General features: G+C 43.3%; 3 protein-coding genes across 5 annotated transcripts in view; 2 read left to right on the top strand and 1 right to left on the bottom strand.

Annotated features, from left to right (window-relative positions):
* Positions 1–5,022: 5,022 nt before the first annotated feature.
* On the top strand, positions 5,023–13,848 carry endouc (endonuclease, polyU-specific C). The gene is made up of 8 exons (XM_046348418.1): positions 5,023–5,179; positions 5,627–5,698; positions 6,274–6,373; positions 6,735–6,846; positions 7,196–7,317; positions 8,424–8,530; positions 12,446–12,596; positions 12,801–13,848. The coding sequence occupies exons 1-8, from the start codon at positions 5,169–5,171 to the stop codon at positions 13,059–13,061; spliced, it is 936 nt and encodes a 311-aa protein (XP_046204374.1). The 5' UTR covers positions 5,023–5,168; the 3' UTR covers positions 13,062–13,848.
* A 4,078-nt stretch (positions 13,849–17,926) lies between these two features.
* Positions 17,927–46,983, top strand: si:dkey-103i16.6 (uncharacterized protein LOC557125 homolog). Of its 2 annotated transcripts, XM_046348408.1 has the most exons (9): positions 17,927–18,178; positions 39,655–39,697; positions 43,391–43,622; positions 43,852–44,073; positions 44,183–44,415; positions 44,706–44,806; positions 45,011–45,172; positions 45,486–45,698; positions 45,876–46,983. In XM_046348408.1, exons 3-9 carry the CDS (start codon positions 43,399–43,401, stop codon positions 46,092–46,094), a joined length of 1,374 nt encoding a protein of 457 aa, XP_046204364.1. In that variant the 5' UTR covers positions 17,927–18,178; positions 39,655–39,697; positions 43,391–43,398; the 3' UTR covers positions 46,095–46,983. The 2 variants fall into 2 exon arrangements, with proteins under 2 accessions (XP_046204364.1, XP_046204356.1); XM_046348400.1 differs by lacking the exon at positions 39,655–39,697.
* A 4,853-nt stretch (positions 46,984–51,836) lies between these two features.
* Positions 51,837–64,409, bottom strand: part of LOC124001821 (synembryn-B-like) — a 16,342-nt gene continuing 3,769 nt past the window's right edge. The window contains exons 4-10 of one of the 2 annotated variants that reach the window (XM_046308961.1): positions 64,253–64,347; positions 58,692–58,842; positions 58,361–58,459; positions 57,911–58,055; positions 57,614–57,758; positions 57,189–57,308; positions 51,837–52,624 (exon numbers count right to left, since the gene is read on the bottom strand). In XM_046308961.1, the coding sequence (XP_046164917.1) occupies positions 52,516–52,624; positions 57,189–57,308; positions 57,614–57,758; positions 57,911–58,055; positions 58,361–58,459; positions 58,692–58,842; positions 64,253–64,347 (864 nt within the window). In that variant the 3' untranslated portion in view covers positions 51,837–52,515. The remainder of the gene's footprint in view (positions 52,625–57,188; positions 57,309–57,613; positions 57,759–57,910; positions 58,056–58,360; positions 58,460–58,691; positions 58,843–64,252; positions 64,348–64,409) is intronic. The other variant, XM_046309032.1, reaches the window with a different exon arrangement.

The following is a 64,409-nucleotide window of genomic DNA, read 5'->3' as shown; positions in this document are numbered from 1 at the left end:
CTTTTATCGAAAGCGGTAATGATCTCGTTTAGGACCTTGAGCGTGGCTGAGGTGCACCCGTGACCAGCTCGGAAACCAGATTGTATAGTGGAGAAGGTACAGTGGGAAGGAGTGAAGGAGAAGCGGAGGGGGCTTGGGCAAATTGCTGCAGGGGGTACAGAGCTGTTGGCTGGGGTAGGAGTAGCCAGGTGGAAAGCATGGCCAGCCGTAGAAAAATGCTTATTGAAATTATCGATAATCGTAGATTTACAGACGATAGCCCTATTTGGTAAAAGACCAAGTCCATATTATGGCAAGAACAGCTCAATAAAGCGAAGAGAAACGACAGTCCATCATTACTTTAAGACATGAAGGTCAGTCAATACAGAACATTTCAAGAACTTTTAAAGTTTCTTTATGTGCAAAAATGATAAAGCTCTATGATGCAACTGGCTCTCATGAGGACTGCCACAGGAAAAGAAGACCCAGAGTTACCTCTGCTGCAGAGGATAAATTCATTAGAATTACCAGCTTCAGAAATTGCAGCCCAAATAAATGCTCTACAGAGTTCAAGTAGACACATCTCAACATCAACTGTTCAGAGGAGACTGTGTGAATCAAGCTTTTATGGTCGAATTGCTGTCAAGAAACCACTACTAAAGAACAACAATAAGAAGAATATACTTCCTTGGGCCAAGAAACATTAGACAAGTGGAAATTTGTCCTTTGGTCTGGAGTCCAAATTGGAGATTTTTTTTATTCCAATCGCGTCATTGTGAGATGCGGTGTGGGTGAATGGATGATCTCTGCATGTGTATTTCCCACCGTAAAGCATGGAGGAGGAGGTGTGATGGTGTGGGGGTGCTTTGCTGATGACACTGTAATTTACTTCGAATTCAAGGCACACTTATCCAGCATGACTACCACAGCAATCCCATCTGATTTGGGCTTAGTGGGACTATCATTTGTTTTTCAACAGGACAATTATCCAACTCACCTCCAGGCTGTGTAAGGGCTATTTGACAAAGAAGGAGAGAGATGGAGTGCTAAATCAGATGACCTGGCCTCCACAATCTCCTGACCTCAGCCAAATTGAGATGGTTTGGGATGAGTCGGACCGCAGAGTGAAGGAAAAGCAACCAACAAGTGCTCAGCATATGTGGGAACTCCTTTAAGACTGTTGGAAAAGCATTCCAAGTGAAGCTGGTTGAGAGAATGCCAAGAGTGTGCAAAGCTGTCATCAAGGCAAAGAGTGGCTATTTGAAGAATCTCAAATAAATTTTGATTTGTTTAACACTTTTTTGGTTACTACATGATTCCATATGTGTTATTTCACATTTTTGACGTCTTCAATATTACTCTACATTAGTAAGTCGCTCTGGATAAGAGCGTCTGCTAAATGACTTAAATGTAAAATGTAAATGTAGAAAATAGTAAAAATGAAAGAAAAATCCTTGAATGAGTAGGTGTTCTAAAACTTTTGACCGGTACTGTATATACAGGGGGTACTGGTACCAAGTCAATGTGCGGGTGTACAGGTTAGTCGAGGTAATTTGTAGGTAGGGTTGAAGTGACTATGCATAGATAATAAACAGCGAGTAGCAGCAGTGTAAAAACAAAGGGGGGTATCAATGCAAATAGTTTGGATATCCATTTGACTAATTGTTCAGCCTTCTTATGGCTTGGGGGTAGAAGCTGTTAAGGCGCCTTTTGGACCTAGACTTGGTGCTCCGGGAGCTCTTGCCGTACGGTAGCAGAGAGAAGAGTCCATGACTTGGTTGACTGGAGTCTTTGACCATTTTTTTGACCTTCCTCTGACACAGCCTAGTATGTAGGTCCTGGATGACAGGAAGCTTGGCCCAAGTGATGTAATGGGCCGTACACACTACCCTCTGTAGCGTCTTATGGTCGGATGCCGAGCAGTTCCCTTACCAGAAGATGCAGCAACTATTCAGGATGCTCTCGATAGTGCAGCTGTTGAACTTTTTGAGGATCTGGGGACCCATGCCAAATCGTTTCAGTCTCCTGAGGGGGGAAAGGTGTTGCTGTGCCCTCTTCACAACTTTCTTGGTGTGTTTGGACCATGATAGTTTGTTGGTGAGGTGGACACCAACGAACTTGAATCTCAACCCGCTCCACTACAGCGTGTTCGGCCCTCCTTTTCCTGTAGTCCATGATCATCTCCTTTGCCTTGCTCATCTTGAGGGAGAGGTTTTTGTCCAGGCACCACACTGCAAGGTCTCTGACCACCTCCCTATAGGCTGTCTCATCGTTGTCGGTGATCAGGCCTACCACCGTTGTGTCATCAGCAAACTTAATGATGGTGTTGGAGTCGTGCTTGGCCAAGCAGTCGTGGGTGAACAGGAACTAAGCACACACCCCTGAGGGGCCCACGTGTTGAGGATCAGTGTGGCAGATGTTGTTGCTTACCCTTACCACCTGGGGGCGACCCGTCAGGAAGTCCAGGATCCAGTTGCAGAGGGAGGTGTTTAGTCCCAGGGTCCTTAGCTTAGTGATGAGCTTTGTGGGCACTGTGGTGTTGAATGCTGAGCTGTAGGCAATGAACTGCATTCTCACATAGCTGTTCATTTTGTCCAGGTGAGAAAGGGCCGTGTGGAGTGCGATTGAGATTGTGTCATCTGTGGAACTGTTGGGGTGGTATGCGAGTTGGAGTGGGTCTAGGGTTTCCAGGATGATGGTGTTGATGTGAGCCATGACCAGCCTTTCAAAGCACTTCAAGCTACCGACATGAGTGTTACGGGGCGGTAGTCATTTAGGAAGGTTACCTTCACTTTCTTGGGCGCAGGGACTATGGTGGTCTGTTTGAAATATGTAGGCATTACAGACTCTGTCAGGGAGAGGTTGAAAATGTCAGTGAAGACACTTGCCAGTTGGTCCACGCATGCTCTGAGTACATGTCCTGGTAATCCGTCTGGCTCCGCGGCCTTATGAATCCTGACCTGTTTAAAAGTCTTGCTCACATCACCTATGGAGAGCGTGATCACGCAGTCATCTGGAACAGTTGGTGCTCTCATGCATGTTTCAGTTTTGCTTGCCTCGAAGCGAGCATAGAAGGCATTTAGCCCGTCTGGTAGGCTCACATCACTGGGCAGTTCGCATCTGTGTTTCCCTTTATAGTCCGTAATAGTTTAAGTCCTGCCAGATCCGACGATCGTCAGAGGCGGTGTAGTAGGATTCAATCTTAGTCCTGTATTGACGCTTTGCTTGTTTGATGTTTGTCGGAAGGCATTGCGGGATTTCTTATAAGCATCCAGTTTAGTGTCCCACTCCCTGAAAGCGGCAGCTCTAGCCTTTAGCTCGGTGTGGATGTTGCCCGTAATCCATGGCTTCTGGTTGGGATATGTACGTACGCTCACTGTGGGAATGACATCGTCAAAGCACTTATTGAGGAAGCCGTTGACTGGGGTGGTATTCTCCTCAATGCCATTGGATGAATCCTCAAACATATTCCAGTCTGTACTAGCACAGTCCTGTAGCATAGCATCCGCATCATCTGACCAGTTCTGTAGTCAGCGAGTCACGTACTTTCTGCTTTAGTTTTTGCTTGTAAGCCGGAATCAGGAGTATTTAATTATGGTCAGATTTTCCAAATGGAGGGCGAGGGAGAGAGTTGTACGCGTCTCTGTGTGTGGAGTAAAGATGGTCTAGAGATTTTTTTCCTTTGGTTGCACATGTGACATGATGTTAGAAATGAGGTCTAAAGGATTTAAATTTGTGTGCACTATCACTTAAGGATCGTACCCTTTTTTCCATTTTCGCCTAAAATGACATACCCAAATGTATCTGTCTGTAGCTCAGGACCTGAAGCAAGGATATGCATATCCATTTGAGAGGAAACACTTTGAAGTTTGTGGAAATGTGAAATTAATGTAGCAGAATATAACACATTAGATCTGGTAAAAGATAATACATAATAATGTTATTTTTTTGTTCCATAATCTTTGAAATTCAAGAGAAATGCTATAATGTATTATTGCAGTTTAGGCACAATTTATATTTTGGCCACTAGATAACAGCAGTGTGTTTGCAAAGTTTCAGATTGATCCAGTGAAGCATGGCAATACTGGACAATATTTTGTATCAAGTCTGCCCAAATGTGCTGAATTGATCAATTGATACATTTTCAAGTACATAACTATAGAGAACATAGAAAAATTATATGGTAATACAAAATTGAAGTTTACACACTCCCAGGAATGTCATACATGATGGATCATTAGCTTATACATCTAGATGGCCCGGGCGGGATGGGTGTGGAGCCAGAGACAGCAGGGGTTCAAACTGTAGAACCTAGTACCTACATTTATATAATAATAATATAAAAATAGATTTTATCAAACATAACTATGCAACATTTGATCTCTGGGGCCCACAGGATGACACATCAGAGCACAGCACTCTCCACATACAATAGTATGGTATTTATTCACTGTAGTAGCTACTGTAAATTGGACAGTGCAGTTAGATTCACGAGAATTTAAGCTCTCTACCCATATAAGAAATGTCTATGTCCTGGAAAGTTTGCTGTTACTTGCTGTCATGCTAATCACATTAGCGCATGCAGGTTAGCTCAACTGTCCCGGTATAGGGACACCCATCCTGTAGAGGTTTTAAAGTCCCCGGCCACTACGAGCGCTGTTTTTGCGTCTTTTACTTTTGGTTTGGTACACCAGCTTCAAACAGCTGAACATAATATATTTTTGGTTGTGGTAAAGATATTTCACAGTGCTTTAGATGGTAAAGTCATTTTCTACACTATAACGTTACTTGCTTGTTTTGTCACATACACTGAAATTAGGTGAACAATGATAAGTTTAGCAACCAGGAAATGGCGGTGCGATTTCTAGATAGGGCATCTTTAAGAGGCCTGTTATTTGAATAAAAATAAATGACCATTCCGCCAAAATAATTTGCTGTTGTGACTATTTTCAACAGAAATGCAAGAGCGCTTTGGCTATAGCCTACTTACAACCACAGCCATTTGCTACACAGTTTGTTCCTCTATGCGCACGCGCGGTTTGTGACAATGTATTTTGTCGACTGTATATACAGTGTTTCGGGTGGAGGGACAGAGTTATTGTTGCAATCGTTCAAGAAAACTTTGAACACAGCATACCTCTGTACCTCGAAACATTGTAAACTACCAAAAGCCTACATTTGGAGGTACTATGGCACTACGGTAAGATTACGTTTTATTTTACATAAATGTTTTTAATCTGAAACTATTTCGTTTTTTTAGAATCACAGCATAACTTTCACTGCATTCATTTAAAAACATCACTGACTGAACCATGTCTGAACAAGTTGAGAATGTTGCCTGTGTTTGCACTCTGTTCTGTTCTCCATTGCGTAATTTATGAAGAATGTTGTTATGTATGTTATTGCCATAGAGTAGTGAGAAAAGTCCAAAACATGCACTACATGCATAACCAACATCTTTCAATAGTGATTGTCAATAGGTTATGGATTCACCATGGAGTCAATCAGTTAATTTAGAGTTTATTTTTATTTTATTTATTTTTTTACTTTTTCGATTTATTAAAGGAATTGAATGCATCCATGTTTTAAAACCTTTCTATGGAAATCTGTTACCACAATATGATGTTTAAAATTGTGTAATCTACAGGTCTGCTCTGCTAGGCTGTGGATTGCTTGTCATTTTGCTGGCAGTGGTGTTCCCCCCTTTGGATGCAGCAAGGTATATGAATCACTGGAGATGACATTTGCTCACTCTACTGTTCATCTGTGTTTCTGATAATCTAGCACATATTCCAGTCTAATGTAGCCTTTAGTTTAAACCATCCGATTTCATTGCATTTACTGTTATTATTATATGAATGTGGATATTTCTAAAATATTCACGAGATATTCTGTATTATACAATAATAACAGAAATCAAAAGAATTAAAAGCAAATCCAATGAATAGACAAACAGTATTGGTTCAAGACTACTTTAAAGGGTCTGCGTTTTTAGAAATGTACAAATAATACATAGTATTTTAATAGTGCTTTTCACAGACACCAACATGCTTTTACAATAGGCAATTTTAAGGAAAACAAAACAAACCTGGGGTAGAGTAAAGATCACAGTTCACTGTTGCTTCATTCAGAATCATGATGGGTTCAACATGGATTTAAAAGCCTTAGTAACTATTGTTTACATGGACATTACTGATCTGGTTATTACAATATTTCTATAGGTGGTTATTATATACTTATAACATAATTATTACACTTTATTATAAAACATGTTTTGCTCTCCTGTTGTTGTAGTCAGGCAATAAACCAAGAGTTGTCAGACCTCTTCAATGAGCTCTGGAAGCTGGATGTGAACCGCATGAAGCCTGGGACTGACTATACCATCTCTGTGCAGGTGGGATATGACTAGGGCCCCCATGACTAGAGTTTTCCCTGACCACCTTACCTGACACACATTCCATTATTAGTTACAGGCTATAATTAGGAGCTGGACAGGAAAAACTCCTGGCCCTAATTTGCCCCTCATAAGTAGGCCTCCTGGACAGGAAAACCTCCGAAATGTCCCTCCTAAAATGGCCTGCTCAGGAAAAAATCCAGTCCCTAATAAAATATCCCTCCCTAAGATGTAGGCTTGCTCAAGAAAAACTCCTGTCCTTATACTGAAATAAGTCACATAAGAAGAAGGCCTAGCCTATGTTATTTTGACATGAGGGAAGTGTTTAGTTGTTGGTGTATGTATGTGTCGTCCACTCCAGGGCAAAGCTGGCTATGTCTCTCAAGGCAGTAACCATGCCAGGGACCATGCCTCATCGCCTCTCTTCTCCAATGTCAATGAGAACAAACTGAAGACCATTACTACCTTCTCCCGTAAGTATCTGTGTCTACATCAAAATTGTCAAACACATTGTTTGAACTGAATATATGAACTGAATTTAGTAGTGAACTGAAGTCGTCTCTAATAGATTACACGTGTTAGTGTTTTTCTGAGACTTTAGAATGACTTAAAAATGACTTTCAAATGCCTTTCTAATGGCTTTCTGTGACTTTAGAATTACTTAAAAATGACTTTCAAATGCCTTTCTAATGGCTTTCTGTGACTTTAGAATTACTTAAAAATGACTTTCAAATGCCTTTCTAATGGCTTTCTGTGACTTTCTAATGGCTTTCTGTGACTTTAAATATATTATTTGATGTCTTCAACGACATTCCACTGCAGGCTTCATGAAGCTCCTGGACAACTATGAGAGGTCAACAGGCGTGGCAGAGTATGTCAGCCGAGAAGAGGTCACAGAGAACAATCTCTTCCTGGATGCCGTTCTGAACACAGAGGTCATGAAGGTACAGCAGAACATGTCACCTAAATTGCCTACAATTGGTATAGTTGTCCTGCGTGGCTCAGTTGTTAAGAGCGTGGCTGAGGGTCGCTTCAGACGTATTGTATATTTTCGCCGATTCCATATCGATACTGTGACTTCCAAATATCGATTTGTAAAAACAAATAAAACATGTTTTGAACACTTTTCTCAAAAACTTGCTTTCTCATGTCTCTCTCTTCAAATTCTCTCCTCTCTCTCCTCTCTCTTCAATTCAAATTCTATTGGTTACATACACATGTTTAGCAGATGTTATTGCGGGTGTAGTGAAATGCTTGTGCTTCTACCTCCGACAGTGCAGTAATATCTAACAAGTAATATCTAACAATTACACAACTTATACCAATACACACAAATCTAGTAAAGGAATGAAATGAATATAAAAATATATGGACGAGCAATGTCAGAGATGGGTAATGCAAGATATGTAGTAAGTATTACTTGTTCCTCTGCAGCAGACAGTTAGTGAGCAATATGTTTGGAACATCGGATCACAATAAAATTGCAGTATCAAATTGCAATACATATAGAATTGTGATACATAAAGAATTGTGATACAGATTCGCAATACAAATCATATTGGCACCAAAGTATTGTGAGATCCCTGGCAATTCCCTGCCCTAAGCTATATGCATAAGTGCTTGTGTTTGTGAGTGGACTCCCATGCTCTACATAAGGTCAGTAGCTACTCTGTGAAACCAAACTCTAGAGGGAGTATTGGCTCTTCCTGTCACACTCTGTTCTTGGATGACCATGGCCACGATGTTAGGAGAAAAACACAGGGAACAATGCAGTACATCTAAAACATCTGGAGAGTCTTGGCACACTGTCTTGGCTGGGGCCTCTTTCTCAAATAAAGACCTTACAGCCTGTGGGGACACGTATTAAACACATTTTGAACATAACTTAGCATTTTGAGATGAACATTTCTAAGAAAATTATAACAGGCAAGATTTGCCCTCTTATGCATAAGACTATTAGTCATTGTGACATCTCACATTGACAATATGGACAGAGAGGAGTTTGGTGTGTGTCGCCTAGTGAATTTATTTATGTATGTTTTTCCCACAGCATGCCCACAGGTATCTGGTTAGCAAGGGCCACTCCCAATCAGATCTGAGGACGTTCAAGCGTCAGCTGTACACCATCTGGTTCGACCTCTACTACAGAAGTGGAAGGTACGAATTGGGGAGTATTCATTAGTGCACACCATAGTGAAACATTTTGCAACAGAAAACATGCTGCAATTGTACAACGTATGCTAGTTCTGCAATAAACAACATACTATCGAAGGGATGCACAAAGGATAACTAAATATGACATGGTACACAGTGAACAAGTGCTCATGGCAAATAATGTCAAAAAGGAATTAATTTGTCAAAGAAGAGAAGACGAGTTCTGACATTTCACACACGCATAAAGATAACAATTAAATCATTCACATAATCTACAGGGTTTCAAACATTCATCAAACACAAACTAAACTCACTTTTGCTGCAATCATGTCCATCCCAGAAACTTGTATTGAACGCATGATTTGTTCAGCTAACACTCTTTATTTGAAACACAGTGTCCCAGGAGAAAGTGTAGACTATCATCTGCACTGATCTGAAATGGGAAGTCTCCAAATACATCAATGTTTTTTGTAAGGAACGGTGTTGGGTAGTAGTGAACTACATGTATTTGAACTTGTAATTTTACAAGTTATTTTACAATTTTACATTTTGCAGTAGCTTGGTGGTAGATTAACTCAATTCAAATCTTGGTTGTGTTTTCAGTAGTTACTTTTCTGCCATTTAGTAGTTGAGTTAACAACTGGAACTCCACACTACGTTTTTTGAAGGCAAAAATGTCCTTTATTTTTTGTCGTGAAACCTGCCTTATTCTCACTTGAACTATAGTTTTTGTGTTTAATAGGCTAACTTACACATCCTGTTAACATCTGACTTCAGAGTGATCTGTTCTTGTAATTTGTAGTCTAAGACATTTTAGATTTCAGATATGATATTTTACCACAAAGTAGTTTGGATTAAGTGAACAACTTTTTTCAGAGTAACTTTAAATCAAATCAAATCAAATTTTATTGGTCACATATACCTGTTTTGCAGATGCTATTGCGGGTGTGGGGAAATGCTTGTGTTTCTAGCTCGAACAGTGCAGTAATATCGAACAAGTAATATCTGACAATTTCACAACAATACACACAAATCCAGAGTAAAGTAAAGGAATTAAGAATATATAACTATTTGGACGAGCAATGTCGGAGCGGCATGGACTAAGATACAGTAGTATAGAATACAGTATATACATATGAGATGAGGAATGCAAAATAAACATTATTTAAACATTATTAAAGTGGCCAGTGATTTCAAGTATATGTATAGAGGGCATCAGCCTCTAAGGTGCTACTGATGGCTATTTAACAGTCTGATGGCCTTGAGATAGAAACTGTTTTTCAGTCTCTTGGTTCCAGTGTAACTTTAGTCCATCCCCTCGCCGCTACCCGGGCCCTGGAACCAGGGACCCTCTGCACAACATAGACAACTGACACCCACAAAGCATCGTTAGCCATCGCTCCACAAAGGTCTCAGAGCGAGTGACATCACCGATTGAAACGCTATTAGCGCGCACCACCGCTACCTAGCTAGTCATTTCACATCGGTTTACACTCAAACCCCTTTTGACCTCCTCCTTTTCCGCAGCAACCAGTGATCCGGGTCAACAGCATCAATATAACAGTTTAACTTTCGTCCGTCCCCTCGCCCCGACCCAGGCTCGACCCAGGGACCCTGTGCACACACCGGCAACAGTCACCCATGAAGCATCATTACCCATCGCGCCACAAAAGCTGCGGCCCTTGCAGTGCAAGGGGAACCACTACTTCAAGGTCTCAGAGCGAGTGACGGCACCGATTGAAACGTTATTAGCGCGCACCACAGCTAACTAGCTAGCCATTTCACATCGGTTACCCCAGCTTTGATGCACATGTACTGATGCTCGCCTTCTGGATGATAGCTGGGTGAACAGGCAGTGGCTTGGGTTGTTGTTGTCCCTGATGATTTTTAGCCTTCCTGTGACATTGGGTGCTGTAGGTGTCCTGGAAGGTAGGTAGTTTGGTCCGGTGATGCGATGGGCAGACCTCACCACCCTCTGGAGAGCCCTGCGGTTGTGGGCAGTGCAGTTACCATACCAGGCAGTGATACAGCCTGACAGAATGCTCTCGATTGTGCATCTGTAAAAGTTTGTGAGGATTTTAGGTGCCAAGCCAAATTTCTTCAGCATACTGAGTTTGAGTCCTTCACAACACTGTCTGTGTGGGTGGACCATTTCAGTTTGTCAGTGATGTGTACGCAAAGGAACTTGAAGCTTTTCACCTTCTCCACTGCGCTCCGGTCAATGTGGATAGTGGGGTGCTCCCTGTGCTGTTTCCTGAAGTCCATGAATCAGCTCCTTTGTTTTGTCGATGTTGAGTGAGAGCTTATTTTTCGGGCCCTCACCTTCTCCCTGTAGGCTGTCTCATCATTGTCGGTAATCAGGCCTACTACTGTTGTGTCGTTAGCAAACTTGATGATTGGGAGTACAGGGATCGGGAGTACAGGAGGGTGCTGAGCACGCACCCTTGTGGGTCCCCTGTGTTGAAAATCAGCGAAGTGGAGGTGTTGTCTCCTACCTTCAACGCCTGGGGGCGGCCCATCAGGAAGTCCAGGACCTAGTTGCACAGGGCGGGGTACAGACCCAGGGCCCCGGGCTAAATGATGAGCTTGGAGGGTACTATAGTGTTGAATGCTGAGCTATAGTCAATGAACATCATTCTTACATAGATATTCCTCTTGTCCAGATGGGATAGGGCAGTGTGCAGTGCGATGGCGATTGCATTGTCTGTGGATATATTGGGCGGTAAATAAATTGAAGTGTGTCTAGGGTGTCAGGTAAGGTGGAGGTGATGTGCTAAATGGCTTATTATTATTATTATTATTATTATTATTATTATTATTATTATTTATTATTATTATTATTATTATTATTATTATTATTATTATTATTATTATTATTATTATTATTATTATTATTATTATTATTATTATTATTATTATTATGATCCTTGACTATTCTCTGAAAGCACTTCATGATGACAGAAGTGAGTGCTACAGGGCGATAGTCATGTAGTTCAGTTACCTTTGATTTCTTGGGTACAGGAACAATGGTGGGCATCTTGAAGCATGTGGGGACAGCAGACTGGGATAGGGAGAGATTGAATATGTCCATAAACACTCCAGCCAGCTGGTCTGTGCATGCTCTGAGGACGCGGCTAGGGATGTTGTCTGGGCCAGCAGCCTTGCAAGGGTTAACACACTTAAATGTCTTACTCACTTTGGCCATGGAGAAGGAGAGCCCACAGTCCTTGGTAGCGTGGTGTTGGTGGCACTGAAGAAGGTGTTTAGCTTGTCTGGAAGCAAGATGTCTGTGTCCGGTTAAGTAAACTATGTTTTTTAAGGGTAGCTTTGGTGTAGCTTAACTTCTTCCAGTTTGAAGTAATTAGTAGCTTTGTAAACTAGATTTTCAGAGTAGCTTCCCCAACGCTGCTAATGAATAGGGTGTTTTCCCTCTAGCAGGGCCTATCATCAATGAATAGGCTAGGATATTCTACACGCAACAGACTGATGACAGAACACACACTCGCATGTTAGTCCAAATAGTTGCAAAATGCAACATTTTGCAACTAAAATGAGAGTTTCTATTGGACAACTTCAGGTAGGTCCATTCCCGTTCCATGTTAGAAACGTTTTGCAACAGAATCGGCATAATGAATTCACCTCCAGGCGATCCAATGCGAGGGAGAGAGGAGGGTTTTATTTATACTACACAACTTTCCCCAGGCCTTTATAGCTTATCGAATAGTCAGGCTATTACACAGTTAATAATATGTTTTGTGATAATTGCACTGTGATTTAATGTTGTGGGGTAAATAAATTTAAAAAATAACATTGTTAAATATTGTTTTTCGGTTTGGGATTTTTGTTAATTGCCACCACATTTTTGGTTGTTACGTTGTGTGAAATGTGTCTTATCCCAGTCTGTTGTTCATTTGACAGTAAGGACTCGTGTGGATTTGAGCATGTGTTTGTTGGAGAGACAAAATTCGGAAATGAGATTGCTGGTTTCCATAACTGGGTCCAGTTCTACCTGCAGGAGAAGAGCAGGAATTTGGACTACAAGGGATACAAAGCCAGGGATCATGACATAGTAAGCGTCCTAACAGCCCTTTTCAAACGTAACATTGATCAACATTTCCTTTACTTTGACAGGATATCAAAAACTTCACTCTCACTGCAGCTTTAAACATGTTAAAATATGCTTGTTCCCAACCCACACAACCCAATTTTATGAATTGACTTTTGTCTAACAAAGATGTCCCTCACTCTTTCTCACTTACTCACACACACACAGCCTGACCAAGACGACCACGTCCTGAACCTCCAGTTCAGCTGGCACGGTTTGGTGAAGCCGGTGGGCAGTGCCTTCGTGGGGGCCAGTCCGGAGTTTGAGATGGCCCTGTACACCATCATCTTCCTCATCAACACACATCGGAGCACCACAGTGGTGGTCAACATTGACGAATGTCAGCTGGAGGTGGTGGTGGTCAGGCACGGGCGCTCCATTGGGACAGCCTACCCCAAACTGCTTAGCAGCAACAACAGACACCTGTAGTTGGAGGCATCAAACACACGCACACATGCATAGATTTATGAATAAGACTCTGCACACACACACACATACACTGTTTTGGACTGGGCATTTAACCAGGCCAGTTTGCTTCACAATTAGGCACATAACCTTTCTTTAGCTGACTGCACTGTGTAATCTGCACAACAGGAACATAAATGGACACATCTGATACTCAGGGCATGCATGTGTAAAATATAAAACCATGGACTTGTGTTGTAAAGTCTGATGTTTTCCTACAAGTTGAAAAGTTAAGGTAAAGAACATGTTTCAGAAGAAGAAAGAAAGTTTAACTCACGGTCTGATTTCAACAGCACAACAGCAGTGACTCATTGCAATGTCGTGCCTCATTTAAATAAACCATTTATATAATTTGTTTATACGCCATGTCATGAAGTCTAAATTAAGCATTCTGTAAATATGGCCCTTCCCAACATGCACTGCCCATCTGGACACCTGCTTGGCCAATGTGTAGGGTTTTATAAGTGCCTATGTCAAGGCACAATAATTCTTTCAATACAAGCCATTCTACCATTTTCCAAATGTGCTCCTGCAACCAGTAGACCATACTCTAATAAAATGTGCATTACCGAGTCAAACGTTGGTCAATGTATTATTGCATTCTCTATATGTGCAGTCATGAACAGCCAGTTATGAATAGGCTAGCCTACTTATGCAATTGGTTAGTATATGCTACTATTCCATTTTTATGTCATTTACCCTGTCCATTGTTTCCTGATTTCTATTAAATATTACCTATAATTAATTACAATATGAGTGTAATAGTTTTCCTTCCAACAAATGGTAATTAAGTATGTTGAAAAGCAGATTTTCTGTGTTGGAATGGTGTGGACTTACCACAACAAAAGAATGGGTGTTTACTGGTTATTAACAATATTCATAGAAGTAGACTGTTGATTGGCCAGCTCATCCTCCTCAAGATGACATCCTCCATGATGAAATAGCTAGAATTTTTTAAACATCTGTTTGAGGTGAGGTTTTGAAGTGTTTTTTCTCCAATTTATGCTTTGGCCAAAAACATGAATATACAACATTATATGGCAATGAGTTAACCAGTGGCGACCCGTCATTCAGGCAGAGCTCCCCCCAAAAATATATAAAATGTTGTATTCTTTTTTGATGTATGTTTTGCATGTTATTTTGGCATTAATACGTGTCACATATCAGTTTGCAAACATTGTAAAAAAAAAAAATTAAGCCACATTCAAACATGGTCTCTTTTTCGGTTTCTTGAGTGAGGAGTTTCAGCAGGGAGCCCAGTGTAGAACAACTGCACGGTGTCTCCAGTGCGTGTTCACAGCCCGGTGCGCTACAGTTCAGCTCCCCACATTGGACGGGCTAGAGTGGGCATCCAGCCAGGACGGATGGTGCCGGCTCAGTGCTCCTGGACTCCAGTGCGTCTCCGGTGCATCTGCACAGCCCAGTGCGTCCTGTGCTAGTGCCCAACATTTGCTGGGCGAAAGTAACCATCCAGCCAGGACGGGTTGTGCCAGCTCTATGCTTGAGACCTCCAGTGCACCTCCACGACCCAGTGTATCTGCTGCCTGCTCCACGCACCAGGCTTCCAGTGCATCTCCCCAATCCGGTGAGACCTGTTCCGGTTCCACGTACCAGGCCTCCAGTATGTCTCCCCAGCCTGGTAAGCCCAGTGGCAGCTCCACGCACTAGGCTGCCAGTACGTCTCCTCAGGCCGGTGAGACCTGTTCCGGCTCCACGTACCAGGCCTCCAGTATGTCTCCCCAGCCTGGTAAGCCCCGTGGCAGCTCCACACACTAGGCTGCCAGTACGTCTCCTCAGGCCGGTGAGACCTGTTCCGGCTCCACGTAGGAAGCCTCCAGTGATGATCCATGGCCAGAAGCCTCCAGTGATGATCCATGGCACGAAGCCTCCAGTGATGATCCATGGCACAGAGCCTCCAGTGATGATCCATGGCACGGAGCCTGCAGTGAGGATCAATGGCACGAAGCCTCCAGCGTCGATCCGCAGGTTCCCCAATCCTGGGCCTGCGACGAGGGTCCCCGCACCAGGGGCGCCACCAAAGTGGGGGGAGCCAGAGGTGGAGTGGAGTCTGCATCCCGCACCGGAGCCGCCACCGAGGCAGATGCCCACCCGGACCCTCCCCTATAGTGTCAGGTTTGCGGCCAGAGTCCGCACCTTTGGGGTGGGGGGTTGGGGGGGTACTGTCACGCCCTGACTGTAGAAATCTTTTTATTCTCTATGTTTGGTTGGTCATGGTGTGACTCGGGTGGGAAACACTATGTTCTGTGTTTCTATGTTTTGGCCGGGTATGGTTCTCAATCAGAGACAGCTGTCTATCGTTGTCTCTGATTGGGAATCATTCTTAGGCAGCCTTTTTCCCTTTTGTATTTTGTGGGTAGTTGTATTTGTTAGTGGCCCGTATAGCCCTAGGAAGCTTCACGTTCGTTTTTGTTGTTTCTTGTTTTGTTGGCGACATTTATAATAAAGAAAAATGTACGCTCACCATGTTGCAACTTGGTCCGGTCATTTCCACGATGACGGCGATCGTGACAATGGGCTGCGTACCGCTGCAACGATCGCTAAGCTGCTCTGACAGCTGACGCTTAAAGTTAGTGAGGGTAATTTTAGGAAGAGAGGGTCCAGATTGTCTAGCCCAGCTGATTTGTAGGGATCCAGATTTTGCAGCTCTTTCAGAACATCAGCTGTCTGGATTTGGATGAAGAAGAAGCGGGGGGTGCCGAGCTGTTGGCCGGGGTTGGGGTTGCCAGGTGGAAAGCATGGCCAGCCGTAGAGAAATACTTATTGAAATTCTCAATTATCGTGGATTTATCAATGGTAACAGTGTTTCCTAGTCTCAGTCCAGTGGGCAGCTGGGAGGAGAAACTCTTATTCTTTACAGTGTCCCATGGACTTTACAGTGTCCCAAAACTTTTTGGAATTAGTGCTGCAGGTTGCAAATTTCTGTTTGAAAAAGCTAGCCTTTGCTTTCCTAACTGACTGTGTGAATTGGTTCCTGACTTCCCTGAAAAGTTGCATATTGCGGGAACTATTCGATGCTAGTGCAGTACGCCACAGGGTGTTTTTGTGCTGGTCAAGGGCAGTCAAGTCTGGAGTGAACCAATCTGTTCCTAGTTCTACATTTTTTTGAAAGGGGCATGCCTATTTAAGATGGTGAGGAAAGTACTTCTAAAGAACATCCAGGCATCCTCTACTGACGGGATGAGGTCAATATCCTTCCAGGATACCCGGGCCAGGTCGATTACAAAGGCCTGCTCGCAAAAGTGTTTTAGGGAGCATTTGACAGTGATGAGGGGTGGTCGTAACGGACGCAGGCAATGAGAGAGTGATCGCTGACATCCTGGTTGAAAACAGCAGAGGTGTATTTAGAGGGCAAGTTGGTCAGGATGATATCTAAGATGGTGCACATGTTTACGGATTTGAGATTGTACCTGGTAGGTTCTTTGATAGTTTGTGTGAGATTGAGGGCATCTAGTTTAGATTGTAGGGCGGCCGGGGTGTTAAGTATATCCCAATTTAGGTCACCTAGCAGTATGAACTCTGACGATAGATGGGGGGGCAATCAATTCACATATGGTGTGCTGCTTTCTGTGGTGTTGGGACAGCCAGTGGAAAATAACAAGTGTAGGGGTTGGTAATGTTCTCTAGTTGCGCCGTGATTGGTTCAGTGTTTTGTCACTCATGGTGAAACTCATGGTCACCGTAAAATCTACAGGGAGAACTCGAAAATTCAAGCCCCTTGTGTGCTGTCATAGATTTACATTAAAAGTGCCCATCCAAGAAGGCTCAAGTTCATTGGCCATAGATAAAATGACATCAAATAACATTATACCTGCCGTAGCTACTTTCAAAATCTTAGCTAGCAAGCTGGACAAACAGTCATCACCATGAATCAAGTCGGCAATCTACTGGCAAATCCTTTTCAATCAAGACAGTAATACTAAGAGTATGTTGTGTAGTAAACTGTTAGTAGCCCATGTGCCTCACCCTAATAATTTGGTCCTTTTCCCCCTTATAGTTTAGCCTACTGTTCTGACCTGGTGGTGCACAGCCTATAGCCTGTTTTAGACAAATGTAGTCATTGAATATTTTAAGAGCTTTCATTGTCTGCTTATATGCCCCCTTCATTTATCCTACAGTTCTGACATTGTGTACAAGGACAACACTGTACATTTCAAAAGTGCGGAACAAATAGTTATATTGACTACGTCTGTTTTTCCTCACTCATTAATGTCTTAATCGAAATTACGGATAGCCTCTTAGTCTCATCATTCTCTTATGCCATAGTTTGTACATTTCAATTGTAAGTAAAAAAAACACATTTGTTTAAAAAGGCAATAAATGAGGCTGAATTAACTGTTTTTGCTGCCAGCCACGGCGCCGCTGATAGCCAGGTGTGACCGTGTTAAGGATTCACTCCATGGTGCTGAAAAGAAAGCCCTGCTGTTGGGACAGCTTTATGTAGGCCCTAACAGTTTATGGGCACCGTTTGTCACCTTTATAGTGCAATGAATGTATTGTTTAGTGTTGTGGCTTTGCTGGCATGTATATAAAAAATTTGAGTTTGCCCCAACAAGATTGACATGCTAAAATAGCAGGATAGTAACTTTTAAAAGTGAGATTTTCATTGGACAGTTACACGAACACATTTATAAATGCCTAGGCCTTATTCAAAATATACCATGTTTTTGTACTCAAATGCAAGTAGGCCCACTGTATAATAAATAAAACATCGAAAAGTCTATGCCGTGTCTAAATTTCAGAATTTTGGCGGGAGAGGGCAAACCATTTCAAATCGCATATGCACAGAGAATGATTTTCCCGCACTGAAAGCTGGAAGTGACGTACTTCCTTCGCGGTAAATGGTGCTGCATGCGACAGATGCCAGCGGAGAAATACAGCAACACAGAAGTCTAAACAGGTGCAATTCAAACTTTCTTCGGAGCTGGCCAAGTAGAAGTTGTCACTATGTTGCACGCGTCACAGTCTGCATGTTGATGTCGAACATCGCTTGTTGCGCAACATCTTCAACGCGCGCCTTCCACCCCATCAGCTTTCTAAAGTTCCGCCCTCTGGAAAGACAGGTAATTTTACATGTTTATCGAACATTGCCTTCAGTTTGCGTGTTGATAAAATCATAAAAATTTGCGTACTTCGTAACTTAACTTGCATGATTTTGTGCAAGATAAGGAATAACGCTAGTCTCTTACAAAAGCATTGACATCAGAGCCTACAATCCTTGAAAGCCAAAATGTTGTATTCGACATCTATTCTATTTAACTAGCCTGTGTTTGTTCAGTGTTTTGATAACCGCAGCCATACTCTTGACCTGGTTACCAACGCACTTTCTATTGACATATCCTCCTGAATTGTTGTTACTTTCTGATCTGTGCATTTTTACTATTTTGTTGCCCAACGCGTTATTAAGAAACGCTATCTTACCTCTGAAGCTGCTACAGATTTGATTGTGTATGAACAATACTCCACCACCTAGTCTGCCTTCCTCTTGTGAGGATTTAGTTGATGACTAATAACAAATTAAGCGCAACCATTAATGCCATAGCTCCAGTAAAGTTGAAAAGGCCACAACCAAACGGAGAGCCCCTTGGATGAGTGAGGAAACTAGTCAATTAAAGATACATTTCAGAAAGCTAGCAGAAGCAGAGAGTCGAAGTTGGTAGGGCCATTATGATATTCTGAGAGAAACTTGGCATATATAACAAGGCAATTAGAAATGACAGACTGGCTCATTTTTCTAACATAATCACTATCAATCTGAATAATTTGAGTGTGCTCTTCTCGACCATTGATGGCTTGATAAATCCTACCCCTGCAAGCCTATGGGAACTTTCCTCCACATCTAAATGTGATGGGTTGGCAGCATATTTTAGAGAGAACCAACATTTGGCTAGGTATCAGTCAAGCAAGACCGGATGAGAAGTTTAATATGTGCTCTAGCCTACCACGCAAAGGCACTATGGATTTATTTTCCCTGGTTTACACAGACATGCTCAGGAAAGTGATATCACAATTTAAGCCTTCTACCTACCTACCTTCTCAATCCCACCACCTTCTTTAAAAAAGTTTAAATTGCATATCTGAAAAATTGTTACTCACTCCCTGTCCACAGGAACCTTCCCCACTGCACTAAAAACTGCTATGTTGAAACCCCTTCTGATGAAAAGTAATCTAGATTCTTTAGCTTTTAGCAATTTTTGGCCAATCTCCAGCCTTCCATTCTTAAGACAAATTCTGGATAAATTGGTTTTCAAACAGCTAAATTATTTTTTAAGTGCCAACTATATTTCTGAAATATTCCTATCTGTTTTTCATGCCCACCACAGCACAGAGACAGCCTTAGTTAATGTGGTAAATGATCTTAGAGCCAACACATGCCAAACTGCTCTCTGTCCTTTTAATCTTAGATTTAAGTGCTGCATTCAACACTGTTGACCATGATGTCCTTCTGGACAGGCTAGAAAGTGGGTTGTCATCTCCGGTCCAGTTTTAAATTGGTTTAGGACCTATTTAACTGGTCGAGAGTGGCGTTCCACAAGGTTCCATTTTAGCTCCACGGATAAATTATTAGACTGTGTTAGTGATTTAAATACTTGGATGGCTCACAACTTCTTCCAGCTAAATCAAGACAAGACCAAGGTACTTATTATTGGAGCCAAAGCACAGAGAGAGACTCTAGCCGCTCATTTTAATTCACGGGCAATAAAGATAAAACATCAGATAAAAAACCTAGGTGTAATTATTTATTCTGAACTCAATTTTGAATCGCACATTAGGAATGTCACCAAAATAGCTTTTTACCACCCGAGGAACATTGCCACGGTGCGGCCGTTTCTCTCTCAGGCTGATGCAAAGAGACCCATGCTTTTATTACAAGCAGGCTTGACTAATGTAATGCTCTCATGTCTGGTCTACCCAATAAAGCCATTGGTCAACTGCAAAACATACAGAATGCTGCAGCACGGGTACTGACCAAGACCAGGCTGCCTGTGAGTTTTAGAATTAATTTTAAGATTCTTCTATTGGTTTCTAAATGAATCTACAATTGTGTACCACAATGCATGTCAAACATGCTTTTAAGTTGTGTCCCCAGTATGTCCCTCATGTTCTCCGGAACTGCCTTTTAACTATCCCAAAGCCTAGGACCAAGAAGCATGGAGAGGCAGTCTTTAGTTACTATGCCCCCAGCCTTTGGAATAGCCTGCCAGAGATCCTGAGGGGGGATGAAACTGTGGACATATTTAAGAGATCTTAAAATACATATTTTTAGGTTTGTTTTTCCTTACAGTGCTTTTTAGTTATTCAGCTTGTCAGTCTTAGAAAGAAAAAAAAAAGTTTCTCGTTTATTTTTGTAGTAAGTGTTTCAGCATTTATGTTCATTATTTTTTAAACATTTTTTTTCCTGTAAAGAACATTGTTGGGTTCCATGTCTATAATGTACTGTCTAAATCTATTTTGATTTGATTTACGACACAACAATCACTTTATTATGTAATAATAATGATACATGGGACTTATAGCACTTTTCAATTATCCAAAGTCACTTAACAATATGTAGGTCTACCTTTATTCTAAATCACAATCAAAGTGATTGTTGTGTTATAAAGATACTTTTGGTCAAGTAGTATATGTGGACACCTTCTTGTCGAACATTTCATTTCAAAATCATGGGCATTAATATGGAGTTGGTCCCCCTCTTTGCAGCGATAACAGCCTCCACTCTTCTGGGAAGGCTTTCTACTAGATGTTGGAACATTGCTGCTGGGACTTGCTTCCATTCAGCCAGGAGAGCATTAGTGAGGTCGGGCACTGACGTTGGGCGATTACGCTCGGCTCGCAGTCTGTGTTACAATTTATCCCAAAGGTGTTCGATGGGGTTGAAGTCAGGGCTCTGTGCAGGCCAGTCAAGTTCTTCCATACCAATCTCGACAAACGATCTCCGTATGGACCTCGCTTTGTAGACAGGGGCATTGTCATACTGAAACAGGGAAAGGCCTTCCCCAAACTGCTACAAAGTTGGTAGCACAGAATTGTCGAGAATGTTATTGTATGATGTAGCATTAAGATTTCCCTTCACTGGAACTAAGGAGCCTAAACCATGAAAAACAGCCCCAGACCATTATTTCTCATCCACCAAACTTTACAGTTAGCACTATGCATTTGGCCAGGTAGCGTTCTCCTGGCATCCACCAAACCCAGATTTGTCTGTCGGACTGCCAGATGGTGAAGCGTGATTAGTCACTCCAGAGAACGTGTTCCCACTGCTCCAGAGTCCAATAGAGGCGAGCTTTACACCACTCTAGCCAACGCTTGGCATTGCACATGGCGATCTTATCTTTGTTTGAAGCTGCTCGGCCATGGAAACCCATTTCATGAAGCTCCTGATGAACAGTTATTGTGCTGACATTGCTTCCAGAGGCAGTTTGGAACTTGGTAGTGGGTGTTGCAACAGAGGACAGACGATTTTTATGTGCTTCAGCACTTTGTGGTCCCGTTCTGTGAGCTTGTGTGGCTTACCACTTTGTGGCTGGGTCATTGTTGCTCCTGACATTTCCACTTTACAATAACAGTACTTACAGTTCACTGGGGCAGCTCTAGCAGAGTATAAATTTGACGAACTGACTTGAACTGATCCTATGACGGTGCTACATTGAATGTCACTAAGCTCTTCAGTAAGGCCATTCTACTGTCATTGTTTGTCTATGGAGATTGCATGGCTGTGTGCTCGATTGTATAAACCTGTCAGCAACTGGTGTCGCTGAAATAGCCAAATCCACTAATTTGAAGGTGTGTCCATACTTTTCTCTCTCTCTCTCTGTGAGAGTGTGTGTGTGTAATTCCAAAAGAAACGCCATCTTGATTTAGAGTCAGGAATGAACTAATATAGTGTAAAACTCTACAGATCTGGGTGACCAGGCTAATAGTATTGGGAATCACTGGGAGGATTAGTGATAGCTAGCCCAAGATGTACTCTTAAGGAGCCTAATGTTACCATTACTCCTTAAGGTCCAAGGACCTTATGTTATTTTCAGAGGTAGACTGGCAGCCAAAACAGCCATATGCATTCTGCAATATGGACGGGAATAACAGTAACCTAATTTTATTGACAATATTTTACATAAAACATCTTGCTGTGCTGCTATTTTTTGTTTTCCACTGAGTTTATAGAAACTTTCTCTACATTCAGCCCCAGTCTAATTTTGAGGAGCGTTTTTTAAAACATGCATCCAATCCCCTTGATCCCTTACATAATAGATGTATTTTATATAGTGCTTTTCATACAGAATCTTTTGCTTTTAAAAAACAAACAAAACATATGAATGAAGCTGGCAGTTCATGGGAGATGGTTTTCCACAGCCAGATAAAATGACAGCAATAATACTAATGTACAGCAGTGGAGGCTGCTGAGGGGATGACGGCTCATAATAATGTCTGGAACGGAGCGAACGGAATGGCATCAATCACATGGAAACGATGTGTTTTGTATTTGATACCATTCCACTCATTCCTCTCCAGCCGTTACCAGGAGCCTGTCCACACCAATTAAGGTGCCACCATCCTCCTGTCATGTAAACTCGTCAAAAAAATAAACGTCCTCTCACTGTCAACTGTGTTTATGTTCAGCAAACTTAACATGTGTAAATATTTGTATGAACATTACAAGATTCAACAACTGAGACATAATCTGAACAAGTTCCACAGACATGTGAGTAACAGAAATGGAATAATGTGTCCCTGACAAAGGGGAGGGGGGGTCAAAATCAGAATTAACAGTCAGTATCTGGTGTGGCCACCAGCTGCATTAAGTACTGCAGTGCATCACCTCCTCATGGACTGCACCAGATTTGCCAGTTCTTGCTGTGAGATGTTACCCCACTCTTCCACCAAGGCACCTGCAAGTTCCCCAGACATTTCTGGGGCGAATGGCCTTAGCCCTCACCCTCCAATCCAACAGGTCCCAAACATGCTCAATTTGGATTGAGATCCGGGCTCTTCGCTGGCCATGGCAGAACACTGACATTCCTGTCTTGCAGGAAATCACGCACAGAACGAGAAGTATGGCTAGTGGCATTGTCATGCTGGAGGGTCATTTCAGGATGAGCCTGCAGGAAGTGTACCACATGAGGGAGGAGGATGTCTTCCCTGTAACGCACAGCGTTGAGATTGCCTGCAATGACAACAAGCTCAGTCCGATGATGCTGTGACACACCGCCTCAGACCATGACGGACCCTCCACCTCCAAATCGATCCAGCTCCAGAGTACAGGCCTCTGTGTAATGCTTATTCCTTCGACGATAAACGCAAATCCGACCATCAACCCTGGTGAGACACAACCGCGACTCATCAGTGAAGAGCACTTTTTGTCAGTCCTGTCTGGTCCAGTGACGGTGGGTTTGTGCCCATAGGTGTTGGTAAAATTATGATTAAATGACTGAACAAATCATTTTAAATGGAACTGTAAACTTATACTCTGTTTTATTATATCTGATTAACAATATGAGTTCATACGATGTGATTGTGTGACACAGACAAGACAAGTTAGAATGAACTTTTCACCTCACTTTGTCCCTGTCGAGAGGGGTTTCTGTTAATTAATGAAAGGACGTCATGTTTTGTATATAAACTGTTGCTCGTGGTGAAGTGGCAACGCGCTCCGAGAAAAAATGATGTTACCTATTATTGAAAAGACTGGTCTCTGTCTATTTTATGCAAACAAGAATCTTACAAATTCTCACGTTGTTGCCGGTGATGTCTGGTGAGAACAGGCCTACAAGCCCTCTGTCCTCAAAAGGCTGGACTGTCTGACCACTGCTGGAAGGATTATGCGTTCCTGGTGTAAATCGGGCAGTTGTTGTTGCCATCCTGTACCTGTCCCGCAGGTGTGATGTTCGGATGTACCGATCCTGTGCAGGTGTTGTTACACGTGGTCTGCCACTGCGAGGACGATCAGCTGTCCAGCCTGTCTCCCTGTAGCGCTGTCTCAGGCGTCTCACAGTACGGGCATTGCAATTTATTGCCCTGGCTACATCTGTATGTCTCCTTGCAGCATGCCTACGGCACGTTCACACAGATGAGCAGGGACCCTGGGCATCTTTCTTTTTGGTGTTTTTCAGAGTCAGTAGAAAGGCCTCTTTAGTGTCCTATGTTTTCATAACTGTGACCTTAATTGCCTACCGTCTAACAGACTGTTAGTGTCGACTGTTCCACAGGTGCATGTTCATTACTTGTTTATGGTTCATTGAACAAGCATGGGAAACAGTGTTTAAACCCTTTACAATGAAGATCTGTGAAGTTATTTTTACTAATTATCTTTGAAAGACAGGGTCCTGAAAAAGGGACCTTTCTTTTTTTTGCTGAGTTTACATCTGCACTAGCCATCTTCATACTCAATATCTACAACTTCACCTGTAAAATCTTAGGAAGCCAGTAGATGGCAGTGCAGCCTAAGAGCCCAGCCTCTGTTATCAGCTACGGGCTTATTCGACAGTGCAGGCATCAGCCTAATGACTGATATACAAACCACTTTGCATCATAAATAACAACTCATTGGGAGAGGCGAACGTCGAGAGCCATGCATCCTCTGAAACACGTCCCTTCCAAGTGCTTCTTGACACACTGCTCGCTTAACCCAGAAGCCAGCCGCACCAATTTCAGTTTATGACAAAACAAGCAGTTTAGAGAATCATTGAACCATCTAAACCTCTGTGAAATAACTTTTCAATCACCAGCAATGTTGTATTTCCAGATGTTTGAACGGGAAGCATAGACATAGAGCACATAGACCATATCTATCGCTTCTTATATTTGCCTTTGTGACTGATCTTTAGCTCACATTTCTATGTGAATTGGTCGGGTCGCCTAAAAAGTTACACATTTCAACTTTTAAAGCTTTTTTTATACATTTTTTAATTTGCATGTTTAGCTCATATAATATTTTAAAGTATGCATTAACCTCTATGGGATTGGTGCCCCCGCCATGGGACAACTGAGCTAATGTGATTAGCATGACTATTGTTTGTGGAGAGTGCACAGTTATGTACTTAAAAATTGATCAATAAACCAATTTGGTACATTTGGGCAGACTTGATACAACATTTTGACCAGTAATGGTTTATTGGATCAATCACGGCAGAGTTGCAAAGGAATAGCCATATCTCAGACTGGCCAATAAAAACAAAATCTTAAGATGGGCAAAAGAACACAGACACTGGACAGAGGAACTCTGCCTAGAAGGCCAGCATCCCGGAGTCGCCTCTTCACTGTTGACGTTGAGACTGGTGTTTTGCAGGTACTATTTAATGAACCTGCCAGTTGAGGACTTGAGGTGCCTGTTTCTCAAACTAGACACACAAATGTACTTGTCCTCTTGCTCAGTTGTGCACCGGGGCCTCCCAATCCTCTTTCTATTCTGGTTAGGGCCAGTTTGCACTGTTCTGTGAAGGAAGTAGTACACAGCGTTGCACGAGATCTTCAGTTTCTTGGCAGTTTCTTGCATGGAATAGCTTTAATTTCTCAGAACAAGAATAGACGGAGTTTCATAGGAAAGTGCTTAATTCTCAAGTACCCAATTTTCATACTTGAGTAAAAGTAAAGATACTTTAATAGGAAATTACTCAAAAGTGAAATTCACCCAGTAAAATACTACTTGAGTAAAAATGTAAAAGTATTTGGTTTTAAGTATTGAAAGTAAAAGTATAAATAATTTCAAATTCCTTATATTAAGCAGACCAGATGGCACAATTGTTAATGCTTTTCTAATTTTCAGATAGTCAGGGGCACACTCTAATCCTCAGACATCATTCAGAAACATAGCATTTTGTATTTAGTGATTCTGCCAGATCAGAGGTAGTAGAGATGACCTGGGACTTTCTCTTGATAAGTGTGTGAATTGGACCATTTCTGTCTTGCTAAACATTAAAAATGAGTACTTTTGGGTGTCAGGGAAAATGTATTGAGTCAAATTTTCTTTAAGAATGTAGTACAGTAAAAGTAGTCAAAAATATAAATACAGTACAGATACCCCAAAAAACTGCCACTGCCATCTGGCCTGTCTCCCCCTGTCTGGTACAGGTACTCCTGCTGTGCACTCCCCTCTCTCCTGAGCTTTCACTTGCCTCCAGCACACATGCAGTGTTGGGCGAGTGACTGAACTTAGAATGGCTAGCCCCAAGTTGTTATTTTTCTCTTGTGCTTTATGCTATTTGCCTCATGACTCCTGTGGGCTTTGTTAACTATGAATTTGCTTATTTACCCAACTGTGTGACAGACTGTTTGTTCCCATACTCGGAACTCTGACTCACTATTGGTTACACGGAATCTTGGTCTCCCAAACTATTCTAACCACCTCTCGCCGGCTTTGTATTCATGCTACCTGATGGAATTGCTGTACAATATGATCTTGTTGCCATCGAATGCACATTAAAATGTTATAAATCAACACTGCAAAGCTCCCCCTGTCTTCTGCCATGCCCTGATTGTATTACTGCTGATTATATCTGGAAATGTGCATGTACACCTTTGCTCATCTACTGTTGCTAGCCCCAATTCTGATTTGAGTTCTCATATTTGGGGTGGCAGGTAGCCTAGTGGTTAGAGAGTTGGACTAGTAACCGAAAGGTTGCAAGATCGAATCCCTGAGCTGACAAGGTAAAAATCTGTCATTCTGCCTCTGAACAAGGCAGTTAACCCAGTGTTCCTAGGCCGTCGTTGAAAATAAGAATTTGTACTTAACTGACTTGCCTAGTTAAATAAAGGTAAAAATAATTTTCAAAAAAGAATAAAATCTGTTTCACTGATTTCTGCTCGCATAAAAGCCTGTGTTTTCTGCATGTTAACACTAGAAGCTTATTACCTAAAATGGATCAATTGAAAGTGTGGGTTCACAGATCCAATCCAGATGTTTTGGTCATTACTGAGATGTGGTTAAGAAAGAGTGTTTTGAACACCTGATTATAACCTTTTTAGGCAAGACTGATCTTCCAAAGGTGGTGGAGTGGCAATCTTTACCAATGAACACCTTCAGTGCTCGGTTGTCTCCACCAAGTCTGTTCCCAAACAATTTGATTTGCTGGTTTTACGCATTGAATTTTCAAGTAACTCTTTGTTGACTGCTGGGTGTTATCGGCCACCTTCAGCAGCGGCCTGTACCTTTATATGCCCTAAGCTCTCTCCTGGCCCCTTATACGAAGTCTGAATTTGGCCTGCTAGGTGACTTAAACTGGCACATGCATAAACCACCTGACCAAGTCCTAAAGCAATTAGACTCCCTAAATCTTTCTCAGATTATTACCAATCCCACAAGACGCCCAGAAAAAGCTACTCTTCTTGATGTTATCCTTACAAATAATCTTGATAGTCTGGTGTTTTCTGTAATGACCTTAGTGATCACTGTTTTACAACCTGTCCTGTTTTGTCATAGATGCTTGCTAAAAAACTTTAATGACCTGGCCTCTGGAAATTGGTATAGAATCAGCTTGATCCTCTGTTGAAGACACTTGGATCTTCTTTTTTGATATTTTCAGTGGTATTGTTAACAAATATGCGACAATAAAGAAAATGATAATTAAAAACCGGTTCAGTCCCTGGTTCGACCGGGATCGGGCAGTTACTCCACCTCAAGAATGGCATTTGGCAAATCACTAGGCCATATGCATACTCGGGCTGACTGGTTCTTGTTCAGGCAAATTGGAAATAAGTGCACTCAGGCTATACTGAAGGTCAAAATTAGTTACTTTAAGGAGCAGTTCTCTCTCTGTGGGTCTAACCCCAAGAAGTTCTGAAAAACGGTTAAAGACCTGGAGAATAAACCCTCCTACTCACAGCTACCCATGTCCCTTAATGTTGACAATGTGGTTGTTACTGACTAGGAGCACATGGCTGAGCTTTAATCACCACATAATTAAGTCAACATTCCTATTTGACTCTGCCTTGCCCGTCCAACATTTCCTCATCTCCCACCCCTTCTAATGTTACTATCCCCGATGCTCCTCCCTATTTTCCCCTGCCAGGCTACAAAGTTTCTCCCTGCAGGTGGTCACTGAGTCTGAAGTGCTAAAGAAGCTCCTTAAACTTGACCCACGTAAAACTTGATCCGTTCTTCGTTAAGGTTGCTGCCCCTGTCATCGCTAAACCTATCTCTGACTTTTTTAACCTGTCTCTCCTCTCTGGGGAAGTTCCCATTGCTTGGAAGGCAGCCACAGTGCGTCCTTTTATTTAAAGGGGGAGATCAAGCTGATCCTAACTGTTACAGGCCCATTTCTATTTTGCCCTATTTATCAAAAGTGTTGGAAAAACTTGTCAATAATCAACTGACTGGCATTCTTGGCGTCTATAGTATGCAATCTGTTTTCCGCTCAGGTTACAGATGTGTCACTGCAACTTTAAAGGTCCTCAGTGATGTCACCATTGCCCTTGGTTCTAAGCAATGTTGTGCTGCTATTTTTATTGACTTGGCCAAAGCTTTTGATATTGTAGACCATTCCATTCTTGTGGGCCGGCTAATGAGTATTGGTGTCTCTGAGGGGTCTTTGGCCTGGTTTGCTAACTACCTCTGAGAGTGTAGTGTATAAAGTCAGAACTTCTGCTGTCTCAGCCACTGCCTGTCACCAAAGGAGTACCCCAAGGCTCGATCCTGTCCCATGCTCTTCTCAATTCACATCAACAACATAGCTCAAGCATTACACGGAACCCAAACCGGCTGCGCGCTTTCGCCATTGTGCACTATCGTGCATAAATGTGTTTTGTCCCCCCACACCAAACGCGATCATGACACGCAGCTTAAAATATCAAAACAAACTCTGAACCAATGACATTCCTTTGGGGTCAGGTCGAAAAGCATTAAACATTTATGGAAATTTAGCTCGTTAGCTTGCACTTGCTAGCTAATTTGTCCTATTTAGCTAGCTTGCTGTTGCTAGCTAATTTGTCCTGGGATATAAACATTGAGTTGTTGTTTTACCTGAAATGCACAAGGTCTTCTACTCCGACAATTAATCCACACATAAAACAGCCAACCGAATCGTTTCTAGTCATCTCTCCTCCTTCCAGGCTTTTTCATCTTTGAACTTATGGGGATCGGCATCTACACTTTCATAGTATTACCACGACAACCGGCAAAACAGTTAGTCTTTCAACCACCCATGTGGGGGTAACCAATGAGCAGATGGCATGTGGGTATCTGCTTCCATAAACCAATGAGGAGATGGGAGAGGCAGGACTTGCAGCGAGATCTTCGTCAGAAATAGAAAGGAGTTTTATTTTAGCCCTTGACATCGCAGATGCTCGTTGGTGCGCACAATAATTTAATAACATGGATTTCTACATTTAATTTGCGACGCACGTGACGTGTCCAGTCAGCATGTTAGGAAGCTCTCTCATCCATTTATATGCAGATGATAGTCTTATACTCAGCTGGCCCCTCGCCGGATCTTGTGTTAAATGCTCTACAACAAAGCTTTCTTAGTATCCAACAAGCTTTCTCTGCCCATAACCTTGTTCTGAACACCTCCAAAACAAAGGTTATGTGGTTTGTTAAGAAGAAAGCCCCTCTCCCCACCGGTGTGATTACTACTTCTGAGGGTTTAGGGCTTGAGGTAGTCACCTCATACAAGTACTTGGGAGTATGGCTAGATGGTGGGATTCTGGCTCCCGAGTGGCACAGCGGTCTAAGGCACTGCATCTCAGTGCAAGATGCATCACTACAGACCCTGGTTCGATTCCAGGCTGTATCAGAACCGGCTGTGATTGGGAGTCCCATAGGGTGGTGCACAATTGGCCCACCATTGTCCGGGTTAGGGTTTGGCTGGGGTAGGCTGTCATTGTAAATACAAATTTGTTCTTAACTGGCATGCCTGGTTAAATTTAAGGTTGAATAAAAAAAAACATTTTTGAAAAATAGTACACTGTCCTTCTTCCAGCACATATCAAAGCTGCAGGCGAAGGTTACATCTAGATTTGATTTCCTCTAATCGCTCCTCTTTCACCCCAGCTGCCAAACTAACCCTGACTCAGATGACCATCCTATCCATGCTAGACTACGGAGACGTAATTTATAGATCGGCAGGTAAAGGTGCTCTCAAGCAGCTAGATGTTCTTTACCATTCGGCCATCAGATTCCCACCAATGCTCCTTATAGGACACATCACTGCACTCTACTACTCTGTAAACTGGTCATCTCTGTATTCCCGTCACAAGACCCACTGGTTGATACTTATTTAGAAAACCCTCTTAGAATTTGTTCTTAACTAACTTGCCTAGTTAAATTAAATAAAAAAATAGTGTATATTTAAGTCATTAGTAGTATCCAGTAGCCTATGGCGTGTAGCTAGTGAGATTTAGATTTGGTGGTTGAATAATTCATGTAGTAGTTTGAGCATTTAAAAAAAAGATTTGACCATATTGAGATGAGCCTAAACAGATGACCAATGACAATTTTACTTAATCTTACACTTTGAACCTCCATTTCCTCTGTCCAATCTCATTAAGTTTTGAGTGTTGCCTACATTTTACTGCTCTCTTCTGTCATTTAACTACAGAGGCAGAAAATGCATGCTTTGAATAATTCTGCTGGCAGTACTTCATTAGAAAAAGTAACTGGACAAGAGTCATTAATTGTAGTCATTTGTGTTGACTTGGAAATCACTCTACTAAGCAACAAGGCTCAACCCCCCCCCCCCGTCTCTCTCTCTCTCACTTGCTCTCTCTTTGAGCAAACAATATATACCCAACACAAATTAGTTGCTTTGTGCCAATTGAGAATCCAACAAAGATGCAACACTAAGTGAAATGTCATTAGTGCAGGGGTGGGGGGAAAGAACAGACACTTTTGCCTCTTCAGAAGTCTTCAAGAGGTCTCCATGGTGACTGAGCTGCCTGTCAATTCCAATCCTTGCCATTGAGGGGCAGCATTGATCGACAGGTGGACCAAGGGGAAAAGTAGAGTTTGGCAGCAAGCAGAGGGTTAATGCTTTTAAGTTAAACGTTTTACTGCCTGTCTCTTTGTCTCAGATTGTGTATCAGGCTGAGTAGCTGTTAAAACCCACCAGGATTTTGCATTGCTCACTCTCTCAGCAACTGTAGCCTTGAGGTTATTAAAGACACATCAGCTTCAAACGGTCCATGGTAGAACACAGTGTTCAGCTCCAGCATTGGTACTAGTTAGTGTGCCATTTCTTTTTCCACATAAGCCTAATTTTTCACTTGGGACCTCTTGCAGAGTAGCGGTTGAAGGCTATGTTGAGGTGTGTGTGTGTGGTGGGATTCTGTATGGATCTACAGGAGATGTTGGTCTCTCTCTGACTTGTAAAATGATTATAGAGCTGTGCTGTTTTGGAGGGGTGAGGCAGGGTAAGGGTGGTGAGCAGAGTTGAGAGACAGCTCTAATTAGATTACTGTAACCCCCATACGTGGGCCCACTTCACACCTGGTGGTCCTTGCACCCCATCCCAACGCTGAGGCAGGGCCAGTTCACTGGGGAGAGGATTTGGACTGCGGGACTGAGCTTTTGGTTGGGGAGAGGTGGGAGAGCTGCCCCAACTCAAAGGCCATGTCGAGGGGAGGGCTCTCAAATCCTCTCTAAATCTTTTGTCATTTATACAGGGATTTATTTGTCATTAAAGAACAATCATGGTATCAGAGCAGCATCAAGTAGCAAAATTGCATTTAAGAATATTTTTGATTTATTATAGAAATAAATACAAACCCTCTCTGGCCATTCATTGTTACACTGGGTATTGATATATTTTCCAAACTGGGGCTATATATTTGGTTACATCCACTGAATATGGTGAATTGGACATCACCAACTGCACTTGTGCTGCCAGTCAGGCCCATAGTAAACTAATTGCAATACATTTGTCAACACAAGTCGCTGAACGAAGATTCCCCCTCTCTTCTGTTGACTTAACTCTGTGTATTTCCCCCAGTAGCTAGCTACCGACAGCTCCTGTCAGGCTGCTCATTCCATTACTGAGAGACCGTTGCTAGCCTCCTCACCATGGTTTCCTCCAACCCCGGCGACCATGTTGGTTTTTGCCCTCCCCTTTGGAGTTAAGCCCCCATGTTCAGGCTTGTTAAGTCTCTCTTTAGCACAAGACAACTTTCTCCCCCCTCACTCACAATGGAGCTGACCTCTGGAGCACATATCAGCTGGACATTACCCTTCCACTGCAGCGGTTGTTTTCTGCTCTACTTTAGCATTTATTAGGTTGAAGTGGGAGGAGAAATAGGAGGAAGATCCTAAAAATTGTCAGACTCCAGCCACCCAAGTCATAGACTCTTCTGTCTGCTACCACACAGCAAGCAGTACCGGATAGCCAAGTCTGGGACCAAAACAGCTTCTTTAACAGCTTCTACCCCCAAGTCACATGATTGTGGAAAAGTGAATCAAATGGCTACCAGGACTATTTACATTGACCCCTGTATTTTATTTGTATTTATTCTTATGTTTTGCACTGACTCTCTTGCACAGGCTTGATGTTCACTCACTGGATTCTAACCACCCTGTCACACATACTACACTGACACTCCAACACGCACACATATTGATGACCCAAATGCTTATGCTACTCTCTATCTATGCATAGTCACTTTACCCCTACCTTTACCCCTACCTTTACCCCTACCTGTACAGTGCATTCGGAAAGTATTCAGACCCGTTGACTTTTCCCACATTTTGTTACGTTACAGCCTTATTCTAAAATGAGTTCAATTGTTTGTTTTCCTCATCAATCTACACACAATACCCCATAATGACAAATCCAAAACAAGTTTCTTAGGTTTTTTGCAAAAGTATATATATTTTTTTAAACATCACGTTTACAGTATGCAGACCCTTTGCTCAGTACTTTGTTGAAGCACTTTTTGGCAGTGATTTCAACTTCGAGACATCTTGGGTCTGACGCTACAAGCTTGGCACACCTGTGTTTGGGGACTTTCTCCCATTCTTCTCTGCAGATTCTCTCCGGTTGGACAGGGAGCATCACTGCACAGCTATATTCAGATCTCTCCAGAGATGTTAGATCGGGTTCAAGTCTGGGCTCTGGCTGGGCCACTCAAGGACATTCAGAGACTTGTCCCAAAACCACTCCTGCGTTGTCTTGACTGTGTGCTTAGGGTCATTGTCCTGTTGGAAGGTGAACCTTCACTCCCAGTCTAAAGCCGTGAGGGCTCTGGAGATTTTATCAAGGATCTCTCTGTACTTTGTTCCGTTCATCTTTCTCTCGATCCTGACTAGTCTCCCAGTCCCTGCTGCTGAAAAACATCCCCACAGCATGATGCTGTCACCACCATGCTTCACCACAGGGATGGTGCCAGGTTTCTTCCAGACGTGACGCTTGGCATTCTGGCCAAAGAGTTTTAAATCTTGGATTCATCAGACCCGAGAATCTCATTTCTCATAGTCTGAGAGTCCTTTAGGTGCCTTTTGGTAAACTCCAAGCGGGCTGTCAAGTGCCTTTTTTTTACTGAGGAGTGACTTCTGTCTGGTCACTCTACCATAAAGGCCTGATTGGTGGAGTGCTGCAGAGATGGTTATCCTTCTGGAAGGTTCTCTCATCTCTACAGAGGACATCTGGAGCTCTGTCGGAGTGACCATTGGGTTCTTGGTCACCTTCCTGACCATGGCTCTTCTCCCCCGATTGCTCAGTTTGGCTGGGTGGCCAGCACTAGGAAGAGTTTTGGTGATTCCAAACTTCTTCCATTTAAGAATGATGGAGGCCACTGCGTTCTTGGGAGCTTCAATGCTGCAGAAATGTTTTGGTACCCTTCCCCAGATCTGTGCCTCGACACAATCCTGTCTCAAAGCTCTACGGACAATTCCTTCGACCTCATGGCTTGATTTTTGCTCTGACATGCACTGTCATCTGTGGGACCTTTATACATACAGGTGTGTACCTTTCCAAATCACATCTCGACAATTGGATTTACCACAGGTGGACTCCAAGTTTTAGAAGCATCTCAAGGATGATCAATGGAAACAGGATGCACCTGAGCTCAATTTGGAGTCTCATAGCAAAGGATTTGAATACTTCTAACTTTATACAACTTTATTTTAAATATAAAGTTGCAAAACTTTCTGGGGTATTCTGTGTAGATTGAGGAAATGTTTTTATTTAATCCATAATAGAATAAGGCTGTAGCATAACAAAATGTGGAAAATATTACCTCCACTAACCCGTACACCTGCACATTGACTCTGTACCGGTACCCCTTGTATCTAGCCTTGTTATTGTGTTACTATTTTCCTTTAGTTTATTTAGCAACATTTTATTAATATTTTCTAACTCTGGATTGTTGGTTAAAGGCTCTCAAGTAAGCATTTCACGGTAAGGTTCTATTCGGCACATGTGACATACAGTTTGTTTTATTTGATTCATACTTAACTTCAGATTCAACCATTCTTAAACCCTTACACTCGTGGGAATTGGCCTATATGGATGGGGCTAAATGTAAATGTTTCTTACAGAAGAAATATGGAAACATGCATGAACATGGTAGCAATTAAAAGGGAACCGTTTTGATATTATTGGAAAATGATTAAAGGTTAGGACACAACAGTTCACCTGATACAAGATTGAATCCAAGCATTACACTGTTGATTTTATGTGCATTTGACATTTCATTGTACTTTTGCCACATTTGATGATGACAAAATCTGAAAATACTCATAACTCATAATACATTCAGTAACATAATATTATTGGACAATGTTTGGTAGGTCCATCAGAAGACAAACAAATGACTAGGGTTTGAGTGAGAGGAGTAACTTGTGTTTCCAAGTGGCCACACACCTCATGTGCACAGTTCCTAAGTAATTTCAATGTACTTTTATGACTCAAAGAAGAGTCTTCAACTATAAAGTGCTTTCCTAGCTGTGTTGTTGTGGAACTATAGCAAGCACACTTGTAGTTGTTTGGTTTGAAACACAACCCTGTATCCACAATTACTTTTGTTTACACAATCCAAAAACAGTCCCTTGTAAATCACAATCTGGGTCAGGTGGGCATCATTTGAAAGCATGTTCTATTGCCAACATGACTCGCTAAATTATAAAATACGATCTTAGTCTTTGGCTTTCACAAGGCAATTCAAATCAAATGTTATTGTTCACCTACACATATTTAGCAGATGTTATTGCAGGTGTGGCGAAATGCTTGATTGTTCAGGACAACCCAGGGTATAATGCCATGTCATCTTGTAACTACATCAAACATAGTGATCATAAACGTTGACACTAGAGGTCGACCGATTATGATTTTTCAACGCCAATACCAATTTACTGGAGTACCAAAAAAAGCAGTTACCGATTTAAATTGGACAATTTAAGAAATATATATATATATATATATATATATATATATATATATAAAAATTGGTTTAAATAATGAGTTCAATTTGGTTTAAATAATGAGAAGAAAATAAAAGTGCAATATGTGCCATGTAAAAAAAAACAGCTCATGTTTAAGTTGCTTGCTCAGAACATGTTATGTCATAATTGTGTAAAATTCTGGCAAATGACTGTCTTTGTCAGGAAGAAATGGTCTTCATACAGTTCGCAACGAGCCAGGCGGCCCAAACTGCTGCATATACCCTGACTCTGCTTGCACAGAACGCAAGAGAAGTGATAAAATGTCCCTAGTTAATATTGCCTGCTAACATGAATTTCTTTTAACTAAATATGCAGGTTTAAAAATATATACTTGTGTATTGATTTTAAGAAAGGCATTGATGTACAGTTAGGTACATTAGTGCAACGATTGCGCTTTTGTTAAAACATCACCTGTTTGGCGAAGTAGTCTGTGATTTGATTATAAATCAATTATATGCAACGCAGGACAAGCTAGTTAAACTAGTAATATCATGAACCATGTGTAATTAACCAGTGATTATGTTAAGATTGATTGTTGTTTTGTATAAGATAAGTTTAATGCTAGCTCGCATCTTACCTTGGCTCCTTTTTGCACTCGCGTGCCATGCAGTCTCCTCGTGGATTGCAATGTAATCGACCATAATCGCCATCCACAAATGCAGATTTACTGATTGTTATGAAAACTTGAAATCGGCCCTAATTAATCGGCCATGCCGATTTTAATCAGTCAACCTCTAGTTGAGACTATATATGACATGAGATTTATGATATGGAAATGTGAAGTACAGATTTTGGGGGGTGTTTTGCTTGCTGGTATGACATCAAAGCGGCGGCAGCGTCTTGCTGTGCGAGATGCTCAAGTACAGAATGTCTGTTAGTCAAAACTCATACAGCGCTGTGAAGCGGACCCTGCTGAAACATGGCTCACTGGGAAGACGCTATCCGGGGCGGTGCAGCCAACTGGTTTCTCCACGCATCGCGCCGACAGAAACAAACATCTTTCTGGTAAGAAGAGTGGCGGGGGCGTATGCCTCATGACTAACGAGACATGGTGTGATGAAAGAAACATACAGGAACTCAAATCCTTCTGTTCACCTGATTTAGAATTCCTCACAATCAAATGTAGACCGCATTATCTACCAAGAGAATTCTCTTCGATTATAATCACAGCCGTATATATCCCCCCCCCCCCCCCCCCCCCCCCAAGCAGACACATCGATGGCTCTGAACAAACTTTATTTAACTCTTTGCAAACTGGAAACCATTTATCAGGAGGCTGCATTCATTGTAGCTGGGGATTTTAACAAAGCTAATCTGAAAACAAGACTCCCTAAATTTTATCAGCATATCGATTGCGCAACCAGGGGTGGTAAAACCTTGGATCATTGTTACTCTAACTTCCGCGACGCATATAAGGCCCTGCCCCGCCCCCCTTTCGGAAAAGCTGACCACGACTCCATTTTGTTGATCCCTGCCTACAGACAAACTTAAACAAGAGGCTCCCACGCTGAGGTCTGTCCAACGCTGGTCTGACCAAGCTGACTCCACACTCCAAGACTGCTTCCATCACGTGGACTGGGACATGTTTTGTATTGCGTCAGATAAAAATATTGACGAATACGCTGATTCGGTGTGCGAGTTCATTAGAACATGCGTTGAAGATGTTGTTCCCATAGCAACGATAAAAACATTCCCTAACCAGAAACCGTGGATTGATGGCAGCATTCGCGTGAAACTGAAAGCGCGAACCACTGCTTTTAATCAGGGCAAGGTGTCTGGTAACATGACCGAATATAAACAATGCAGGTATTCCCTCCGCAAGCCTATTAAACAAGCTAAGCGTCAGTACAGAGACAAAGTAGAATCTCAATTCAACGGCTCAGACACGAGGCATGTGGCAGGGTCTACAGTCAATCACGGACTACAAGAAGAAACCCAGCCCAGTCACGGACCAGGATCTCTTGCTCCCAGGCAGACTAAATAACTTTTTTTTTTCTAAATAACTTTCTTCTTTGAGGACAATACAGTGCCACTGACACGGCCTGCAACGAAAACATGCGGTCTCTCCTTCACTGCAGCCGAGGTGAGTAAGACATTTAAACGTGTTAACCCTCGCAAGGCTGCAGGCCCAGACGGCATCCCCAGCCACGCCCTCCGAGCATGCGCAGACCAGCTGGCCGGTGTGTTTACGGACATATTCAATCAATCCCTATACCAGTCTGCTGTTCCCACATGCTTCAAGAGGGCCACCATTGTTCCTGTTCCCAAGAAAGCTAAGGTAACTGAGCTAAACGACTACCGCCCCGTAGCACTCACTTCCGTCATCATGAAGTGCTTTGAGAGACTAGTCAAGGACCATATCACCTCCACCCTACCTGACACCCTAGACCCACTCCAATTTGCTTACCGCCCAAATAGGTCCACAGACGACGCAATCTCAACCACACTGCACACTGCCCTAACCCACCTGGACAAGAGGAATACCTATGCGAGAATGCTGTTCATCGACTACAGCTCGGCATTCAACACCATAGTACCCTCCAAGCTCGTCATTAAGCTCGAGACCCTGGGTCTCGACCCCGCCCTGTGCAACTGGGTACTGGACTTCCTGACGGGCCACCCCCAGGTGGTGAGGGTAGGCATCAACATCTCCTCCCCGCTGATCCTCAACACGGGGGCCCCACAAGGGTGCGTTCTGAGCCCTCTCCTGTACTCCCTGTTCACCCACGACTGCGTGGCCACGCACGCCTCCAACTCAATCATCAAGTTTGCGGACGACACAACAGTGGTAGGCTTGATTACCAACAACGACGAGACGGCCTACAGGGACTAAGGAGATGATTGTGGACTTCAAGAAACAGCAGAGGGAACACCCCCCTATCCACATCGATGGAACAGTAGTGGAGAGGGTAGCAAGTTTTAAGTTCCTCGGCATACACATCACAGACAAACTGAATTGGTCCACTCACACTGACAGCGTCGTGAAGAAGGCGCAGCAGCGCCTCTTCAACCTCAGGAGGCTGAAGAAATTCGGCTTGTCACCAAAAGCACTCACAAACTTCTACAGATGCACAATCGAGAGCATCCTGGCGGGCAGTATCACCGCCTGGTACGGCAACTGCTCCGGCCTCAACCGTAAGGCTCTCCAGAGGGTAGGGAGGTCTGCACAACGCATCACCGGGGGCAACCTACCTGCCCTCCAGGACACCTACAGCACCCATGTTACAGGAAGGCCATAAAGATCATCAAGGACATCAACCACCCGAGCCACTGCCTGTTCACCCCGCTATCATCCAGAAGGCGAGGTCAGTACAGGTGCATCAAAGCTGGGACCGAGAGACTGAAAAACAGCTTCTATCTCAAGGCCATCAGACTGTTAAACAGCCACCACTAACATTGAGTGGCTGCTGCCAACACACTGTCATTGACACTGACCCAACTCCAGCCACTCTAATAATGGGAATTGATGGGAAATGATGTAAATATATCACTAGCCACTTTAAACAATGCTACCTTATATAATGTTACTTACCCTACATTATTCATCTCATATGCATACGTATATACTGTACTCTACATCATCGACTGCATCCTTATGTAATGCATGTATCACTAGCCACTTTAACTATGCCACTTTGTTTACTTTGTCTACATACTCATCTCATATGTATATACTGTACTCGATACCATCTACTGTATGCTGCTCTGTACCATCACTCATTCATATATCCTTATGTACATATTCTTTATCCCCTTACACTGTGTATAAGACAGTAGTTTTGGAATTGTTAGTTAGATTACTTGTTGGTTATCACTGCATTGTCGGAACTAGAAGCACAAGCATTTCGCTACACTCGCATTAACATCTGCTAACCATGTGTATGTGACAAATAAAATTTGATTTGATTTGAGCTCTGACTTCATGTATATTATGTTACTGTACAGCCACTGTGTTTCTATTTGGGTGCTTATCAGTGCCCAGATCTGCCATTTTCAACCTGTATACTGGTGCGGGTGTAAAGGGCTACCTATTGAATGGATAGGCTATCCATTAAATAGTTACGAAAGTTAGGCCTAGTTAACCATTTTCAGCAATTAAGCACATATGATCACACTATCTATACATGTTTTCTGCTTGCTAAATTTGCTTACCTATTCATCCTGTTCCTCTTCTAGAGCAGGATCATGTGGGTTTAGATCTGCTATCAGGCATGTTGAGGTGAGTTATGGTTCTAATTAACTCATTTTTCTGTTCACAAGGTTGCTATGTGTGGGACAAGACCAATGAAACATTCAGTCCACTGCTTCATTTGTCCCCAATCATTCCACCTAAAAGAAGCCTGCCCTTCACCTTCATTATGACTCTGGAATGCTCCTTTGCACAAAATGGGCAAACAACATCCGAACACACACTCTCATTGCTGTTTCTTACATGCTGCATTAACTCTCTCTTGAAGACGACTGTTATACTGTGGCTCATGCCAGGACTGAGTGGACTAGCCAGTAACCCTGCACCATCTGTGTGGGACCTTAATAACCAGTGCAGTGATTTATTGGTCCTACTCAGCAGTGTCTTTTTGGGGGGATTAAATACCCCCAACCCCCCCACCTGAGCTTTTTAATAGAACTGCAGGAACATGCATGAAAGCAGTGGTGATGTGGAGACTTCAGCCTTTCAGGACAAGATGCCACTGGTCTGGTGGTTAAAAAGATGAAATGTCCAGAAAATGAGCTCATAGTTTTCTTGGCTAAAAAAATGATTTGAAAGTCAAGTTGCTGTTCCTTTTTGATACGTTTGTCTTAGAGTTAAAGTTATGCTACAGATGTTTTATCATTTTAGCCAGTAGTTTTGAAAGTGGCGCTCAAGTCTAAACGGGTTACTGAAAATTCTGTATGTCATCCATTTCGTATGATATCTTACATACGGAGAAAAAAAATATCTGTTACCAATTCCAATTGTACAACATGTTAAGAATTTGTAAGTGCTTAAGATCCCGTTCAATATCTTCAAGAGTAGGCCTATTTCTTTTCTTCAAGAACACCAGCCGTAGATTGGCTACAAGATGTTTTCTTTTACCATGTCGATGCTAGCTACCCACCATAGAGACACTTAGAACATCTCCCCCCTCCATCAGTCAGTAGCCTAAATGTTCTTATAGCCTTGTTGTGTATTGCATCAATGTCATGTGAGCTGCTTACATTGAGACCCCCCATGTCACCACCTCCTGAGGCCGATAAGGAGCCCTAGTGAAAAGCCTGGTCTTATCTCCTCCCCATGCTCTGACGCTGGCCCTGCGTTATGGGTAGTAGCTCCTTTGTCTCGTCTCTCTCTCTCTCTCTCTCCCCCCTGATCACTCTCACTCACTCATTGCCCATGCAAGTTCTTTGAAGGCCCAGAAAAGGTTTGCAAAAGACACACACACACACACACCCTCCTTTCTGTTCTCTTCTCCTTCGTTCCCTCCATATCATTTCTCTGCACCCCCTCTCCTTTTCTCCTCTGTTTGAGGGGGCCTGGAAGGGGCATCCTCCTTTCTCTCCCAGCTGGGTTTGTTGACACACAGTCAACCTAGGGTTCTTTTCACCCCTGTCCACCACCCCGCTTTTTACCCTCGCCCCCCACTCCACCTCTACTCGCCCCTCTCTTCTCTCTCAGAACATGAAAGCTGCCACAGCTGTGGACTGTATTAGCATAGCCGCTGAAGAGGGGGGGTGCTAAATATATTACAGCCATTACCTTTTGTTTGTGCGGTGACAGTTTTTAAACATTTCAGCTTTTCACTGGGCCAAGGGAGGGAGCACAAAGGCGCGCCACTATGATTCTGTTGAAACTGATTTTTAAATATGGGTCAGAAAGCTAGAGTAATTCAGAGGGACGGGGTTCAGAGCGTGTAAAGCTGTGTGAAACCTGTTGGAGCTAAAAACAATTAAGTTGTTTATTATACAGTCCCAGACAAAAGTTTGAACACCTACTCATTCAATGTTTTTTCTTTATTTTTTACTATTTTCTACATTGTAGAATACTAGTGAAGACATCAAAACTATGAAATGACACATGTGGAATCATGTAGTAACCAAAAAAGTGTTAAACAAATCTTAATAGATTTTAGATTCTTCAATGTAGCCACCCTTTGCCTTGATGACAGCTTTGCACACTCTTGGCATTCTCTCAACCAGCTTCACCTGGAATGCTTTTCCAACAGTCTTGAAGGAGTTCCCACATATGCTCAGTACTTGTTGGCTGCTTTTCCTTCACTCTGCAGTCCAACTCATCCCAAACCATCTCAATTGGGTTGAGGTCAGGTGATTGTGGAGGCCATGCATAACTGATGCAGCACTCCATCACTCTCCTTCTTGGTCAAATAGCCCTTACACAGCCTGGAGGTGTGTTGGGTAATTGTCCTGTTGAAAAAAACGATAGTCCCACTAAGCGCAAACCAGATAGGGTGGCGTATTGCTGCAGAATGCTGTTAAGTGTGCCTTGAATTCAAAATAAATCACTGAAAAGTTTCACCAGCAAAGCACCCCACATCCGTTCACCTACTCTGCATCTCACAAAGACATGGAGGTTGGATCCAAAAATGTCAATTCAGACCAAAGGACAGATTTCCACCGGTCTAATCTCAGTTGCTCGTGTTTCTTGGCCCAAGCAAGTCTCTTCTTCTTATTAGTCTCCTTTAGTAGTGGTTTCTTTGCAGCAATTTGACAATGAAGGCCTGATTCACACAGTCTCGTCTGAACAGTTGATGTTGATATGTTTCTGTTACTTGAACTCTGTGAAGCATTTATTTGGGCTGCAATCTGAGGCTTATCACTAATGAATTTATCCTCTGCTGCAGCGATAACTCTGGGTCTTCCTTTCCTGTGGTGGTCCTCATGAGAGCCAGTTTCATCATAGAGCTTGACGATTTAAAAAAAAATTATGAAATCAATTTGACCCCCTTTTGCCCCAATTTCGTGGTATCCAATTGTTAGTAATTACTATCTTGTCTCGTCGCTACAACTCCCGTACGGGCTCGGGAGAGACTAAGGTCGAAAGCCATGCGTCCTCCGAAACACAACCCAACCCAACCGCACTGCTTCTTAACACAGCGCGCCTCCAACTCGGAAGCCAGCCGCACCAATGTGTTGGAGGAAACACCATTTCCTTGGTTAGCGCACACTGCTCCCGGCCCGCCACAGGAGTCGCTGGTGCACGATGAGACAAGGATATCCCTACCGGCCAAACCCACCCTAACCCGGACGATGCTAGGCCAATTGTGCGTCGCCCCACGGACCTCCCGGTCGCGGCCGGCTGCGACAGAGCCTGGGCGCAAACCCAGAGTCTCTGGTGGCACAGCTAGCACTGCGATGCAGTGCCTTAGACCACTGCGCCACCCGGGATGCCTGAGCTTGATGGTTTTTGCGACTGCACTTGAAGAACTTACAAAGTGACACTATTTAACTTTTAACAAAGCACACCTGTTAATTGAAATGCATTCCAGGTGACTACCTCATGGTTCTGGTTTAGAGAATGGCAAGATTGTGCAAAGCTGTCAAGGCAGCTTTGCACAAAGATTCTTTGAAGAATCTTAAATATAACAGTTTTATTTGGTTACTACATGATTCCATATGTATTATTTCATAGTTACAATTTAGAAAATATAAACATTTAAGAAACCCTTTAATAGAAAAAAGGAATCAATGGATTAAGAAATATGTAACATTTAAAATAATAAGTGGCTGAACAAACAAGTGCATGATATTTCACCTAAATTCAGATTTCCCCCCCCTAATTTCCAAACAAATCTTTTTCATCCAACACATCTCATAGTGGTAAAGACTTTTTGATTTTCAGATGAAAATGTGAGCTAGCTTCTGACTGAAGTGTCAAGAGACTGACATTTGGACGGTCCTGTATTTCCATTGGCAGGTGGAAATATGAGCAAGGCCAGATCCAGCTTGGACAAGAGGTCCCCCCAGGGGCCTGCCCTCACCAGGGTGACCCGTAGCTCCACCCCCCAGGCCTGGCACACAGAGCCGCCCCATGACTCTGGGCCTGGCCCACATGGGACCCAGCAGAGGAAGCAGACAGACTCAGCCCTACCCCTGGCCCAGGACCTCAGTCAAATGAGCGTGAGTGGACAGGACACCTCACTACCACGGTAATTCCAGTTACATCAGTCATGAAGAATATTTTCAGTTATCCAGTTGGATGGATACTTGTACTTCTTGCATTTGGGAAGAACTGAATTGAAGATGTATTCTGCTCTCTATTCCATTTCACAGCAAATATATTTTGTAAAATTAATAACATCAAAAAATTGGAGACTGTGGGGTCACAGATGTGACAATAAGATTGAATAATGATTTTCTAACTTTGTGTTGTTTCAGGAAAGGGAGGGTGTCTAAGGGCAGCAGTGGCCCCATCCAGGGGGGTCCGTCGTCCTCTGTCTCTAAGCCTACACAGAGCTCCCCCTCTGGGCCGGCAATGATTCCCTCTCCCCGGGGAGGCCTGGCTGCTGTGGCTCGACTGGTGAAACTGGGGCGCTGTAAGAACGTGGTGGTGGTGGCCGGTGCAGGCATCAGTACGGCCAGCGGTATCCCAGACTTTAGGTGGGGTTGTGGGTGCAAGTCCTATGGGTTCTAGAGTATACTTGCTCACTTTCTCTTGCTCTCGTTTTTGTCTCACTCCAATTTGTGTTTCTATCCTCCCTCCCACTAGGACCCCGGGCACAGGGCTGTATGCCAACTTGGCCAAGTACAACATCCCCTACCCGGAGGCCATCTTCAACATCGAGTACTTCTCCAACGACCCTCGGCCCTTCTTCTCCCTGGCCAAGGAGTTGTACCCAGGCAGCCACCGACCCAACTACATCCACTACTTCATCCACATGCTGCACCTCAAGGGCCTGCTGCTCCGCATGTACACCCAGAACATTGACGGCCTGGAGAAGAGTGGGTGTGGGGGGAGGGACTGGGTGGGTCTTTTGGGAAAGTGTATCTGCTCATGTCTAAGTTTATAAGGACATTAGCTATATTTGAAGTCTACTCGTCCTTCAATAAAATGTGTGGTAGAAAACAGAAAGAAAGCACAGAATTTCAGCATGCCTTTCATTGTGACAGAGCAGGGGAAACTTAAACAGGCAGTATCATCTCAAACAACTGACATTAAAGATGTGAGAAAGGACATCACAATCCATGTTAGTGAATGTTATTGACACTGACTCATCCTCTCCCCTTAACAGTAAGTGGCATCCCAGACGAGAAGCTGGTGGAGGCTCATGGAAGTTTTGCGACTGCTTCCTGTCACCTGTGCTACACCCCATTCCCTGCCCAGGAGGCCAAGGTAAACCAGGACAAAAGGTCACCAGCCCATGCAAAACAAAGAGATGGCAATAATAAGCCACCAGTTTGTAACACAGATGAATATGGACTTGATTCAGGGTTTGCTTTAAAGAATATTCAAGACATTCAAATGCAGGAGCTAAACAGCCTAAAGTAGTCCTGGTAAATCTTTGACCAACTTCTCTTGGATGACCGTCTCTTCCAGAGTGCCATAATGAGTGACAAGGTCCCGGTCTGTACATTCTGCCAGGCCACGGTCAAACCGGACATAGTGTTCTTTGGAGAGGACCTTCCTGAGAAGTACTTCCTGCATTCTAAAGACTTCCCTAAAGCTGACCTGCTCATCATCATGGGCACGTCTTTACAGGTGAACCTCAAAACTGTTAAGCAGCTGCAGAAATGTTATATTGGCTACTGAAACAGTACCGCACCACACGGCCAACTACTCCACACTATTTGTCACTTGAGTTCAGTTTCCTAAAAGTGTTCATTCACTTTTTATTTTAGCTGATCTTAACCAGATTACAAACTTAAAAACAGTTGTGATGAAACAACAACACCATAAGACTTGAAAATAAGCACAAAATAGTGAAAATAAGCACAAAATAGTGAACCAATGTCATAACATCAGCGTTCTTTCTATGGATCTGACTCACTGTCTCACATGTGGTTTCTGCCAGATCGAGCCCTTTGCCAGCCTGGTGAACACAGTGAGGTCCACGGTTCCGCGGCTGCTCCTGAACCGGGACGCAGTGGGTCCCTTTCAGAAGGTGCCCCTGAGGAGGGGCGACTACATAGAGCTGGGGGACCTGGTGGACACGGTCAGGAGGTTTGGTGAATTCCTAGGGTGGCATTCCGAGATCCAAGACCTGATGACCAGTCAGGAAAATGGGGTATGTACAATGCAACACTTTCTATATATATATTCAGTTTAGGCCAGTGTTATTCCTAGTGGCATCTGCTTAAAATATAGGCTGTTTGAACTAGCTTGCTCTCTCTTGGTTTGTCATGGGCTTAGATTAGTATTTTTATGTGTTGTGAACAAAACTGGTTGCGTCATTTCTCTGCAGACCATCCCTACTCTGGTAAGCAATGTTTCATCAGGAAGGGGCCGAGAAGGGCCCACCCAGACCAAAGCCACTGGCCTGGGGAGGAGAGGGGCATCAGAGCCCCAAGGAAGGTTGCCCCCTAAGTCCAGGCCAGGGGCCCGTGGCCCCACCAACGGCAGCAGTGAGAGCGACTCCGAGTCAGACAGCAAGAGCATAGTTTCATCCAGCCCAAGTAAATGAAACTGAACATGTCTCAACCCCCCCCCCCCCCAAAAAATACACTCATTTCAATTGGTCGAGGAAATACTGGTAAAAGTTTGTGTACGTGTGCATGTGTATAGTATGAATGTTTAAAATCAATGCAAATTGACATTTTCAGCACTTAAGTGAACCTCTTCGTTGTTTGAAATGGCCAGCAAAGTGAGGATTCGGGGGTTTGTCTAAATGGGGTGGGGTGGGGTGGGGGGTGTTAATGGGTATTCAGGCTTGGGGGAGGAGGGCAGGAACTTGGGCTTATGCCCAGTTTGTAGAGGACAGTGGTAAATTACCATGGGAGACGTGACCTCTCGAGTTTGCAGTGTCCAGCTGTGTGTTTTCAGACACCGCTGCCACTGAGTGGGGGGCTCCTTCCAAAACTCATAAATGTCTCTGCCCCTCAACAAAGGACCCAATATCTGTATGTGCGCATTTGAAACGTATGCTGTGTTTGCTCTGAGTGACAGGTTCCGTGCTCTGTCAATGTTGGCCTAATGCAAGTATTCCATTTTGCACAAACCCATTGCACTGTTCTCCACAGGTCACTTGTACACCCGTCTATGCATTACCCCTCTGGGATTCAACACTTCACATTTCGAATTAAAGACCATTGAGCACTTGTATTTTCAGGATAAAAGATAAAATGATCCTTTTCTAAACGTTTTGACTTATGAATGGGCAGTTTCCTTTTTTCATCATCCTCATGAAAGGTTCAGAAGTTTCAACGCCAGGATAAGGGTTGTCCTTAATTCATATTTGTGGTTTTAACTGTGTACTTCATGTATTCCTTTTGGTTAGATTTATTTTGGACAGGACTGTATTGTTATTAATTGTACAAAAATACATATTTAATAATAAATTAAACTTAGCCTTTTGTCTTCTGTGTTGTATTCCACTAAAAATGCAAAGTCCTATCTCATGTCTATATCTGTGATTGGTACATAAAATACAATTCAGGATAGTTCATATGTAATAACTTTGAAAGAGGCCTGACTTTTTTATATATATATATATATATATATATATATATATATATATATAAAAGCCACATTAAATATACATTTTTTTCTCCCTTCCAAACGGGAACCCAAGTGATCGTGTGTGTGCTCCATTGTTTTTTTTGTGCGGAGGACAACTGACATTGCCTGACGACTCAACATGAATTCTTCCGCTAAATACTTCAGTCTGAGAATGCTTTCATTGAAGTTGTTTGTAGTGACAACATTTTAGGGGTATTGTACAAAAAGTTATTGATTGGATCATCTCTAACCAATCAGAGTAGCATAGCCAATGACACATTTTCAAACCTCTGCTTTACCCACGTGTGTTCTCACGCTGACCCAAACCAATCGGTTTCTAGGACCAATCAAAAGTTTCAAATCGAAAGTTCTCTCTTAAAAACATCTTGGAGGTACTCTTGGTGCTTTCAAAACTGGGAACCGAAAAAAAAACTAGGTTAAATCATGTCAGTGTTCTTCAGGCCAGAAAGTCTGAGCTCTAGAAAGATGCCAGTTTCCAAGTTGAATGACCGTTCAAAAACAAGTATTCCCCAAACTGTTTTTCACTCGGAAGTTAGCGATTTGAGTTCCCAGTTGTTTTTGAACACAGCATCAGATCTAGACTCAAGGTAGAGAAGAAACCATGTCTGATCATGGCGTAGTGTTTGGCAGCAGAAAGGAGTTCGGGTAGTCAGGCAACAACTGACAGGGAGTATAGTTACAGTATTATTTTACAAGTTCATTATGTTCTAGCTAGAGTGAGCAGGTAGTGGTCATTTACCAAGGAAAACCATTTACAAATCTCTGTTCTCATTAACTGAGTTATTCTCACTCTGTAATAATTATGTAATTTAACTCTTTCCTCATGAGCCCTGTTTACACCTGGTGCCAACATTGGTCCGGTGTCCTTTTCCACATTCTGATTGTGCCCACATTTTTAGAACAGTATAGACATTTTTTAAACAGATCGATCATCATTCCGACCACCTCCGGAGGTAGCCGGGACTGATTGGTGGATGAAAGCTCAGTGAGCAGATCTTCGTGAGAGTGAAATAAAAGGCTTGCAGATAGGTAGATTGAAGGGTGTTAAATGTGGGTTGCAACAAGGTTTCCAGTTCAAATCCCAATGCGTTTTTTGTTTAACAGTCTACCCAGCATACACTATATATACAAAAGTATGTGGACACCCCTTCAAATTTGTGGATTTCAGCCACACATTGCTGACAGGTGTATAAAATCGAGCACAGAGCAATGCAATCTCCATAGACAAACATTGTCAGTAGAATGGCCTTACTGAAGAGCCATGACTTTCAACACTGCACTGTCATAGGATGCCACCAGTCTAATAAGTCAGTGTCAAATGTCTGCCCTGCTAGAGCTACCTCGGTCAACTGTAAATGCTGTTATTGTGGACTGGAAACATCTAGGAGCAGCAACAGCTCAGCCGCTAAGTGGTAGGCCACACAACCTCACAGAACGGGACCGCCGAGTACTGTAGCACCTTTGTCCTCTATTGCAACACTCACAACTGAGTTAAACTGCCTCTGTAAACAACATCAGCACAAGAACTGGTCGTTGGGAGCTTAATGAAATGGGTTTCCATGGCCGAGCAGCCTACGATCACCATGCGCAATGTCGGCTGGAGTGGTGTAAAGCTCACCGCCATTGGACTTTAGCAGTGAAAACGCGCTCTCTGGAGTGATCAATCTGGGTTTGGCGGAAGCCAGGAGAACGCTACCTGCCCGAGGGAGGTAGCATTTGGTGGCTGAATAATACTGGTCTGGTGGCTGTCTTTTATGGTTTGGCTTGGCCCCTTAGTTCCAGTGAAGGGAAATCTTAAATGACGTTCTAGATGATTCTGTGCTACCAACTTTGTGGCAGGCTCGTTCCTGCTTCAGCATGACAATGCTCAAAGTGAGGTCCATACTGGTTTGTCGATCAGAGTGGAAGAACTCGACTGGCCTGCTCAGAGCCCTGACATTAATCCCATCAAACATCTTTAGGATGAATTAGAACGCCGACTGCAAGCCAGGCCTAATCGGCCAACACCAGTGCCCGACCTCACTAATGCTGTTGTGGCTGAATGGAAGCAAGTCCCTGCAGCAATGTTCCAACATCTAGTGAAAAGCCTTCCAGAAGAGTGGAGGCTGTTATAGCAAAGGGGGGACCAACTCCATGATTTTGGAATGAGACATTAATGTACATTTCTAGGGCTCTATTCCATCTGTATTGTGGAAGTTAAAGACAATGTTCCCGCACTTGTGGAGACTGCAATCACGGTTAACGCTGCATATGTTGGCTCATTCGAAAATGACCTTCACATTTCTAGCGTGTAAAGGCGTCTGCATGCTCCTCATCTGAAACAGTTTGTGCATATATGACGACATTGTTCATCCACAGTTTTTCTTGAGGAAGCCTAAATTCACTCCTTTGTCGGTGATTGGTCAACTGTAGTGATTCTTCAATTAAGTATGTTGCCATTCAACGAGACTACTTGTTTTTTCACTTGAAATACTGAACCTAACATTAGTTTGATGTAAAAATTGCGTGACTAAGATCTAAGAAAAAACGTAAAAATTAATAATAATTTTAGATTAATTATTGAGGACATATAAACTGGCTACAAGAGGGACAAACATTACAATTGCAAAGGTCTTTTAAGGGAATATGCAAGGCACAGGTGCTCAATTCGCCATGGCGAGTTCCGCTAGGAGCAAACCGGACCCAGTATGCAGATGCCTCAACTCTTGATCAATACAGATTGAAGAGCCCATAATCTGACTTTGGTGGCATTCTTGCCCGACTACATTGCAGATGCCTGCCAGATCTCACAATGCTTGGATAGGTGTTTAACATAGATAACCACGTCAAATGATAGGAATTTGGTGCCTGACCGCAAAGTCAATGAGGTGGCGCAAAATCTTTGGTTGATGCAATGCTTGTAGTCAATCACTGACTGAACAGCTATATATATATATATATATATATATGAAAAAAATTAAGTGGTGCCCTCCTCTTGCTAGTGCAGTGGACTAGGCACTGGAATAGGGACCAGATGATCACAGATTTTAATCTTGCTGATGCCCTTTAATGGAAGGGCTATAAATATACCATTTAGTTCAAATGTGGTTTTCTTGAACTGAAAAAGATAATCCAGTTCAAATCAAAATGTGGATGAAATCAGAACATGTTAGCACCAGGTATAAAGAAAGCTAAAGGAATACTCTCCCCACATGCCATGACTGCACTTGACACACTTGAGATAGCGGTACTGTGCACTAACCAAAGAACCATACCCTCAACCATCCCATTTTCTTCAAATGGAGAGATGGTCAACAATGTTATAAACTCAACCTGTACAGAAGGCCTATGCATCTATTCGATATGCAGCAATATATAATATTCAATGGCATCTTCAAAATAGTTAAATGTAACTCAAATTAAAAAGTCATTAACACATTTCTGAATGTTAAGAGTCCAATGGGTAAGGTAGAAACTATAAATACAAATCCCAGTAGATTAATATGTTGCATATATAAAATATAAAGTAAATTACACACTTGAAGAAATTGCAACAAAGTTCAGGTTTAAAATAAACTGTATACAGCTGTGATATATGTCCACTGATATAAAATAATAAATCATTCATTTGCCTCCTGAACTGTTTCAGAAGCATACACATCAGACTGGTGGCAAAATTACTGCCCGACTTCATGCATCTCATTATTTCTCTCCATTGACTTCAGACACTCCGATGGACAGTACCAGTCAAAAATTTGGACACACCTACTCATTCAAGGTTTTTTCTTCATTATAGAATAATAGTGAAGACATCATAACTATGAATTAACACATGTAGAATCATGTAGTAACCAAAAAAAAAGTGTTGTACAAATCTAAATATATTTTACATTCTTCAAAATGTAGCCACCATTTGCCTTGACAGCTTTGCACAATCTTGGCATTCTCTAAACCAGCTTCATGAGGTAGTCACCAGGAATGCATTTCAATTAACAGGTGTGCCTTGTTAAAAAGTTAATTTGTGTAATTTCTTTCCTTAATGTGTTTGAGCCAATCAATTGTTGTGACAGGGTACAGAAGATAGCCCTATTTGGTAAAAGACCAAGTCCATATTATGGCAAGAAAAACTCATAAGGAAAGAGAAAATGACAGTCCATCATTACTTTACCACATCAATGTCAGTCAATGCAGAACATTTCAAGAACTTTGAAAGTTCTTCAAGTGCAGTCGCAAAAAACATCAAGCGCTATGATGAAACTGGCTCACATGAGGCACCACAGGAAAGGAAGACCCGGAGTTACCTCTGCTGCAGAGGATAAGTTTATTAGAGTTACCAGCCTCAGCAATTGCAGCCCAAATAAATGCTTCACAGGAGTTCAAGTAACAGACACTATCATTTGTTTTTCAACGGGACAATGACCCAAAACACACAGTCTGGAAGTGTAAGGGCTATTTGACCCAGAAGGAAAGTGATGGAGTGCTGCATCTGATGACCTGGCCTCCACAATCACCCGACCTCAACCCAATTGAGATGGTTTGGGATGAGTTGGACCGCAGAGTGACGGAAAAGCAGCCAACAAGTGCTCAGCATGTGGGAACTCCTTCAAGACTGTTGGAAAAGCATTCCAGGTGAAGCTGGTTGAGAGAATGCCAAGAGTGTGCAAAGCTGTCATAAAGGCAATGGGTGGCTACTTTGAATAATCTCAAATACATTTATTTGGTTAACAATTTTGGTTACTACATGATTCCATGTGTTATTTCATAGTTTTGATATCTTCTATTATTCTACAATGTAGAAAATAGTAAAAATAAAGAACCTTTCGACTGGTACTGTAAAACCAGTGGCTACTGCTCTGATCATCTAGATAATAATGTTACAAAAAAAAAAAAAAAAAGACTTCTCATCCTTATAAATATTGACACTTTAAACATATAAAGAACAAAATCTACATAATTATATCTAAGGAATGATTTCCTATCCAAGTCAAATTTGGTCAAACCCCACCCCGGCTACCATGCTTCTAGTGATTCACATCTATACAGATTACAGTACAATTTGATTAAGAGCTAATCTTCCATTCTATCAAATTTGAGAACACTGAGCAGAGAAATGGTACATCAAATAAAAATACATTTAAGTAGTAACAATGGTGTGGTCGGAACATGTGCTCGACCTTAATCCTGCCCTGTCCTGTGTCGTATCAAGTCGGGCATAAGTCAGCTTTAGAGAACAGAACAGCCTATGGGGAAAGGCCGGGGCAAGGCCCCTTCAGTCTGACAGACAGAAGAAGACAGACAGCCAGACAGACAGACAGGGGTGTGAGGAAATCGGAACTGTGTTGGACACAGCCTATTATAGGTATATGGGGTCTGGGGTGGTAGTGGCTCTAGTCTGAGTCTGAGCTGCAGCTGTCAGTTGTGGGCTGTCTCAGAGCCTCCTCTAGGGGCGCCAGTGAGCCATCCCGCCTCACCCCCATGGGCCTAATCAGCTGCTGCCTGTGGAGCACAGAAACAAACATTACAAACACTATTCTCTAGGCACCAAACGGAAGAAAACAGTAGCAGGCCGGGACTACCTGAAGTTGAGGTTTCAAAATGAACAAGACAGTGTTCTGATGGTGATTGGAAACATGTTTGGGTCCATTTGCGGGGTCATAAGAATATGATATTCACAACACAGTTTGGAAACCACTGCAGGAGAAAACAAAGTCACTGTGGAGCTGATAGTTACACTTTAACCAACAGAGGGAAAGTGCAGAGAAAACAGTCTCACAGACTAGTCACTCATGGCTGAGAAGAGGATGCCGTTTCTGCAGCTTAGCTACTGCAAAACAAATACAGCAAAAATCTGCTGCTGTATGTAAAGGCCAGTCTTCTTAAAATGATGGCGGAAACAAAAGTTATGTAACCATACAAAGACACTTAACAGGAAATTGGGACATTCCACAAATATATACATGTTTAGTCATTCAGCAGATGCTTAGTCCCAGGTGTGGATTCAGGAATCATCCTCTTCCACATGACACAATGGAGTGTCCAATGCCCACTTGTTTAATTTGGTGGACCAATCTGTTTCCAAAATCCACCTGTGCTGCTTTGAACCTCAACACCCTTTGTGTTAAGTATTCTGCACTTTCTAAACAGGCCCATTGTTGAGTGGTGGTGGTACATCTTTCTTTTCTCTTACATCCGGCACACAAGGACCCTGGATGACGACCCTTCCCTCCTTAATTCACTCAAACACACACTCTCTCACACTTGTTGGTCATCCCCCCCCCCCCCCCCCTCTTCAGCGGATCAGTTTAATTACAGGATCAGTGCTCTGTCTGATCTCCTCAAAGCCACACCAGGCCCTCTATCCTAATCCAATTATATCTGCACTGTGTGCCACCAGCTCCCTCTCAGATGTGATATCAGTCACATAATTAGCCAAATCAAAGCCTTAAAACCAAGGCCCCATTTGCACTACTCAAACACAAATGAACATATCATATCCTGGTTCCTCCCCAGGAAGCTCAGGAAGACTATGATAAAGAAGTCTTGGTAAAACAGGGCAGTGAGCAAAGTAATATTTTGTTTGTGTGATATGAATACAGAACAAAGGAAATGTTATCTAATGTCTTTTGTCTTTGAGGTTTAGCCTACTTTAGAAAAACAGACGCACTGAAAACAGTAACACAACCAAACGGTTCCCAAGAACACTTCAGCATCTCAGACGGTTTCAGACAGAATTCTATTGGCGAACGTACAATCAATAGAGAACAAACTGGACAAGCTCCGTTCGAGACTATCCTATCAACAGAACCTGAATAACTGTAATATCCTATGTTTCTTGGAGTCGTGGCTGAACAAGGATATAAATATACATCTAGCTGGTTTTTATATGCATCGTTGAGACCAAACGGCAGCTTCGGGTAAGGTTAAGGGCGGAGGTGTGTGGGTCTCTTTGTTAACAGCTGGTGTACAATCTCTAATCTTAATGAAGTCTCAAGGTTTTGCTTGCCTGAGTTAGAATACCTCAAGATAAACTGCAGACCATACTATTTACCAAGATTTTTTGTAGCTGTCTATTTACCACCACAAACCGATGTTGACACTAAGATGGCACTCAACGAGCTGTATCGGGCCATATGGAAACAAGAAAATGCACGTCCAGGAGCAGCAGTGATTTTAAGGCAAGTTTTAATAGCATGTCACCTGTGTAACTAGTGGCAAAAACAAAACTAGATCACCTTTACTTTACACACACAAATGCATACAAAGCACTTCCTCGCCCTCCATTTGGCAAATCTGTGCATAACTCTATCCTCCAGATTCCTGCTTCAAGCTAAAACTCAAACAGGAAGTACCAGTGACACGCTCAATACGGAAGTGGTCCGATGAAAGGGATGCTAAGCTACAGGACTGTTTCACTAGCACAGACTGGAATATGTTCCAGGATTCATCCGATAACATTGAGGAGTTTACCACATTAGTCACCGGCTTCATTAATAAGTGCATCGACAATGTCCTCCCCACAGTGAGCGTACGTATGTACATATCCCCACCAGAAGCCATGGATTACATGCGCTAAAGGGTAGAGCTGCTGCTTTCAAGGATTGGGACACTAATCCAGATGCTTATAATAAATCCCGCTACGACCTCAGACGAGCCACCAAACAGTCAAAACATCCATATAGGACTAAGATCGAATACTTCTACACCGGCTCAGACGCTCGTCGGATGTGACAGGGGTTGCAAACTATCATGGATTACAAATGGAAGCCTACCAGACAAGTTAAATTCCTTCTATGCTCGCTTTGAGGCAAGCAACATAGAACCATGCCTGAGTTTACCAGCTGTTCCTGGTGACTGATCTGGCACTGTAGTTGAGGCCACCAGGTTTACAGACAGATTACCAGGACATTTATTCAAATCTCTCCCTGACCCGTCTGTAATACCGACATGTTTCAAGCAGACTACCATAGTCCCTGTAGCAATGAAATGCTTTGAAAGGCTGGTCATGGCTCACAACACCATCATCCAAGACCCACTCCTATTCACATACCACCCCAACAAATCCACTCCCAACTGGTTAAGAGGAACACCTACATGAGAATGCTAATCATTGACTATAGATCAGCATTCAACACCATAGTGCCCTCCATGCTCATTAGTAAGCTCAGGACCCTGGGACTGAACACCTCCCTCTGCAACTGGATGCTGGACTTTCTGACTGGCCGGCTCCAGGTGGTGAGGGTAGGCAACAACACATCCGCCACGCTGACCGTCAACACGGGGGCCCCTCAGGGGTGATACTTAGTCCCCCCCCCTGTACTCCCAGTTCATCCACGAATGTGGCCTCGCATGACTCCAACACCATAATTAAGTTAGCTGATTATCACCGACAGTGATGAGACAGACTATAGGGAGGAGGTCAGAGACCTGGCAGTGTGGTGCATGGACAACAACCTCTCCCTCAAGATGAGCAAGGCAAAGGAGATGATCATGGACTACAGGAAAAGGAGGGCCGAACACGCTGTAGTGGAGCGGGTCGAGAGTTTCAAGTTCATTGGTGTCCACCTCACCAACAAACTATCCAAACACACCAAGAAAGTTGGGTACCCAGATCCTCAAAAAGCACGCCCCAATCCACAACGACAGGGCTGTAGTTGTGTGGGTCGAGAGCATCAAGTTCCTCTGTGTCCACATTACTAAGGAATTATCATGGTCCATATAAACTAACACAGTCGCGAAGAAGGCACGACAACGCCTCAAAGTTCTACAGCTGCACTATTGCGAGCATCTTGACTGGCTGCATCACCCCTTGGTATTGCAACTGCTTGGCATCCGACCGCGAGGCGCTATAGAGGGTAGTGTGTACAGTCCAGTAAATCACTGGGGCCAAGCTCCCTGCCATCCAGGACCCATGGTGCATCCTGTCCTGTTACCCACTCTGCACTGAGGACACAGACCAGCAGATGTAACTATGAGGGAGGGTGTGTGTGTAGGGGGTCAGACTCCGAGCATGTGTTAATTGTAGGAGTGGTTAAGCAGCGACAGAAAGCACATTCTTACGGGGCCCTGAGCCATCTCCTGAGAGCCCATCGTGGGATGTTGGGTAGGTAGGGCAATGGCTGGCGACTATGGGTGCATCCCAAATGGCACCCTAATCCCTATATAGTCTTAGCCCTGGTCAAAAGTAGTGCACTATATAGGGAATAGGGTGCCATTTGGGATGAAACCCTGTCATGAACCTCTCCCTCTTTGAGATGTCTCCTTGACACCGACCGAAACACAGCAGAATAGAGATACAAGAGGAGGATGGATCTGTCTTTAAAGGAAAGGAATCTGCCTCTTGTAGACAGGCACACGCGTCTCATTACGACTCAACCCCCAGTCTGTGGCTGAACAATGACAATGTCAGCTTTTCTTGTGCCTGTAAATGTATTCAGCCCTCCACCCCCATGACTCCCTCTATAATTGTACCTATGTTGCAGTCCCACTCCCCTGTCAGTTAGCAGACAATGTTTGGCTCCTGGGCTGAATGAGAAGCTGAATAAAGGGAGGTAGACACGTATATGTTATTATAAACCCTGACAAAGCGCCACATAAAGGAGTAGAAAGGAGCCGATGGCTGCCGACCCCACTGTGTGGTCTAATTAGGACGCTAATTAATGGCGTGCTGGTAATGATGCTGCAGCGACATGCCGACGGCTTCCATCGACTCCAGCTGAATGCAGGGACGGAGGCGGCGTTAAGGCCGGGGTCTAATTGCGCACCAGGGCTAACGGCAGGAGATTCTTTCTCTAATGAACTGGTTGGCAGGGAGCGCACTCAGTGTCGCTCAGCCTCTCATCCGCATCATTCTTTGACTAGCGCTAGGTTCTGTTCGCTAAGGAAAGGTCAATGTGAATGAAGACCGCAGACGTTCAGGTTAAGGGGGATAAATAATAAGCCATAGGGGATCATTCAAACAGGATACACAGCTGTATAGTCCAGAGAGGTTAATCATCTGGCATAGAGTGTTACAATGAGTTACTATGGCAAACATAGCGGTTGTTGTTGGTGGTTGGCTTACCTTGACAACTTGTCGAACATGTTGACTAGTTCCTGGGCCTCGTACTCTTTCTGCTCCTCAGTCATCTCTTCTATGGGGTTAGGCATGGGTTCCTCCACGTGGCCCGTGATGGGGTTGATGCTGAGACAGACAGAGACAACAGAACAGATAAGACAGAGGGAAGACTTCGGTGATTATGACCCAATGCTAGGCTGTCCTGAATGTTTTAGATTGAGTCTTTCACAGAAGGGGTGTCATGGAAAAGTGATTGATGATACACCCCTTGCTTGGCCCTATGGATTATGCTGTAGTTAAAAGTAAATCAATATACTGGTCACTTTAACAACACACCATAAAGCCAACCCAAAAATTAATCCCTACATTTAGCAATTCAAATCAATTCATGCGTGTCTATGGTCCTATATTTAAAGCTCCTGCCTACTCACAAAGGTTTAGCCGATTTGTACTCTTCAGTGTCAGAGTCTTCGTCATCTGAATACTTTGTCTCTCCTCGCCCCCCTGCCAGCAGGCCTCGAGCCACCAGGAGTCCTGCTGCATTACCATACCCTGTGTACTTCAACAGCTTGTCCACTGGAAGAATAGAGGGGGGCAGGGGATCAGTACAACACTACTGTATGTAGGATTTATACATCAGGGTTGCATTGACATTAACACATTTCAGTGTGAAACTCAACTTCGCCAACTCATACAGCGTGCTCCATCTCCCTCTTTCGCTCTCTCACCGTTCTCTTTGCAGAGGACAAATAGGAACTCTGCTGCGCTCTGCTTCACACCCATGTCCACGTGGGTCATGAGACGCACCAGTTTGTTCCTGATGGTGGACCCGATCTCCGGCCGGACCTTGACCTCCTTCAGAGGGGGCAGCACCTGGAAACACACACAGCCAATGGCGGCTGAGCCACAATGAAAACTGACACGGTAGTACACTAGACTTCTGAACGGAGTGATCAGGCCAGCGCATGATGCGTCACAGCTGGATTTAGTTAGAAGACATGTTTTAACAATATCAATGAGATGTCACCAAGATCTGTCATCAATATGCATTTCATATCCCACTCAAGAGATTTTAAAGATCTTAATTTGGCATCACTTTGTGTGTCTGGATCAGGACAGATTACAAAATACACAGAAAGTGTGTTTGTCTGAGGCCACTCCCACTCCAGCTCCAGTACCTGTGTCTTGATGTATCTGCGGATCTCCCTGTGGTACCTGGAGCCCTCGGTCAGCAAGCTGAGAACTGGGGTCAGCCCCTCTTTGTAGCTGGCGCCCTGCTTGGAATGGGGCACACATGAAGCGTGTGATGACAAGCATTCCCACAGAGGCACTGTAGCAGTGGTGTGGTTCATAGAAATACTCATTATTCAGGAATTAAAGCAATTCTATTTCTATGGTGTGTGGCCAGCTACTAATAGGATGGCCAAAATTTCCACATCTTTTAATTTGCTGACCGCAATGTAGTCGATCTCAGATAGGCAACAATGTCTCTGGTCCACCTGTTCTTACCTTGTCTATCCTCTTCTCCATGAAATCCAGTAGCACCTGCACAACGTCCATGTTCTTCCCGCTGTACTCCTCCTGGCCCCCCTGGACGGGCACATCAATCAGCACATCCAGACAAGACACAGGCAGGTTACTAAGCAAATTGATTGCGTGGCTGGAGGAGAAGGAAGGAAGGAAAGTGGTTAATGTACTGGTTATTATGAATGGTCATTAAGAAATGGTTACCTAATTCCTCAGTATAAACAGACTAGTACTAAAGGTCTACTCTGGAGTCTGAACAATGGGCTAAACCCCCGTGACCAGAGGGACACAACAGAATCCATAGGGCCACGGGGTGTATCATCAATCACTTCTACATGACACTCCTGCAGTGCCACTATCTTTTATTTATTTTTATTTTTTTATTTCACCTTTATTTAACCAGGTAGGCTAGTTGAGAACAAGTTCTCATTTGCAACTGCGACCTGGCCAAGATAAAGCATAGCAGTGTGAACAGACAACACAGAGTTACACATGGAATAAACAATTAACAAGTCAATAACACAGTAGAAAAAATGGGCAGTCCATATACAATGTGTGCAAAAGGCATGAGGAGGTAGGCGAATAATACAATTTTGCAGATTAACACTGGAGTGATAAATGATCAGATGGTCATGTACAGGTAGAGATATTGGTGTGCAAAAGAGCAGAAAAATAAATAAATACAGTATAAAAACAGTATGGGAATGAGGTAGGTGAAAATAGGTGGGCTATTTTCCTATAGACTATGTACAGCTGCAGCGATCGGTTAGCTGCTCGGATAGCTGATGTTTGAAGTTGGTGAGGGAGATAAGTCTCCAACTTCAGCGATTTTTGCAATTCGTTCCAGTCACAGGCAGCAGAGTACTGGAACGAAAGGCGGCCAAATGATGTGTTGACTTTAGGGATGATCAGTGTGATACACCTGCTGGAGCGCGTGCTACGGATGGGTGTTGCCATCGTGACCAGTGAACTGAGATAAGGCGGAGCTTTACCTAGCATGGACTTGTAGATGACCTGGAGCCAGTGGGTCTGGCGACGAATATGTAGTGAGGGCCAGCCGACTAGAGCATACAAGTCGCAGTGGTGGGTGGTATAAGGTGCTTTAGTGACAAAACGGATGGCACTGTGATAGACTGCATCCAGTTTGCTGAGTAGTGTTGGAAGCCATTTTGTAGATGACATCGCCGAAGTCGAGGATCGGTAGGATAGTCAGTTTTACTAGGGTAAGCTTGGCAGCGTGAGTGAAGGAGGCTTTGTTGCGGAATAGAAAGCAGACTCTTGATTTGATTTTCGATTGGAGATGTTTGATGTGAGTCTGGAAGGAGAGTTTGCAGTCTAGCCAGACACCTAGGTACTTATAGATGTCCACATATTCAAGGTCGGAACCATCCAGGGTGGTGATGCTAGTCAGGCATGCGGGTGCAGGCAGCGATCGGTTGAAAAGCATGCATTTGGTTTTACTCGCATTTAAGAGCAGTTGGAGGCCACGGAAGGAGTGCTGTATGGCATTGATGCTCGTTTGGAGGTTAGATAGCAGTGTCCAATGACGGGCCGAAAGTATATAGAATGGTGTCGTCTGCGTAGAGGTGGATCAGGGAATCGCCCGCAGCAAGAGCAACATCATTGATATATACAGAGAAAAGAGTTGGCCCGAGAATTGAACCCTGTGGCACCCCCATAGAGACTGCCAGAGGACCGGCCAGCATGCCCTCCGATTTGACACACTGAACTCTGTCTGCAAAGTAATTGGTGAACCAGGCAAGGCAGTCATCCAAAAAACCGAGGCTGTTGAGTCTGCCGATAAGAATATGGTGATTGACAGAGTCGAAAGCCTTGGCGAGGTCGATGAAGACGGCTGCACAGTACTGTCTTTTATCGATGGCGGTTATGATATCGTTTAGTACCTTGAGTGTGGCTGAGGTGCACCCGTGACCGGCTCGGAAACCAGATTGCACAGCGGAGAAGGTACAGTAGGATTCGAGATGGTCAGTGACCTGTTTGTTGACTTGGCTTTCGAAGACCTTAGATAGGCAGGGCAGGATGGATATAGTGGTCCTTCTGTAGCTCAGTTGGTAGAGCATGGCGCTTGTAACGCCAGGGTAGTGGGTTCGATCCCCGGGACCACCCATACGTAGAATGTATGCACACATGACTGTAAGTCGCTTTGGATAAAAGCGTCTGCTAAATGGCATATATATATATATATATATATATATAGGTCTGTAACAGTTTGGGTCCAGGGTGTCTCCCCCTTTGAAGAGGGGGATGACTGCGGCAGCTTTCCAATCCTTGGGGATCTCAGACGATATGAAAGAGAGGTTGAACAGGCTGGTAATAGGGGTTGCGACAATGGCGGCAGATAGTTTCAGAAATAGCGGGTCCAGATTGTCAAGCCCAGCTGATTTGTACGGGTCCAGGTTTTGCAGCTCTTTCAGAACATCTGCTATCTGGATTTGGGTAAAGGAGAACCTGGAGAGGCTTGGGTGAGGAGCTACGGGGGGGGGCGGAGCTGTTGGCCCGAGGTTGAAGTAGCCAGGCGGAAGGCATGGCCAGCAGTTGAGAAGTGCTTATTGAAGTTTTCGATAATCATGGATTTATCGGTGGAGACCGTGTTTCCTAGCCTCAGTGCAGTGGGCAGCTGGGAGGAGGTGCTCTTGTTCTCCATGAACTTCACAGTGTCCCAGAACTTTTTGGAGTTGGAGCTACAGGATGCAAACTTCTGCCTGAAGAAGCTGGCCTTAGCTTTCCTGACTGACTGCGTGTATTGGTTCCTGACTTCCCGGAACAGTTGCATATCACGGGGGCTATTCGATGCTATTGCAGTCCGCCACAGGATGTTTTTGTGCTGGTCGAGGGCAGTCAGATCTGGAGTGAACCAAGGGCTGTATCTGTTCTTGGTTCTGCATTTTTTGAACGGAGCATGCTTATCTAAAATGGTGAGGAAGTTACTTTTAAAGAATGACCATGCATCCTCAACTGACGGGATGAGGTCAATGTCTAGCCAATGTCTAGCCAATCTAGCCAAACATTCTCGTATATCCTTCTAAAGAAAGCTTTGTCATTAATTCCCATCAACGAGATGTACAGATAAGACAATGCCATATACACTGTCTACAAAACATTAAAAACACCTGCTTTCCATGACATAGCTTTCACCTGGTCAGTCTATGAGCTCTTACTGATGTTACTTGATAAATCCACTTCAATCAGTGTAGATTAAGAACAGGAGACAGGTTAAAGAAAGATATTTAAGCCTTGAGACATGGATTGTGTATGTGTGCCATTCAGAGGGAGAAGTGGCACGACAAAATATTTAAGTGCCGAACGGGGTTTGGTAGTATGTGCCAGGTGCACCGGTTTGTGTCATGAACTGCAACGCTGCTGGGTTCACACACAACAGTTTCCTGTGTGTATCAAGAATTGTCCACCACCCAAAGGACCGCCAGCCAACTTGACAAAACTGTGGGAAGAATTGGAGTCAACATGGGCCAGCATCCATGTGGAACGCTTTCGACACCTTGCAGAGTCCATGCCCCGACGAATTGAGGCTGTTCTGAGGGCAAAAGGGGGTTGGGGGGGTTGCAACCCAACATTAGGCAGGTGTTCTTAATGTTTTGTACACTCAGCGTACATTTCCTCTAAAAACAGTCTTGGTTTAAAGTTTATACTTTCTCATGAACTGGATTCTGTCACTGTTGACGACAGAGAGTAATCATTGGATGGTAATTAATTAGCCTAATTCGCACGAACCATCTGATGAATGTGTACTTAATGTAATCAAATCAGATCTAGAGTCAGCTTTCTATTTCGCAACAAAGCCTCCTTCACTCACACTGCAAAACTTACCCTGGTAAAACTGACTATCCTACCAATCCTCGACTTCGGCGAGGTCATCTACAAAATAGCTTCCAATACTCTACTCAGCAAACTGGATGCAGTCTATCACAGTGCCATCCGTTTTGTTACTAAAGCACCTTACACCACTGCGACCTGTATGCTCTAGTCGGCTGGCCCTCGCTACATGTTCGTCACCAGACCCACTGGTTCCAGGTCATCTACACATCTATGCTAGGTAAAGCTCCGCCTTATCTCAGTTTACTGGTCACAATGGCAACACCCACCCATAGCATGCGCTCCAGCAGGTATATCTCACTGATCATCCCTAAAGCCAAAACCTCATTTGGCCACCTTTCCTTCCAGTTCTCTGCTGCCTGCGACTGGAACGAATTGCAAAAATCGCTGAAGTTGGAGACTTATCTCCCTCACCAACTTTAAACATCTGCTATCTGAGCAGCTAACCGATCGCTGCAGCTGTACATAGTCCATCATTATATAGCCCACCCAATCTACCTACCTCATCGCCATACTGTTTTTATTTTAAATTTACTTTTCTGCTCTTTTGCACACCAGTATCTCTACCTGCACATGTTCAGATGATCATTTATCACTCCAGTGTTAATCTGCTAAATTGTAATTATTCACTCCTATGGCCTATTTATTGCCTACCTCTTCATGCCTTTTGCACACAATGTATATAGATTAATTTTTTACTATGTTATTGACTTGTTTATTGTTTACTTCATGTGTAACTATGTGTTGTTGTCTGTTCACACGGCTATGCTTTATCTTGGCCAGGTGGCAAATTAGAACTTGTTCTCAACTAGCCTACCTGGTTAAATAAAGGTGAAATCAAATTAAAATAAAACCTCTTGGGTAGGGGGCAGTATTTTCACATCCAGATGAAAAGCGTGCCCCAAGTAAACTGCCTGTTACTCAGGCCCAGAAGCTAGGATATGCATATAATTGGTAGATTTGGATAGAAAACACAAAAGTTTCTAAAACTGTTCAAATAATGTCTGTGAGTATAACAGAACTGATATCATTTACATTTTACATTTAAGTCATTTAGCAGACGCCCTTATCCAGAGCGACTTACAAATTGATGCATTCACCTTATGACATCCAATGGCTGGCGAAACCGAGGACAAACCATCCCCAAAAAAAGAACATTTCAGCCTACCACTATTTTCAATGGCTGTCACTTATAAGGCGAAGTCCTCCCAGATTGAAGCCTTTTTGAAATTTGACACAGCTGCTGGGTTAACAAGAAGTTAAGCTTCATTTTCATGTATTACACTTGTGATTTTATGAAATGTAGTTTGAATTTCGTGCTCTGCAATTTCACCGAATGTGGGGCCAGGTGGGACACTACCGTCCCACCTGCCCATAAGAAGTTAACCAGGTAAGACCCATTGGAGGTTCAAAACCTATTTTGTGAGGGCAACCTGGCAAGAAGGCAAAACAGGGAAATAGCAGTGTATACATAAAATATTACAAGAAAAAAAAATACAAAATACACAAGACAAGTTAGATTAGATACATTTGAAGATTAGAAACAACTGCAGCTATCACAAAACAGTGTCGTCAATCAGTCTTAAAAACAGGCAAGGATACTAACTCCACTAACTTTAATATCTTTTGATACTTTAAGGATGCAGTTTAGCTCTGTTGTGTGGAGAGCAATGAGCAGAAGGGTTTCCAACCTGTGTGCTTCCTCTGTTTTGTCTTCTGCCTGAGTCTTTTGCATCAATAGATGGCGCATGATGGCGGTGATGAGGCGGAGCTGGTGGTCACCATCCTATCAAATGAAGGATGTACAACAGCATGATCCTCAGAAGCATTTCACTGGTTAAAACAAAA

This window comes from Oncorhynchus gorbuscha, linkage group LG01, assembly GCF_021184085.1.
Source record: "Oncorhynchus gorbuscha isolate QuinsamMale2020 ecotype Even-year linkage group LG01, OgorEven_v1.0, whole genome shotgun sequence".
NCBI lineage: Eukaryota > Metazoa > Chordata > Actinopteri > Salmoniformes > Salmonidae > Oncorhynchus > Oncorhynchus gorbuscha.
This window is presented reverse-complemented; position numbering and strand designations above follow the sequence as displayed.

Coding starts and splice junctions, on each gene's coding strand:
- endouc (XM_046348418.1), top strand. Junction 5,699..6,273: donor CCCCCTTTGGATGCAGCAAG/GTATATGAATCA, acceptor CTGTTGTTGTAG/TCAGGCAATAAACCAAGAGT. Junction 6,374..6,734: donor ACTATACCATCTCTGTGCAG/GTGGGATATGAC, acceptor CGTCCACTCCAG/GGCAAAGCTGGCTATGTCTC.
- si:dkey-103i16.6 (XM_046348400.1), top strand. CDS start 43,399: ATGAGCAAGGCCAGATCCAGCTTGGACAAGAGGTCCCCCCAGGGGCCT. Junction 44,807..45,010: donor TCCCTGCCCAGGAGGCCAAG/GTAAACCAGGAC, acceptor CGTCTCTTCCAG/AGTGCCATAATGAGTGACAA. Junction 45,699..45,875: donor TGACCAGTCAGGAAAATGGG/GTATGTACAATG, acceptor ATTTCTCTGCAG/ACCATCCCTACTCTGGTAAG.